Below are 72,089 nucleotides of genomic sequence, written 5' to 3' on the forward strand. Positions count from 1 at the left end.
TTTCTGAACTTGTTCATTTAAGTAAGTAAGTGTTAGTTTCGTCAAGAAAAGAATTAGACTCCACACTTAAAGAGAAAACACATTTATTGAACTACTTACCAGGTTGATGTAGACCTTGGGGTGGCCGAGAGCGCCTCCACCTCCATCACAGGACACCACTCTCGCTTCTATATCTGTCACAGGCTCCTCTGCAACCAGTTTGATGGCAAAGTTTTCATTCACCTACACAATAATAGATCAACAAAGCCAAAAAGCAGAGGACAGAATAATGAGCGTGGCAGTCATGGACATTTTTAAGAACAGTTTAGAACAGCAGAAATAAATCTCAATTTTAAATGACAACAAGCTGACATTGAACATTACCTCTTTTTGTCTACCCACAAATCTGGCTCTCCTCACGTCATTTTCATCAAACACCTGCAACCAAACAAAACAATCTTTAAGCGTACATATTGTGTCCAGACAGACAGACTGCTTCTTTATCTCTCTCATGGAGAAAATAAGCCCTCATCAAGGCATTTTATGGCTCTGTACTGCAGCAAATTGGGTATGAAATGAATCTATGAGTATGAGGTTAAAGTGCAGCATGACAGCTTTAAAAGAATAATTCAGTCAGAAAAGCTGATGCTGCAGACAAATGACAAGAAACAGCCACCAATTTGAAATATTAATTATTGACATAAAATGACAAATTGACAAACATTACTCAAAATAAACTCAAATAAACAAACATTACTCACTGCTGACCTCCAACCATGTTATAGCACCAAGTTAAAAGTCTGTTGTTTTATTAAGATCCATTTACTGTCTCCATAAATGCATTTGCACATTCTGCTTTCTATTTATGTGTATTTGCCTGAACCCAATAGATAACCATGCCCAATTCACATTCTGTTTGTAGTGATGTAAACATTAGATTGTGAATGTTACCGACTGTGATGCCTTATCCATCACAGCCCTTTTTAATACATAGTTCTCCATTTCAGATGATCAAAGGTAAGTCTAGGGTGTTGGAGGTCACATATGGAAGGTATAACAGGTCAGTTGGCTGCTTTTTTTAATCCTGTTGCATGTCCTTGCATCATTCATACACAGCAGTGCTAACAACAGGCCTAGAGCTGATTACACAGCAGATGCGACATTTACACTGAAAGTCTGCTGCACTCTCTCTACATAACAACCAAAGAGGTGTCAATGGCAGTAAAGCAGAACAGTATAAAGGTTTAAAATAAGAATAAATCAATCAGAAGTGAAACATTTGGAGTGTCAGACTTGCCCGTGATTAACCTAAGGTAGCTATAGATAGTACGAACAGACAGCAGAGAGTAAATATCCATGAATTAAAGCTGATGTTCTGCCCTTTAACCTTCACTATTTTATTTCAAATTCAATCTGCCTGGTAAAGAAAGTGTGTCACATTACAATTACGATTACATGCATACAATTAATACAGTTAATATGCATGCCATTAGTTAACTGCGTGCCCAGCCAAGCAAAATAATATAATATTAAATGATGGATTACATGCATTTACACTGATCAGCCATAACATTATGACCACCTCCTTGTTTCTACGCTCATTGTCCATTTTATCAGCTTCACTTACTATATAGGTGCACTTTGTAGTTCTACAGTTACAGACTGTAGTCCATCTGTTTCTCTGCATACTTTGCCAGCCCCCTTTTACCCTGTTCTTCAGTGGTCAGGACCCCCAGAGAGCAGGTATTATTTGGGTGGCAGATCATTCTTACCACTGCAGTGACACCGACTTGGTGGTGGTGGTGTGTTAGCGTGTGTTGCGCTGGTCTGAGTGGATCAGACACAGCAGTGCTACTGGAGTTTTTAAACACCTCAGTGTCACTGCTGGACTGAGAATAGTCCACCAACCAAAATATCCAGCCAACAGTGTCCTGTGACCACTGATGAAGGACTAGAGGATGACCAACACAAACTGTGCAGCAGCAGATGAGCTGTCGTCTCTGACTTTACATCTACAAGGTGGACTGACAAGGTAGGAGTGTCTAATAGAGTGAACAGTGAGTGGACACAGTGTTTAAAAACTCCAGTAGCACTGTTGTGTCTGATCCACTCATACCAGCGCAACACACACTAGCATGCCACCACCATGTCAGTGTTGCTGAAGAATGATCCACCACCTAAAGAATACCTGCTCTGTGGTGGTCCTGACCATTGAAGGACGGGGTGAAAGGGGTCTAACAAAGTATACAGAGAAACATGAACCACAGTCTGTAATTGTAGAGCTACAAAGTGCAGCTATGGTGGTAAATGGAGCTGATAAAATGGACAATAAGTGTAGAAACAAGCAGTGCACTTGTATGAGACACGCATTACTAAATACACATACATATTATACAAACTGGAACTCTATTTATTGAATATCACCTCCTGAAGTGACGTTAGAACTGATCATAACAAACTCGAATTAGGACACGACTGGGGAGACTTATATTCGCTGAACTGGTAATAAAACGTATAACAAAGACAGGGGTGGCATGTTTTGCTTCTTTTAGCCTGTATCTCTTCACAGTATTAAGCTATAGTGCAGTAACTGCTGCTGGTATTAAAAACCGATTAAATACCAAATGAGCTGCTGCTGCTAAGTTAGCTCACGGCTAACAGTCGTTGCTACTAGCAAATGAGTTTAGCCTGTATACGAAGCCAGGCTGTACCTGTCCGGTGTGGGTAACTTTCTCCCCGTAGTTAGAAACTGGGACAGTGTATTGCTGAGCAGGAACCGCAGAAAGTCTCAAAACTCCAAGTAAAGTCCTCGTATTTTTACCGAAGGACAAGATCTTAGGAAAGGAGGCTGCCATGTTTTCCCCTGACGTCCCTCAGCCACCTCTGAGCTTTATCTCTCTCTGCTGCCGCCTGCTGGACAAGAGGGGCATCTCACTGTCTGTTTATCGATGTCGTTTCTTTGCAGTCGCCTAATTTTAATAACTCAATGTAACAAATCCAAACCATATCGTTAAAGAGAATGAAAACCACATACACAAATGCAGAAAACAGCAAACCCGCTCCGTACAATTGCTCACAATGCTTTAAGTGCACCAGCACTGCAAGTGGCGCTAGAAGTAAAACAGCGCGCGCATATTATGGCTAAGTCTCAATTGTTTGCAGTTAGGGCACTTGAAATGAAGCACGCTAACGGCAGCCTCTTTTCAAAGGGCCCCAAATGAACGGGGAACGGCTGTTTGTGTCTTCAGCAAGCAGATACTTACTGTAATTAATAACAAGGTAAACTGTTCGGAAGTTTTAAAACATACATGCACCTCATCCAAAGTAGCATTTTAGTCATGTGATGTCTGATGAAATCACTTCTGGGGAAAAGAAAAACAAAGAAAAGAAAAGAAAAAAAAAAAACTATTCTGTTTTTTTCTAGTGGGGAAGACAGAACCAAAATTAGTCATAACTAGAACTTAAGCTTGGATATAAGGTAAGATAGGATATAGGAAAGGTTAATGCTAAATTAACTGTAACCACACGTTCACTTCAGTGGTGACAGTGCATATTTAGGCCCATGGGTGTGAAAATGTGCAGTATACACATACACAGGTGTAGTGATGTCAAAATATTGAATGTTTTGTCTTCTCCTGTAGAGCTGACATTCTGGAGACACTTTTTTAATTTTTATTTATTTTTTAGACAGTGACAATGTGTTCATGTTATTCGTATGCAATAACTTTATACATAACTAGTGACAATGTGTACAGACTGTACTGACATACGGCCTTTGGCTTATAAAAGGCTTTTAGAGGGCATTTCTGAAAGGCTGTAGTTCACTGTTTTCACCGTGGAGGGTGGAGAGTTACTTTAGGGAGTAGAGAGTAGGGAATAGGGAGTAGGGTATAGGGAGTAGAGAATAGGGTATAGGGAGTAGGGAGTATGGGATAGGGAGTAGGGAGTAGGGTATATGGAGTAAGGAATAAGGAATAGGGAGTAGGGAGTATGGGATAGGGAGTAGGGAGTAGGGTATAGAGAGTAGGGAGTAGAGAATAGGGTATAGGGAGTAGGGAATGGGGTACATGGAGTAGGGAATAGGGTATAGGGAGTAGGGAGTAGGGGATAGGGAGTAGGATATGGGGAGTAGGGAGTAGAGAATAGGGTATATGGAGTAGGGAATAGGGTATAGGGAGTAGGGAGTATGGGATAGGGAGTAGGGAGTAGGGGATAGGGAGTAGGGAGTAGGGGAATAGGGAGTAGGGAGTAGAGAATAGGGTATAGGGAGTAGATAGTAGGGAGTAGGGAGTAGAGAATAGGGAGTAGGGAGTAGGGGATAGGCACTATAACCTCAGAATGAAACGTGAACAATGACTTTTCTCAAAGTCACTCACGTCACAGGAAGTGTTGACTCTGAGTCATGCTGGTGCGTTGAAACATGCGCATGAAGCAGTGAACGGGGTTAATAAGAGCTCCGTTAGGCGCGCATATCAATAATATACACTGTATCGAAGCAGGTATGTACATGTGTGTTCTTTAATTCAGGAATGAAGCATTAAAGTGAAGCCTTTTTTCGCCCAGTAGCAGAAGAGCCTGGTGTTAGCTGAGGTAGCTAGCGTTAACTAGGCTAGTTAGCTGCCTGGCTGGTCCGTTTAGGATCGTGGAGAAGCTGACCTGTATCGTCAGATATTTTTAATCATTGCTAATCTAGTCTCTGTGTCCGGGTTCTCCAGGTCCAGTCCTGCTAGGTCATATCAGGGCTGTTAGAGCAGGAAAAACAAACAAAACGTAACCTAGCTAGCTAGGTAACTAATGAGGCTGAAATGGCTCAAGTTCACTTCTTATTCGCCAGCGTCTTGTTCAGTTTCCCGTTCCACCTTAAATGTTGCAGCAGCTGGTTACATTCTGAAGCGCCAGACTGTAACTGCTGCCCTATTTAAGGTGGAACGGTGAAATGCGAATAAGAAGCTGACTTTAGAAGCTGACATACAAGAATCTACATGTTGAGACTAAATCTCCAGTGTGATCTTAGCCGTGTGTGCACAGATCCTTACTGGATATTTGGTGCACTGTTTGGGTGTAGAAGCCATAGTTTAATGACTCATATAGCTAATGCACTGCATAGACAGAAGGCCTTTGGAGATACAGCCAGAGACTTGGGTAGAGGAAGGCAGCTTTATCGGAACCTCCAGATTGTTCCCCTGATGTGATGTATCCTCATTTGGGTTTTGATTAAGACGGAGTAGCTTCAAAATAACATCACAAACAATCCACAATTTTTTATCAGATAAATGTACTAGTTGCTCTGACAGCAGAAGGCGCTTTAAGTTTGTCATTTTCCTCATTTTCATGTCCTAGTTCATCAGCAGCTTTGGCCACTGCATAAAGAATTCCACTGACTGATCAAAATTTCTGCATAATTCAGCTGCTGAGATGTAAATACAGTCAAATAAAGTGGTGTGATGTGAAATGGGTCATTGCAGAGAAACCTACTAATTCAAATTTCTTTACAGTAGTGGTGACAGGAACCAGGGGTCACTGTGTCTACAACACAAATACACTGATTTTAGTTTACATTTTATATCCGGAACCACCCACAAATGTACATGTCTCTTCTGAGTTGTTATATGTTGATTAAAATAGTGGCAAATCTGTGAAAAATAAGTTTTCTTTGAGGGGTGATTTGTCTGTACAGCGCCCTGTATTAAACACTTCAGACGTCTGGTTCCTATCACCATCACTGTGAACTATTCTGTTTCTCTAGAATGGAGCATTTCTCATCAAACCACTTTGAATGAGTTTGTTTACATCATAATTGTTATGGTCTTTTAATTATGCTGAAATTTTTGAAAAGTTGACATTTTGGTCAGTGGAATCTCTCTTTAAATAACCTGCAGAAACAGAAAGGTTGCAGGAATAACATTTACTTTGGTCTGTATTTAGTCATCACAAAGCCCAATGCATCAGATACATGCTCATGCAAATAATCACAAAGTGTGATGCATCAGATAAATGCTGATGCAAATGAATGTACTGTATGTGTAGCCTCTGTAGACAGAATCGAGTTATGAAGAAATTGCACATATCTGTAGTGTAGGCCATTTGAATACTGCCTGTTTCTTTCAGGTCTGCTGCTTCTCTGTAAGCAGTTCTTCCCATAATTAGTGCATTACAAATGAACTTAAACGTTAAACCTTCTTAATACTTTTGAGTCTTTTATAATTACCCTACAGCTGTGTTTACACCTTTGAGCCAGCATAGACATTAATGGTAATTTCTCATGCTTGCAGTTTAATGGTGTTTTCTTTTTTCTACAGTTGGTGGCACCATGGCACCGCTATTCCTCCCGTGTCTGGTCAGTTCCCTGACCCGGCAGCTGTCCCGTGTTGTGAAGTACACCGCTGTCAGCTCCTTACCTGCAGCAGGTGCACAGCGCTGCATTTCCACCATCACCGCTGCATTGGCTCCATCCAGAGCAACCTTCAGCCTTCTTCAGGGGCTGCACAGTCCATTCCGCTCACCTTTACTCGGACAGTGCCAGCAGCTCATGTGTGTGCAGCCTTCTGCGGGCATGAAAACGAAAACAGCACTGAAGAAACGCTGCAAAGACTGCTTTTTTGTTCGCCGCCGTGGACGACTCTTTGTTTATTGCAAAACCCATCCAAGACATAAACAACGGCAGGGATGAATTTGTTCTGAGGCATTCGCTTTCCCTGTTGTATATCACTGCTTTTCTGTAATAATAAAGATGTGTGTCACTTCAGGCTTTGTGTATTTTGGGTGCATGTTTCTGATTTCCGTAATGCGTTCCTTAAAACCAGCAAAGTTCAGAACAAGCATCCTGCATTTTTCTTGTGTTCTGTTTTTTCCCTGATGTTTACCTATGACTTTTGAGTGGTTTTATGTACCAAAAACGTGGGCATGACCATATTACAACCCATTTTATCCCACTGAGCTACGCAGGCTGATCGATATTTAAATAACCTATGCTCTGATTGGCTGGTCTGTATTGTGCCTCATTCAAAAAGCAGTCTGGGCTTTACTTCTTATAACTTTCACACACGCAGATTTACATAGATCTATGTAAATGTGTTTTGTGGTGTCATAAAAACAGTTTATTCAAAGTAAGCAGGTTTTGCAGCTTAGTTGTCCAAAGTGTGGCACGCAGGCCAAGGTTGGCTTGTGAAGACATTTGATTTGGCCCTCCAGAACCCTAACCTCATCACCTCATCCAGTGAGAGAACAAACATATTTTTATGTAACATATTAAATTCATTTTCCTTTTAAATTATAGTTTTAGATTGTTTTAATAAAAAAAATATTATAAAATATGAAAAAATACTATTTTACCTTAGAACACCCTTCATGTATCCCTCCACCGTGAATGGATTAACATAAAACGATTCTAACACGTTTTAGACCAAAACTTTATCACAGCACTACTGTAAAGCAATATCTCAGACAGGCACTGTATTCATAACAATTTCATGCAACGAGTTTCTGTGAGGAAACTTTTAGTGGCCTTAAACTGACTTTGTTGACATGTTAACCAATTCATTATGCAGAAATTTCGAAAAATCGGTGGAGTTCCCCTTCAAATTGCTTGCCATACATTTTAGGCTGAAACAGCTTGCCGTACTTTCTTCCTTACACGGAGTGCACACATGTAAAACATGACCAAAAAAAGAAAAATAACCAACACCAGTTTTAACGAAAGACGAGTCAGCAGCTAAATCAACCCACACCTCCCAAGTGATGCTAGCGGAGGAGCTCATCACGCCTGCGCGCCGCTCACCGAATGGGTGGGGCGGAGAGTTGAGTGAGCCGCGCTCCAGGCGGGCAGCAGCTTCAGTATCTCTGTCGAACACGCTCGGAGGAAAACACCCAGACAGAGAGAGTTCACAGCTCGCAGAGTCCATGCTGAGTCTGTGAGTATGAAGTTCGCAAACGGAAAACGTGTAACGACGGCAAATGGAGAGGATTCACAGCTCTCAGCGAAGTTCAGGAACCCTTTTATGCACGAGGTGCGACTCACTGCTCTCCAGAAAGTCAAGGTAAGCTTATTCTTCATATTTCATGCTGTGAGTTTCTCTGCGGGGCTGTTTGTTGTCTAGGTTAGTTGTCTTGGGTGCAAAGAATCCCCCTTTACACTGAGCGTGATGTTGAGATATGATATATAATAAGCAGTGACTATTTCTAGTTCCTAGTCGACAGAGTGACAGTCTGATTACGAAATCATTTTTTGAGTGATTTTCTCCTAAAACTCTTTTACGTTGCTCAGAAAACTGCATTTTAAAATGATCACATTTTAAGATCAGTTCCTTGAAGAATGAAGGGAATGGGGTCGATTGGATGGATGCAGCTGTCAAAACTCTTCTACGGAGCCCCGTTGGTGACATCCTGTATAAATAAAAATAACACGTGGCCACAACTTAGTAAGGCGTGGAAACGAGATCCTAATGTGTTGCCGCAACTTAGCACGTAGCCTTACTAAGTCATGGCCGCAACTTATCTTGTTCCCATGCCTTACTAAGTCGTGGCCACGCATTAGGATCTCGTTCCCAAACGTTAATATGGCCACGTGTTGTTTTTATTTATAAAGGATGTCACCAGCAGGGTTCTGTACTTTTCTACTTCATCTGTGCATTTAAAACTGATGGTTCTACAAAAGTTCTTTTGTAAAGACAATAGTACTATTTAGAACCATGAATTCTATACATGCATACATTCAAAACATAGTTGTTCTTCAGATTGATGTGTTGTACATGGTTCAGTATAGATCCTTTTTGAAAATGGTTCTCAAAAGCACCAAAAGGATTCTGCGATTGTGATGATGTCGAGCTTGTAGCAGTGGAAGAACCCTTTTTGGTGCTTTTTAGAACCATTAACAACATTCTCCATCAATCTGAAGAACCATTTCACCATGCACAGAACTGTTGAAGCATGAAATAGTTCTATACACAACTCATGGTTCTAAGTAGTTACCAAAAAACCCTTGAAGAACCGTCTTTTGCGTGTGTAGTTCCAAAAAAAAAGAAAAGAAAAGAAAAAAGGTGTGTCCAGCTGTCCAGCTTTTGGTCCCTCACTTGTTCACTCTCACTCACAAACACCACCAATAAAAGGGGAAACTACACTGATCCATGATTAAATGGTTAAGATATAAATAAAGTCGTTCAGAGTGGTTGGATGTGAAATGCTCTGTTCATGAGAAACGTATAAAGTCAGAATCACCATTACATATAAATCTCAGACACTTGTAGGTTCACTGGAGGTATTCGATAGTATTAAATTGCTGTATTTGTGACAGCTGGTTCCCATCACCACCAGTGTAAAGAAATCTGGGTCAGCAAGTTTCTCTACAACGAGCCATTTCACATCAAACCACTCATGACTTTGTTTATGCCTCAGCCACTGAATGTGCAGAATTTTTAAAATGTTGGTGGCATTGTCCTTTAAATGTGTAGCAGCTATTTTCTTTTAAACATCTATATAGATCATAAAGCTGACTCTGCTTGTTTGTCCAACCAGAAAGCTGATATTTTGCTATGCATATCATGGATTAATAATGAATAAATAAAAATGCCATGGGCTTTTCCATTAGCACATGAACACAGGGATGGCAATTGGACTTAAAAGGGAAGTCCACCAAATTTTCAACAGTTCTGCACTATTGAGTGGTTTGATGTGAAATGATTCATCGTAGAGAAACTAACCGACTTTGATGTCTTTACAGCAGTGGTGATAGGAACCGGAGGTCACATGGGGGGGCTCATTACTTTTGGACATTCAGTGTACATATAAAACCACTGTACATCTTGCTGCATATCTAGTTTGCTATGAATCTGATCTGTAGACTCACCCAGTGCCCTTTGTGGTGCTCATGTTCCTTCCGAGCTTCAAAAGTAATTTTCCTTCTCATCTTCCTCTTTACTCTCTCTTTCATGATCGTGTTTATGTAAAAGAGGATGTAAAGCAAGGCAGGAAGTTCGTCAGTGCTACTGATCTGATCATGGAATCCGTTTTTATCCACACGTTTTGGAGACACTAACAGAACCAGTGATCATGTAGAAGAACGTTGTGCTCATTCCTGTAGGTTGTTGTTTATATGTGCAGCTGAAACGTTTTTTGTGGTTGACCTGTTGATGGCAAATGAGCTGTGATAATAAGTTAACATTCTCTACAGAGAGCACATGTGGCATTTTTTCTGCAGATTGTAGTGCACAATTCCCTTTTATTTGCTGAGTGTAACATATTGGAAAAAAATAAAACAAACTTTAAAATGTGCCCTAACTTTTGCACAAGCCACATTTTACACCAATCAATTTTTATATACTTATTTAAAACACCATTTGAACAGTTCATGATGAATGAACCAATAAAAATGGACCAAATTACTTTATGTGAAATCTTGTCACAGTTATTTGCCTTAAAGTTAAAGGGCCCATATGCTGTATTTTTCTTGTTTAATTTTTTCCCCACTTATGACATTTTTGTGGTTTAAAAGCAGTCATAATTTTTTTCATATGGTTTTCTAGGTTGTCCCTTTCCTTTAGTGTGCTATATAGCTTATAAGTCACAAAGTTCAAAGCCAGAGGGAGAAACTCTCTCCCACAGAAACCGGCTTTCTCAGCTGTCTGAAATGCCTTATTGGAATTCCAGCCCTTTTCCTTTGTTACAAGATGACTCAATCTAGTAACACATTCTTTACTGCCTGCCTACCGATGAGCTTGGCACACCCTCACACAATGCACACCAACTACTGGAGGCCGGGAAGAGTTTGTCCAGTTTTATAGCCATGTGGAGAAGATGCTGACCTGACTTTCAGGATTGGACTCTGGCTTAAACTGAAATGGCAGAACTGGCACTGTTGGAAAAACAGCCACAGCGGTGTTTACAGCTGCTCAGGAGAGAAGGGTCTGTCTGCAGACTGCAAGACAGGGGCGGAACCTACCAGCAAAACAGTGCAGAAAACCTGAAAACAAGTACTTCAGTATTGAACACGTAATTGGTTCTTTGACAAAGTTAGCTTAATATTAGCCCCCTTTTATAATATGTAGCCCACTATTTTTTATTACATATGAATGTCTTTGGGTAAAGATACCAGGCAGAGATTTGACTCGTTTGAATACATATTTTATTTACGTTTGAGTAGTGCGAATGTAAGAGTTCAGGTAATTTATAGCTAATGATGACTTGACAAGGTTAATGCCATGCTTGCTGATAAATACTCACCATTACAGTTTAATACAATAAACTGAAGTGATATATTGTTTTCATGGGCACATGTTTTTTTAACAAACCGGTGAATCGTATGGTTTGACATTAATATTTATTTTTTACAGAGGTGTTTTTATGGCAGCATATTCCAGACTCTTTTCAAATTCAAATGCAGGAAATTTAAATGCAAATTTGAAAATGTGATTCGATTGTGTATTGGGAATTGCTTTACTAATGTGAATGTGCATCATTAAAGGCATAATTCAGATTGAAATGCAAAATATGTAATTGCATTTGCTTATTTGCATAATGGCTGTTAAAGTTAATGTAGAAAAGCAAAGTGCTTTTAACGTTTCATTTTTCTTGTCTTAATAGTCTGATTCTGGCATATGAAAAAGGAAAAACGATCACCCGTTTGCAATTGCGTTTTCTCAATTTCATGCATTTGCAAATGTTTCCTCAATGTTGTACGTTTGCAGTTGTGTTTCCTCAACGTGGTGCATTTGCAATTGCGTTTCCTCAACGTGGTGCATTTACAATTGCATTTCCTCAATTTGGTGCCTTTTCAATTGCAATTGCGTCAGCGGTGCATTCCTGTCAGTCAAACGCTGTGGGCAGGACATCACGAGGGACTTTTTTTTTAGTGCAGGGCATGTTTTTAAGAGGAAGTGACATATCTAAACTTTGGCGGTACTGGAGCAGAGCTAGATGCTTGTTTATTACAATATGGAGCTAACGGCAGCAACCGCTGAATGACATTTCAACGCTTGCTAACCAGGGCGAGGATAATTCTGTACAAAACGTTTCTTGACCGACTAAGAGAGCTCACAAGCACCAGTGTTAGCAACAACACTGTGATCGGTGTGAAGGCAGCTTCTTATTCAAATTTCCCTTAAATGGCCTAGCCTGAGGTGCCAGGATGTAACTGCTGCACCATTTAAGGTGGAACGTGAAAATTTGAGCAAGAAGCTGCCGAATAAGAAGCTGACTTCAACCTTGCCCACCATAGCGCATATTTATAGGTAGCCCCCTACATAAAACTGTAGGGAGGATATTTTCAGGCAGAGGCTCGCTGGACTGTCAGAGGACCTAGATGGTCAATGTTGGATATTCTTATTCGTATTATTCTTGTAGTCTGTTTTGTCACAAGCTGCCTGAAGCTTGACGCTGTGTCATTCAGATCTTTATCAGTCAGAGCAGGCAAGTCATGCTGTCTGTGTACATACCTCCACAATAATGTCTTTTATTCATATTTGTTCTTTCTGTTTATGAGTTCTTCTAAGATCCTTATAAGCCTTGCATACTGTAATATATCTGTATAGATCAGACCAGAAATGAACATTTTTATATTTCACCATATGGTATTTAGCATTCATTGAGTTGTGTGTTTTAACTGGGACTGTGTTCTTGTGACAGCAGTGTACTACAGCGGTCAACATTTCAATTTTCCCAAGCTTTTGCCGTAGACCATGGTAGTGGACTAGATGTTGTTGTTGTAAGGTAAAGTACTTTTTTTATTTTTTGCTGAATGTCTGATTGTTGAAGTTCAGTATTATACAACAAAAATGTAGAACAGAGCATCTGTCTGTCTGTCTGTCTGCCTTTTTCATCTTAAATAAATAGTTTGCCTTGCTAAATTAATAAGTTTTCACCTGTAACTTTGTCACCATGCCAGCCAATTTAGCTTAAGTATTTCTTAATCTCTCCTTGAGGAAGACCAGTATTTGCAGTTACCATCCAATAAAGTTACGTATCTAAATCAATTCTTCATTAAATGAAATCACGTGCTACTGATGGAACTTGACTGGCGTTCAAAGAGAAGTCAGGAGCCAAACCTGTGATCTTCTAACCAACACAGCAGTAGTTTTACTGAAAACAAGAAAATGATGCTTTTGAATGCGTTATAGCTTTTTACAAGCAAAAACACAATAGCTGCTCAGATGTATGAATTCTTGGTTGGCCTAGGACTTTTGTTTTTATTAACTTATATTCTTCTGCCTTCTTAAATATTTAAATAAATTGTATTTATTTAAGTTTTTTGTTAATAAATTGTATTTATTTAAATTGTATTTGTTGATTTTTATAGCTTTTTGCATTTTAGCTTTACAACAGTTACATATATTCAAGACTTCGAAAACTTTGTTCATTATTATTTAAAATAGTTATTTTTCAATTTTTTTATTACATTTTGATTGTTTAACAGTTGTACAGATGGGAGTGTTCCTCCTTTGTGTTGTCCCTACATTTGGGGAGCAGATGGGGGAGAGAGTATCAGGGGAGGGGGGCTGGTATTGGGACTGTATAGGCAGGGAGATGGAGGCATGGAGTGTTTCTCTGTGGTTCCCCGTGGGATTTGCCACACGATGGGGGCAGGTGGAGTTGGAAACTGAATAATTAGTTCTGCTTCCTGTGTTTCTGCTTTACTGTCTGTGTTAAAATGTGCTTGGCAGAGACAGTTTTTTAATGTAACATGCATGAGCTGATGCGTTTTCCTTCCACTTTTTAGGAACATACAGTTGCTCACACTCTAGGGCTGCATTGTTACAGACACAGTGCTAATAGTGTGTTCAAATTTCTACACGTTGTCTTTATGCCTTGTAGTAAGTAAAAAATCACACTGATAAATCAGTAACATTACATGGATAAAATGGGGTTGCATTATTTTCTTTTTTGTTGGATTATATACATAAGAACCTTTGGTTCATTAAAATACCCGTAGAAACACTCATCTGGACTGGATTACATCACTAATTTGCAAATTGGAGCCATCTGCGATACAAATATCACAAAGGCTGATATCATAATAACAATTAACATACGTTGTATTGTTCAGATTTCACTCTCTATCTGCGTCGCTCTGTTTGGATTTCCAGGCTGGTGTTTCCTCCACCGCTATCCTCCCCATCCTCTTGCCCCCAGGGAGCCATAGCCTCAGCTTCCAGATCTTTTTAATCGTCCTGTCTGGAGAGGCCGCAGGTGTCGACAGCTGCTCCGGATAAATAAATAAACAGTAAGCAGGCTCCTCCCTATCACCTCCCCCTGAAGGACTCATTGAGGGCGCATAAGAAACACATTCACATTTAATCATCCCTCTGCGAAACGTGGACAGTTATTGGTGTCAGTGGTCTAACAAGGTTATTTGGGAGCACGGCTGCCATGCATAACCACAACCTCCAGAGACCGACCTTATAAAGGCATCATAACCATCTGCAGGAGGTGTTGGTCAGGATTGATGCATTATTTGGCCGATTTCTCTTTAGATATATATATATATAGGTGTTTCTGTCCATGCTTCCACTGTGAGAAGACGACTCAGTGCTATGGGCTATGGGTCTGAAAGGATGTCTAGCTGTCAAGAAGAACCTCACTGAGAAAAGGAAAAAGGCAAAAAGAGAAACATTTGCAGACTAAACAAAGTAGCTGCTGGTGTTCCCAAAACAGTGGACTGAACACCCCTCAGCTTCACTGAATGTGTTTGGGATTATTTGGATCGTGAGAAGCAGAAAATACAACCAACTTCTAAGCCTGAACTTTGGAGGTGTGGAAAAATATCCCTGCAGATTTCTTTGAAAAGCTGTGTGGACAATAAATATTGATTTTATTTAGTCAAATATGTACTTTCTGCTTTTTTTTCCTGGTGCTGAAAAAAAGAATAACTAAATACTAAATACTTAATGTTTGTTTTGACTGGAAATTAAATGAAAGGTGGTCTCTGACTTTTGCACAGAACTATTACATAACATTATTTGGCATTTTAAACACTAATTAGCACAATGAGGCATTTGTAATTATGCTATGACGTTTGGTGTCGGTGTAGCTGCAGCATTCAAATACAGCACGTTAGAAAATTGCAGCACAACCAAATTCAGCCAAAAACAAGAAAAATAAATTGTAGAGCTGCTGATTGTATGTTTAGAGCCAAACTCTGCAGATTCCAATATTGGCCAGTTCCAATTGTGCGTCCACACCATCAACTTTAAAACATTTTGACACATTTTAAACAACGCTTCAAACAGCTCGTGTATAACCTACAAACAGTGAATACCAATGCTGGAAAATGAAGAGTTGAGATAACTGAAGATTAGGAGGAGGACTAAGCCTGAATCTGTTCCACCTCCCAATCTAACAACCTGTAAATTTCCATCCCTAACTTCCATGTCTTGTGATGAAGTTTTCGCAATGCACCAGCACATTGTCTCCTCCCTGTTCCTCAGTCCTGTCTCTGTTCATCAGGGGGGTCTAGCCTTTCAGCTTAAAGCAGAAGCTGCCCAAAACTTAAGCCCAAGATCTCTCCTCTCCTACAGACGTACAGTCTCCTCTCACAACCATACAGCCATGGTCCAGACTAGCCAAAATCTATATTTTGGCACTGGGGCGAATGTATATTCATAATATGATGTGCATTCAATTATTAATAATTGAAATTATTAATGGAATTGTAATTCTATGATTAAAATTCCATGGTGTAGTTTTTTTCCTTGAAAATACCAGCTTACTTTTTTTTAAACAGTGTTAAATATTCTTGATGAATCAACCAATATAAACACTCCAGATTTACTTGGGGGGGAAAAATCTTCCATTTAAAAGTAGAAAAATTGTTACCATTTTGGAGATGCAAGGTTTTGTCCCAGCAGCGACCATATACTCATTTTCTTTCTTTCTGAAGCACGGGACATAATTCTTGGAATGTGGAAGCTCACACTCCTGCTTAGTTTAAATATTCATTAGCTGTGTGTTCATGTTGCTTTGTTCTGTGATCTGTGAAACTGCCAACAGTTCCAGTAAAACAGCAGTGTTTTCCTGCACATAGGCTGTTCTTGTGCGCCCACGGACCCAAGTATATTTTGTCAGTTGTTACAATAAACAGGACACGTGTACGTCACTTAAGATGTATGCATTATTTCTGTGCTACATTCTCAGTTTCTTTTTTTTTCATTCCAAATCATACATGTCATATTTGAATACTTAAAGAATAATAAAAGAATAATAAAGAAAAAGATGTTGAGATGAATTTGGATGTCCTTATGTATTAGATTACCCACCCCCTGCTCCTCCCAGGCTTATTTCAGACATGGGAGGAAACTGCATAACCTGGGCATATTCCTCTAGATCCAGCAGTAAATGCAGCACTTTATTCCAATTTATTCTCTCTCATGGAAGCCAAAACATTCAAATGTGCTTCTCCTGATCTCAAGATTAATTATGCATTATTTACTGTAGATGCTTAGGGGTTGAATGTTACTCTAATGTAACTCTTATGTTGTTTATTTGTTTGTTAACTTATTTACTAGGGGTTTAACAATACAGTCAGCCCATGATTTGATTTGATTCATGATACTGAGTTTATGATTTGATAATCATCACAATATTTTGAGCAAATTTTAGAAAAATGATCACTATAATCATGTTGTTGCACAGCTTACTATTGACACTAGAGCTGGGAGGCAGGAGGAGTCCTTTGTTACATCTCCACAATGAACATTTTCACAGTTTTATATTACAATATTACAAAGTTACATCATCATAATTTCACAGTGCACTGTTACACTCTTATTATTTACAGTGTAGCACGAGTGACTTTACAGCAAATGTTCCTCTTCTCTTTATTTTAGCGTAATTGTAAGCTAGCAAAAAGATCAGACTGATGATGCTGGAGCGTTTTGGTTGTGAAATATTGATAGAGGAGCTGTGGTGTCATTAAGGAGGTCACTGTGTTATTCAGCAGACTCCAGCACCAGGCCGATTACCACAGACCGGCTGTTAGGGTCAAGGTCAAAGGTCGACAATAACTGCCTCCTTCTCTCACTTCAGGAAAATTCCCTTTCTCTGTGTATTATAAAATGATTTTTTATTGTTAAAAATAGGCTAAAGATATCGAGGTGGGTCTTTTTACATGGCTTTTTGCATGACTCTGCTGTTTACTAGTATTCTGAAATGCTTTGGAATTGAATGTTAATGTGGTGTCTGTGGTGGATACAGTGCTGTGAAACATGAGTGGATTTCGGTCATGAAAGTCAGTTTCAAATCCATTTCATTAACAAAAAACATTCATTGAAGAAATATCACTGATATAATTTATAGATGATGCCTTATTATCACCATCACTTCCATCAGTCCCATTGTCTTACTATGAATTTCTTTGTTATTCTGCTTACTTGCTGTGTAGTCTTCCTGAGTATTCATGGCTTAGTTCTGTATGTGGTGGAGTTAATGGTTCATTGTAGGGATGCACAATGATGCCAGTATCAGCAGATATTTGCTTAAAAAAAGAAAAGATCAGCATTGGACAGATGTTTAGATCTGTCAGTGTGCATTTATTATACTCTGGATGAGCAGAATGTGAAGGTGATGCTGGGCTGCTGTGCTAAAATATCTGCATTTTCTTTTATTTCTGCATTTGTAACCCTACAAAAATTAATTTTATTTCTTCATAATGCAAATTGAGGTCCTTATTTGCACATTTTAAGTGTTGATGTACAATCATTGGTATCTGCAGTAGAAGACATGTACATGGAAAAATATCAGATATTGGCAACATTCCAATATTGGTGCATTCCTAGTTCACTGAGTGCAAATTGGAATTATGTGTTTTTAATTTTTTTACTGAGCGAATGTTATTAAATTGGCTTGACAGAGTTACAAGTAAGCAAAACCCTGCAACCACCTAGCAACTCTCATGCAACCACCAGATATACCATTTCAAACACATAGTAATACTCTAACAACCATAGCAAACTCCTATCAAATGCCAAGCAACTACTAAAGATGGTATAGGAACCATCTTCAGGACTAGAGCAACCACATAGCCACACCCTAGAAATTACTTTGGCAATCTCCTCAGATACCACAGCAACTGCCTAAAAGCACCATAGCAACCACATATAATACTGTAGCCACTTAGCAATACCCAAGCAACAACTAACCAATCATCTAGCATCCACCTGGAATACCCTAGCAACTGCATAGCAACACCATAGGATCTACTTGGTATACCATACCAATCACATAGCACAATCCCAGCAACCACCTGGAACACCTTATCATTTGCATAGCAACATCCTAGCAACCACTTAAGATGCCACCTAGTAATACCCAAGCAACAACTAACCAACCATCTAGCGTCCACCTGGAATACCCTAGCAACTGCATAGCAACACCATAGGATCCACTTGGTATACCATACCAATTAAATAGCAAAATCCTAGCAACCACCTGGAATACCCTATCATCTGCATAGCAACATCCTAGCAACCACTTAAGATACCACAGCAAGCAACCACCCGGCAACATTCTAGCAACCACCTGTAAATCCATGGCAACAACCTGATCAACCACTTAAAAATGGACAAGGTGAAGTTGGGGTGAAGTTTTTTTTTCTCTCTTTTCAGTGTGTCTTTGGGTGAATCCCTGTGCGCTTTGTAGAGATTTGAACTGAACATAGAGAAATGAGTTCAGTTGTCCCTGAAGCTCTTTAGCAATATCACAAAGCTTATCATGAGAAGACGGAGCGAGTGTTACTTTGAACTTTCTCTCTCTGACTGTGCAGATGATCTTAGTTCTGCGATGCTTTTGGGTAACTGGGACTGCACCACTTGGGTGAAGCCAGAGTTGGATGTAATCTAAATGCTAATTCCTCTCGCCAGCTTTAGTTTCTCCTGCGCCTGGGCAGATTTTCTCTCAGCCTTACGCAACATAGGGAAATGAAATTCATTCTCACTGCAAATTTCTCTCACATCTCTCTTCTCGGTCCTCCTCACACATCACGCGCAGCAGGTGTTCTGCTGCCTGGGTGCTTTATTGATCTGTTTGTGACCACAATGTTGTATTGAACATAGCTGGAGGGAGTGTGAAATGGTTCTAAATGATTTTGGAGGAAAGGGATGATTGTTAACAGGTCAACTGTCTTGTAGTTTATGTGTGATTGGATGATTGATGTTTGATGCTGGATTTTTTCCCCCTCTTTCTTCTTTCTCCTGCAGATTGCAGTGATGACGGTCACTCTTTTTCCAGTGCGATTGCTCTTTGCTGCCTTTATGATGTTGCTGGCGTGGCCATTTGCCTTCGTGGCCACCGTGGGCCGCTCAGAGGACGCAGTAGAGCCACTGTCTTGGTGGAGATGGTGAGCGGATGTTAAATTTAGGGTATAATAAAGTGGTAGTGGTAGATTAGGTAGCAGCTCTGTGTTGTTTGAGGAAACTCATTGATGATTTAGGCATGCAAATTGCGGATACCCTACCAAATACGAGGCTAAATCTCAACCTCAACCTGATAAATATAAGTCAGAGTTTAGATCTTCCACATAACTTTTGAGTTCCTGCAGCTTAACTGTGTTGTAGGTCATCAAAACTAGGCAATTTGGAAGCAACATCTTAATTTTACATGTGTACAAAATCAATATCATGAAATGAATGAGTTTTACCCTTTTTTTTATTAGGCTGTTGATTTTCCCCTACCATTAAAGAGTACCTTTCAAGGCCAAACTCACATGCGGTCCAGCTTGACTGAGATATAAACATTAGGCAGGCTAATGTAATGCTTCCTAGCGTTCAGCTCACTGTAATGAAAAATCACTGTTAACACAAACAGTGCAGCCGTATTTTTTTAAATATATAAATAAAACATAAAATACAAACTATAAAAAGTAGATTTAGGTCTTTAATATGTTCAAATTAGGTTCAAGCTCAGATTTTTTAGCAATTGCAAATCATTTCTATAAAAATATGCCAATTGTTATTTGAACTGTACGTGTTCTGTACATGAATTGTTATTATATAAGTTAACTGACTATTAATAATCACCTAGTCAATCACAATTTAAAGATTTGAATGTAAATTTGTAGAATGTAAAATTTGGTGTGTTTATAAGTACAGTGTATTCACTATATAATTATAGTCATAAAAAATAATTCTCTGTGATGATACTACTCGGACGTGTTTGTGGGCAGAGCATGGATATATCCATTGCTTGTCATTCATAATGGTGTTGTTCTTCTGTCCGCACCCTCTAGGCTGGTGGACCTGGCCCTGAAGGCCATCATGAGGGCAATGTGGTTTTGTGGAGGTTTCCATTGGGTGCGGGTGAAAGGCAGACCAGCTCTACCCAGTGAAGCGCCCATCCTAACACTGGCACCACACTCTTCATACTTCGATGCCATCCCCGTGACAATGACCATGGCCTCCATCGTGATGAAGACAGAGAGCAAAGACATTCCTGTCTGGGGAAGTGAGTTTGTGTTGTCCTTTATTGAATAGCTGACTTCTCAGACAGAGAGATGAATGTTTCCACTGTGAAATTTCAGCTTTTTTTAATGTTTGTTAAAATGTATAAAGGCTTTCTGAGGGCAGAAACGGAAGGCATGGTTTGTTAATTTACAGATATTCTTGAATGTCACAGTTACAATTAGTGGTTTTGGTTCTGTACTCTGGACACTGAATTTTCTCCCCAATTTAGTCGTCTCCAATTCCACCCGCTAGTTAGGACTCCCCCAATCACACGATGCTATCAACACTAGGAGGGTGAAGGCTAACACAGGCTTCCTCCCAACCACCGCTTCTTTTCGAGCTGCTGCTCACGCAACGTCACTGGACAGCCGAACGCGCTCGGAGGAAAGCGCCAACCGCCAGATCTGTTACGTCAGCTAACAGACGCCTGCGCTGACTAGCATCGCGCTGACTGATGGGGGGAGAAGGAGGGGCCATCCTACCCACCCAGAGAGAGCGAGGCCAATTGTGCTCTCTCGGACTCCCGGCTACGGATGGCTGTAGCATCACCAGGGATCGAACTCGCGATCTCCTGATGACAGGGCCAACGCTTAGACGGTTGCGCCACTCGGGAGCGCCCAGAATTACAACTTTTAAAGTGTGTTTCTTACACCTTCATTGGGTGAACAATATACGATTCATATTTTTTACACATAGCTCGTCTGTTTCAGGATATCATGAGTAATTGAATGAAGTAGCAGATTCTAGATGTGATATTTGCATCTGAAGTATCAAGCCTGGAAAGCAGGCCATCATGAGGCTTAAGAATCAGAATAAATCATTTTGAGGTATATAAAAACAAACCAAAACTGATGGTCCACCAGCTAGAAAATATCTGGTCAGTGGGCGTCCAATATTGGGCCCTTTTAATGGTTGGATGGGGTAGATTGGGCTGATAAATTGTGCAGCTACAGTCAGTACTTCTAAACATACAACGTTCACTTGTGTGGCAGATGAGTGTAAGAACAAGGTAGGTGTACCTAATATACTGGCAACTGTATATATAGAGTACATATGAATAGAGCACCAATGTGCAGAAGTATAGAGTAATCAAAGCGTAATTGTCACTAGGCCTTCTCTGAAGGTCCCTGTGGATACCCTATTAATGTCCAGCAGGGGATCTGTGCACACATAGCTGTAGTATCCCAGTTGGCTTTTTGTTAGACATGTACGTCGTCTAGACGATATGCTGTTTGGGTGGGGAAGCTATTCTTCCATGACCTAGTTAGGGTACTGTGCAAGGAGCCATTTGAGATTCAGTTGTAGAACACCTGTTCAGATGTACCATTGCTTTTATTGTCTACAGATTAATCATGTGAGTAAATGTGTATCAGTGCATGTATGGTACTCAGAAGGGAATTAGCTCTGTTAGTTGTAGGTGAGTGATTAAGATGTTGTTCTTTTGCCAATCTCTTGTCCTGTGACAGCCTCTTGTGGGACGCTTCAGGAACAGGTGGGGCATGCGACAACATGACATACAGGACAGGGTGTCTCAAAGCCTATATACAATCCCCTCCACAATTACTGGCACCTCTGGTAAAGATGAATAGAAGGGTAAAAAGAAATGTATCTTTCGGTGAATTAGCTTAGTCTCACTCTGAAAAAATAAAAGAAATCTTTTAACTTAAGTAAGTTTATTCTGAAAAAAATCCTCACCAATATTTTTTTTTTAACCATGTGTGCCACAATTATTGGCACCCCTGCATTTAATACATTGTACAGCCTCCCTTTGCCAATAAAACAGCACTTAGTCATCTCCTGTAACATTTTGTAAGGTTAGAGAATACAGAGCAGAGAATTTGCGGCAATTATTCTTTAACAGAATCTCTTAAGATCATCCAGGGTCCTTGGTCCTCTTTAGATCACCCCACAGGTTTCCTATGAAGTTTAAATCAGTGGACTGAGATGGCCTTTACAGAAGCTTGATTTTGTGTTCACTAAACCATTTTTGTGGATCTGGGCATAGTTTTGGATCATTCTCTTGCTGGAAGATCCAATGATGATCCATTTTTAGTTTCCTGGCAGAGGCAGACAGATTTTGATTTAAAATGAGTCAATGATGCCATGTACCCTGTCTTAAATTCCCATCCCAACGTGTTTCAAGCTTCAATTTCAGAATGAGCGTATATATTTATAAAAAAACAATGACGTTGACATTACATATCTTGTATTTGTACTGTTTTCATTCTAATACAGGTTAAATAGATTCATAAATCACTGCTTTCTGTTTTCATTTGCATTTTACCCACTGTCCCAATTTTTTTTGGAATTAGGTATGTAAAATATCTGCTTACTGCCACATTTTTCTTTTCCAAAGTTTTGTTATAACCACATATTGAAACTTTGTTGGCCCGGAGGTGGTTTAAACACCTGAAAGGTTTGAGATCTGATGAGCACTGACATCAAAACAAGGGGATAAATTGTGTGGGGTTTGCTGTTATTCCTCAAGGTGGGGCTTTTAGCAGGTGTTTCTTCAGAGTTTGCAAAAGGACTCAAGCTAAATATGATTCTGCCTTATGTTATTGCAAATTAACAATGAGAGCATGCTCATTCGTATTAAAACATTTTGAAAAGCTGGTTTTCCTCATTTTGACAAAGTATCTGAATCTCTGCTTGTTTCGCTGGGGAACTAGTCTTGAATAATGTCATTTTAAACTGTAGTCTCTGTACAGATGTAGAGTTTTACTGTGCTGTGGTTTTAGACTGAAGTTTGCTTGCATTGGGCTCATCTCTGACTATGTGGAGTGTTTCTGTGGATATTGCAGTCAAACTGTTTCATTTTCTTTCTTTTTCCACTTTCCCTCTTTCTGCTGCTGTCTCTTTTCCCTCTGTCTTACAGCGCTGATAAAGTTTATCCGGCCGGTGTTTGTGTCCCGCTCAGATCAGGACTCTCGTAGGAAGACTGTTGAGGAGATCAAACGCAGAGCTTTCTCTGCAGGAGAGTGGCCTCAGGTAACTCATACACATGGTGTGCTTTAGAAAACAAGCAGGCAGGTTTTGACAAGCCAGAAACTAAACAAAATAAAAAAATAAAATTTGTAGAAATATCATGTTTTCACTGTGATATGAAAACTTGTAACCTTTTAAAACATAATTTACAGCTGCTGTTTATATTTTATTAACATGTAATGATAAATAGACCAAAAGAAAGGGTGCAAAATTACTTTGAACACTTACTACACTTTACCCCTTACCTTGTACTTCTACCCATTGGCCACTTTATTAGAAGCCCCTTCTTTGTTTCTCCACTCACTGGCCACTTTATTAGAAACCCCTACCTTGCACTTCTACCCATTGGCCACTTTATTAGAAACCCCTTCTTTGTTTCTCCACTCACTGGCCACTTTATTAGAAACCCCTACCTTGCACTTCTACCCATTGGTCACTTTATTAGAAACCTCTTATTTGTTCTTTCACTCACTGGCCACTTTATTAGAAACCTCTACTTTGTTTCTCCACTCACTGGTCACTTTATTAGAAACCTCTTATTTGTTCTTTCACTCACTGGCCACTTTATTAGAAACCCCTTCTTTGTTCTTCCATTAATTGACCACTTTATTAAAACCTCTACTTTGTACTTCTACCCACTGACCACTTTATTAGAAACCCCTACCTTATATTTCTACCCACTGGCCACTTTATTAGAAACTCCTTCATTGTTCTTCCATTAACTGGCCACTTTATTAGAAACCTCTACCTTGTACATCTACTCTGGCCACTTTGTTAAAAAAAACCCTTTTTTGTTCTTCCATTAACTGGCCACTTTATTAGAAACCTCTACTTTGTACTTCTACCCACCTCCCACTTTATTAGAAACCCCTTCTTTGTCCTTCTACCCACTGTTCACTTTATTAGAAACCCCTGCCTTGTTCTCCCTCTCACTGGCCACTTTTGAGCTCCACCTGCCTCACAGGTCCACTGTGTAGTTGTACAATAAAAAACTGCAGCTCATCTCTTGATGTACAGTTTATCAGCCCCCTCTACCCTGCTTTATCATTGGTCAGTTTCTGACCACAGGACCCCTGTTTTCCAGATATCATTTGGGTGGTGGATCATTCTCAGCACAGAAGTGACACTGACATGGTAGTGTGTGGTTCTGCTATGAGCATATCAGACACAGCATTGATGCTGGATACACATCGGCCTCACTGCTAGGTTGAGAGGGGAACCACACCCAACAGCATTCAGATAAGAGCAACTGGTTAGACACTGACCACTGATGAAGACTAGAGGATGGTCTAACACAAACTGCATCAGCAGGGGAACTACAGTCCTTAACTGTACACCTGCAAGGTGGAGCTATAAAAGAGGGGTTTCCAATAAAGTGGCCAGTGTACATTGTAAACAAGATAAATGTTTATTATGTTGCATCATTTCCTGCCATAAACATATTCTCACCACTGAGTTGTTTTTTTAGATAATGATATTTCCAGAGGGAACATGCACCAACCGATCCTGCCTCATTGCATTTAAGCCTGGTATGTGTTCTATTCTATTCTATTCTATTCTATTCTATTCTATTCTATTCATTCATTTTTGCTGAATTTAACTTTTTGGGAGACAAAAAAATTGTTACATATTCTTGTATGTATTTATGGTGAGTTTATTTTTTGTTTATTTGTATTTATTCTAACAGTGAACACTGAGAAATAGCTTTAGATATAATTTTCTCATCTGATCTAAAACGTTTTTCATAGTACTGTATAAGAAAGTGTGTGCCCAAGTGTCTTTCTCTCTCTCTCTCTCTCTCTCTCTCTCTCTCTCTCCTCCTCCTCTTCCTCTTCCTCTGTTCTGTTTGTTCGGATGATGAAGGCCAGCTTCTGTGGGCCGTCCTGTTCAGAGTGAGAGCAAAATCAGAACCACACTTAGAGTGACACTAGCGGAAAACCTTTTTTTTGTTTGTTTCGTTTGTTTGTTTTTGTTTTTAGCGTGAGTATTTGTATTTGTTTCTTGTACAAGGTGAACATTTAGCAATCAGTGCAGTTCAAAATAAAAGAGACACTCTCTCTCTCTCTCTCTCTCTCTCTCTCTCTCTCTCTCTCTCTCTCTCTCTCTCTATCTATCTATCTATCAGCGTCTGGCTTCCTCTTCCTGTGTGCACTGTCCAGTCGTGCTATTTTGTGCTGATCCACTCCCACCCATCGCTTATTGTGCTTGCTTCATGCTCCTAATCCCCCCTTTTCTCTTCTCATATCACTCGTTTGTTTTCCCCCGTCTGCCTGTCGGACTTTGTTTTCTGCATCCTTTAGTTCTGGTGGTTTCACTGTGCCAGTACACAGCAGCGGTGGAGATCTACGGCCAGACACATTTTCACAACAAAGCCTGTTCCAGAGAGCTGCATACGATAGAGAACACTCTGACTTTGCTTTAAACCTCCTACATCCACACTAATGTCCTAATTTATACTTTTACTGAAAATTCTATTTGCACAAATAATAGTTTTTACATTTAAATCTTCTGTTTTACCATATAGTGATTTTTATTGCAAATGTAGTGTGGTAGTAGTAAGGAATTACGTTTTCTAACAGTAATTCTGGCCCTAACTGTATGATTTTTTTTTTTTCTCCACAGACACACACACACACACACACACACACACACACACACACACACACACACACACATACGCACAACAGTAACCTTTCAACAGCATTGTTCTTTTGCACTTTATTCTTTGCTTTTGTTTACTCAGTTTTTTCTTTGTTTTTCGTTTTCTTTCTTTTTTCTTTTTATACTTGTTGTTTATTAGTCTTGTTTTATTATGTGTGTACTTCATTGTCCAAACTGAAACATTTTGATAAGCCATGCAAAAATGCCCTTCCAGTTAGTTCACATGCATGCACTCAAGAAGCGCCTGCACACATGTGCAGAGTCATGTTACTGTGAAATGGGGCAGATGGGGCCGGGCATTGTTTCTGTGACACTCCCATAATCAGCCTCAGGTAAACTAAGGACACGAACACTAGCATAAAAGGCCGGTGCTGATTTACGATAACTCTCTAAGTTGTTGTACAAACAGTAAAAATGATTTGGTTTTAGTTGTGAGCTGGTTAGAAGAACATTGGGCCTCATTCACCAATATCTTTCTAATTCTTTTTGAAAAAGGTCCTAAGGAAAGGTCTACATTAGATTCATGAATTGTTTTTAAACCACAGAATTTTTACTCTTGACTGTGCATAGATTCTGTTTTTGTTTTTTTGTTTTTTTGTTTTTTTTAATTTTTACCCAATTTTCTCCCCAATTTAGTCGTCTCCAATTCCACCCGCTAGTTAGGACTCCCCCAATTACACGACGCTATCAACGCTAGGAGAGTGAAGGCTAACACAGGCTTCCTCCGAGACCTGTGAAGCCAACCACCGCTTCTTTTCGAGCTGCCGCTCACGCAACGTCACTGGACAGCCGAACGCGCTCGGAGGAAAACGCCAACCGCCAGATCTGTTACGTCAGCTAACAGACGCCTGCGCTGACTAGCATCGCGCTGAGTGATGGGGGGAGAAGGGCAGCCATCCTACCCACCCAGAGAGAGCGAGGCCACTTGTGCTCTCTCGGACTCCCGGCTACGGATGGCTGTAGCATATAGATTCTGTTTTTACCTAAGAACAAATCCCAAATAAGAAAATATGAATGTCAGAAAGTGGGTTTTAAGAAGAAATTTCTTCTTAAGAACAGTTGGTGATTGAGGCCCATTGCTTTTGTTCCTCTTCTCAGTCCAACTTTATCAATAGCAGGGATTAGTTAACTCTTACAAGTGTGTAGAACCCAACATTGTAATAATGTCATAACCTCAAAAATATAATATAAATTTGCACTTAATTTGGTCAAAAATGTTATAAAACCTAATAAAGTACTAACTTACCCAATTACATAATGCAGAGTTTTAACTGAGAAAGCAGTAATACCAATAATGTAATACCTTATTACCCTACTGGGAATTTTTTTCAGGTTGACTATATGTAGTGCCTTCTTCCGTAATTGGAAATGTATTCGTCAGTTGATCATTTTGTCTTAGGAAAATCAGACAAAATAAATGATATTCATGAAAGGAGGAAAACAGTAAAGCCGTCTGATTGTACTGGAACAAAACCGGCTAACAGTGGTACCTTCTGTTCTTCTCAGTTATGTAATAAGGCATTACATATGGTCAACCTGAAAATGTTTTAAATTCCCAATAATGTAATAATGTATTACAATATCAGTAAAAAAATAGTATTACATTATCTCTTAAGACATCATAGACATAATTGGTTATTAAATTATTACATTTTCAGGAAGCTATAACATTATTGTGTTATTGTTGGATTTGATCGAGGATCTGTTCATTTGTTTTCTTTGCCGTCCAAGGTTCTCTCAAGAGTCCTCACCAACACTGAAGTTCGAAGACATGGATATTTTGCTGTCTCACTCTTTGTTGTCTAGATTTTGCATCCACAAAAATCACGAAAATCATAGCCTGGACAGTTCTGATCTTTGTTTTCAGAGAATTCTGAAAAATAATCCCCTCATAAGTATTTTATTCAGCCAATCTATAGACATTTTAGTAAGTATTTTATGTTTTACTTGCAGAGCTAAGATCTGTAACATTTTTCTGAAAGCGTTTGAATCATTCACCCTGCTTCTACAGCTGCAAACTGATCTTGAAGTAAACTTTTATTCTTATCTGTTGCTACACTAAATTTAAATTGAGTGGCTGTAAATCAAGCTTTTGCTAACAGTAACTTGCCAGATTTTAATTCTGAAGTGAGTTAGTTAATGATAGTTCAAAAACCTGAAAAGAAAGCAAAATCTTATGAGCGGCAAAGTTGGTCTCATTTTCGCATTAATAATTTCTTTCTACAACAGTTTTTGGATGAAGGGTGCAAAATCTTAATATGTGCAAGTTGTCATGATGTAAAACCTTTACACTCGTAGGGCTGACATAAGAGCTAAGGGACTGTCTGCAAATTTCAAACATCGAAATCCAAGCACAACACTTTAATATAAAGCCTTATAAACCAGTCTAAGCCTTTTAGCAGATAAATCACAAATGCTGGCCACTCAGAGTTTTCAGAATGACCCCTATGCACAATTATAGTTTGATCTTTTGACTTTGACAAGCAAAAGATTTTTAACAAAATCCCAGGACAGCAGTTTAGTTTTTAACATGGCTTGCATTCGTGTAGTTGTTAAATACAAAGCAAAGACAATTAATATTCCTACAATCTTTCACTTTGTGTGTGTTTAGGTTCAGTTCTTGTTGAAAAATGCTGTTTCTCTTATCTTTATTTAACTATGTGACTTTGAAAAGACAATCAATCCAAAAGTAACAGAACGTGATCAGATTATCTTCCTTTAATATAGTAATCCTTTGGATTATGCTACAGTTATGTTTTTTTAACAGGTGTTCAGTAATCTGTAATGGAATACATTGTTAAAGCAACTCTCCCAGCCCTGTTCCTCATATACACATTTCTAAAATGTAGAAATTGGGGCTGTATTAGAATTACAGAGAAATCGTACATGTATTTCTGCAGGGTTATAAATGCAGTACAATCTATATGTTACCGCATTTGCTCACATTCTACATTCTACTCTTCTGGAGTACAATAAATACATAATCAAATATTGGTTTGAAATATTGGTCAAATCGAATCACCTGCCCTGATTCTGATTATTTGTTTTAAGAAATGATCTGCCAATACGGACATGATGATGATATTATTTTGCATTTCTAAAAAACATGCTATAAGCAGGCAGTATTGTGCTAATTGTACTAATGCATTTTAAAGGATAAGGGGTAGTAATGTACATTTTTTTTATTTGGACAGTCATCATATTTTGGCTCCTCCTTCTATTTTAGGTGCATTTATTCCAGGCGTTCCAGTCCAGCCGGTAGTCCTGCGCTATCCTAATGAAATGGTAAGAAAAGAAAGCCTTTCAGAGACCCCCCCCCTTTTCAACACCACAAGGGCTGACTAGAAGCACCTAAATGATGTTAAACTCATCTCTCCTTTTGAAATTCATCCTTAAAGCGCTAAATATTTGTTGAGTTTGGTTCGTAGGAGCACTAAAAGTTTATTTATTTTACCAGTATATTAATAAGAAGTGTAGTAGGTGTAATACAGCTTGGCTAACACTGGTGCATGTCCTTTGTGTTACCTTTATTTTTTTATTTTATTGTCCTTGATGGGTTAAATAAATAAACAGTAAACAAAGCAAGTTAAGTTTAAAATTCAGTCTTTCACTTTTTGTCTCTCCCCTTCTCTCTCCCTGTCTGTCTGTTTCTCTCTACTGTCTCCTCTAATTAATAATGAAATAAAACTACTCAGGTTGCATTTAGATGTTCCTTGGAAATCTTGACCGTTATAAAGTTATATCTCATAGCTGGCACACAGTGATATATGCAGGAGTTTAATAATATGAGACTAGAGCTGGGCGATATCATGACATATGAAAAAAAAATGCAATATCATGACATTTTCAAGATACGTGATATGCTTCATGATGTAAGTTAGAACAGACTCAATGCACCCGCACTGCCACATTTAAAAACTGCTATGAAAAACTAGGAGTACAGTGAGTTTTCACATTTCACATACTGCACTGCACTAAAATTGATTAAACAGGGACAAATTTTGATGTCTTTATAATGAAAAAGGCAGTTTTTAAGTGTTGTTTAAGTAATGTTGATGCGTAGAAAAGCATATTGTAGTCATATTGCCCACCTCTACATGGAACTGATACCGGGAGGCTAGTAGAATATTAGATGCAAAGTTGTGGCTTTGGTCCTTAGAGCTCTGTTAATGCTGTAGTCCTATAATGGAGTGTTTGTTTTTCTGCACTACACCTGTTTGATGTCCTTCTGTGTGTTTAAAGCTCTAAGCTCACACACTTTGTCTCTCGTTGGCAGGACACAATCTCCTGGACATGGCAGGGACCTGGAGCGTGAGTCCTCTCTTCTGTTTTCTTCTCGTGTCTTCTCTTGTAGTAGCTGTCACTACACAGTGTGCGTCCTCTGCCCAATTTGCACCATGCATGCACATCACTGTTGGGCATGTGTCCACTGCATTACGTTTTACAACACTGCCCGATCTGTAACCTTCATGCCTGTTTTGCGATTTGCTGTATTAGCAGATTAGCTTGATTAGAGATTTAATGTTAAAATCACTATATGCAATTATATATATAATCATTTTTTTGCTAGTTTAAGACTATTTAGTATTAAGTTTCTTTCTGTGGGTAAAAACATTCAGTTCAGAGCACAAGAAGTCAAGAGGGATGTGGAAAAAACCTGCTCAATCTTGCTACCCAATTAATTAAGTATGAGCGCATGTCTGTGGCTGAATCTCAGATGGCTCCTTACTTTTTGTATAGTGCATAGGTCATGAAATCAGGGATTCTACACAAAAACACACCGTTAAATAGGATGCTGTGCAGATTTGACTGAATATAAATGGCTTTTATTTTGACATATAATGCACTGTGCATAGAAGCCGCTATATAGGGAGTAGGAAGCCGTTTGAGATTGAGGCTATATTTTGCCTGGCTTTGTTCATGCTGTTGTTATTGTAGCACTCGTACAGGCTGAGAATGTCTTCAAACACAAAGTAAAACGGCTCAGGTAGATAATCACAACTTAAAGCTCTGTGTTTTCACTGATAAAACATGTATAATAGCCGAACAGAGAGGAGTGCAGAATACAGACGTAATTACTGCTGAAGAATATGGGCGCTTTGTTACAGCTCAGCTACAGTTTTACACTGCTGTAAAATGATTACACATATGTGGTCTTCTTCTTCTTCACCTTCTTCTTCTTCTTCTTTTCGTTCTTTTTGTTCTTCTTCTTCTTTTTCTTGTTCTTCTTCACCTTTACTACCATCTTCTTTACCATCTTCTTCTTCTTCACCACTATCTTCCTCTTTTTCTTCTTCTTCTTCTTCTTCTTCTTCTTCACCTTTACTACCATCTTCTTTACCATCTTCTCCTTCTTCTTCACCACTATCTTCCTCTTCTTTTTCTTCTTCTTCTTTTTCTTCACCTTTGTCACTATCTTCTTCACCATCTTCCTCTTCTTCACTCCTTCTTCCTCTTCTTCACTCCTTCTTCTTCTTCTTCTTCTTCTTCTTCTTCTTCGTCACCTTCATCACTATCTTCTTCACTATCTTCTTCTTCTTCTTCTTCACCTTCTTCTTTTTGTTCTTTTTGTTCTTCTTCATCTTCTTTTTCTTCTTCTTCTTCACCTTTACTACCATCTTCTTTACCATCTTCTTCTTCTTCACCACTATCTTCCTCTTCTTTTTCTTCTTCTTCTTCTTCTTCTTCACCTTTACTACCATCTTCTTTATCATCTTCTCCTTCTTCTTCACCACTATCTTCCTCTTCTTTTTCTTCTTCTTCTTCTTCTTCACCTTTGTCACTATCTTCTTCACCATCTTCCTCTTCTTCACTCCTTCTTCCTCTTCTTCACTCCTTCTTCTTCTTCTTCGTCACCTTCATCACTATCTTCTTCACTATCTTCTTCTTCTTCTTCTTCTTCTTCTTCACCTTCTTCTTCTTCTTCTTCCTCTTCTTCTTCTTCTTTACTACCATCGTCTTCTTCACCTCCATCTTCTTCACCATCTTCTTAGTCTCCCTCACCATCTTCTTCCTCTTCTTTACTCCTTCTTCTTCTTCTTCTTCGTCACCTTCATCACTATCTTCTTCACTATCTTCTTCTTCTTCTTCTTCTTCTTCACCTCCTTCTTCTTCTTTACTACCATCGTCTTCTTCACCACCATCTTCTTAGTCTCCTTCACCATCTTCTTCATCTTCTTTATCATCTTCATCTTCTCTGAGGATTATAGTAAAATGAATGAATTAATTGTTGATGTCTCTCTTTCAGGTTTAAGATTCTATGGCTTACATTGTGTCAGCTACATAATTCTATAGAAATAGAGGTGAGAAGTGGTGACAATATCTTGTGTGATGTAATTTCTTAACTCTAAGTTTATAATCTCTGTTCTGCACTTTTACAAAAATGAAGGTTCCCAAGTGGTTCTTGGCTTGGATGTAGGGTTCTAGGAAATGCCATCCACCTATATATAGAACATTTACATTATGTTGAGCTTTTAAACTTTTTAAAAGGTTCTTTTCACTTGCACCTCATTTTTATTTATTGACATTCATTGAATGATTCTTTAGGGAACCAAAAGTGGTTCCTCTGTGGTATTGGTTTAAATAACTCTTTTTGACACCGTTTTAAGAATGAAAACTGATTCTGATTCTTTTATTTGCTCAGTATCTTCCAACATACACTCCTTCAGAAGTGGAGAAGAGGGACCCGGCTCTGTTTGCCAGCAATGTGAGGCGTATCATGGCCAAGTGAGTGTTCATTCCAAGCCTTCTGTTTAGTGATATAAAAGCCTCTGGACCCAACATGAGGCAGGATATTACATTTTTCTTTGGTTGTGTTTCTGGATGGCCACTGCAGTCGCAGATCTGCTTACTCAATTTTGATTCATAATATATGTTCATTAACCTCTGCTTGCACAATCCTTGAGCCAGCGCTGTTAGTATTGATTATATCAATCATAGTGATCTACAGATTATTCTGATGACAAATTGAGTGATCAGGATTTAAAAACATAACTGAACAGTAATCACTGCCAGTTCATTAAGAAGGTAATTTTTGATCAATGATTTATTTCTTTAAGTCAAGCAACTGAAACGGCTGTAGCTTAAGCAGCTCTGCATTTTGTAGATTATGTTTTTCAAAGCTTCATCTTTGGGTTTTTGTTCATCTGTTTAATCTTTAGAGCTCTGCAGCTGCCTATCATCGACTACTCATTTGAGGATTGCCAGCTTGCAATGGCCAAAGGCCCTCTGTGTCTGCCCAGCCACACCTGCCTGCTGGAATTCTCCAGGCTGGTGCGTAGACTCGGGTGAGTACCATGAGTGACCTCTCACTGCAGTGAGTACTGCAGTAACTGCTGAAGTGAGTGTTGAGTAATGGAAAGTCAGATCTTCAAATCTAAATCAGATAAACTAAAGCAAGACACACATAAACAGCTCATGGATTGATCCTGTCAGATAATTGTTCAGATCATTTACAGCACTTATGAGTGAGAACCACAGTCTTTCCGGGTACTCTGTCCAAAATGAATTGGTGTTCTGTTGTGGACACTAGCGTGATTCTCAGTGGGTGAGTGAGTGAATGCTTTCACCCTGTGAAGTTTTTTGATATACATGTGACTTGTGTGCAGTTATATAATTACATAGTTGATACATCATGAATACAGTTATATTTGTGGCAAAAATGTGAAGTATTATTTTTCTTTCCATAAAACAAGATTGTAGACACAAAAATAACTGCATCCAATTCATATGATTACATTTATTGCAGTACTGTGCAAACATTTTGGAGACCTGAGAAAATTGGATTTTAAAAGCTATCAATCTGGTCAGTAAGGGTTTGCTCAGAAATATACTATACAAACAATATTAATACAATAAGTAATAATTGTACATGTTACTGTCTTGGTTTAACCATTTCCAAACCTCCTTGTGGCAGCCCAGTATTAATTGTAGTTAATATCCAATACCTGGTTTGGCTAATCAGTACTTCATAAATGTAAATCCAGTGTGCTGGTGATAGAATTTAACAAATCTATGCAATGGCTGGGGGCATCCAGGAGAAATCTGGAACCAACCTTCTTTATTCAAACTAGCTGACAACACATCAACTACTTTTTTGAAAAAAAAAATGTTCTTGTTATATTTTACTATATGTATATTTGCATTGACTCTAATGATGTATAGTGTTTTACAAGCAAAAACACACTTATTGGCAAGATAAAAGGTTTTAAACATTGTGCCTATTTTGCACAGCACTGTACGAACATAAATCTGGCATAGATTGTTTAAGTATGAGTTTGTCAGGGACCTTGTTCAAACAGATTAATCTTAAATGTGAAAAGATGCTTTTTACCTAATTCAGCTTAATTGCTCATTTTCCTTTGATGTGAAAGTTTAAAACTTGGACTTTTTATAGAAAATTTAGCAAGAAATGTTTGAGCAAAATATAAGAGGAGACAGTGTAGGAGAAGTGTATACACAATGGGGATCCCTAGAAAGTCTAATCGAATAGCTCAGTTAAATGCTGTAGATGATGGAAGGGCCACTCTTAGTCATGCCCCTGAAGGACACTGGCAGTAACAGTGAGCACAGTGACTCTGTGGTATGTGAGTGTTAAGTAAAGGGGAATTAAAGGGCCGAGTGTGGTGCTGCGTCTCTGCCCTCGAGCACGCTGCTGTATCCCAGCTGCCTCTTAAAGAGAAGGACATGAAGTGCAGGCTTTGCTTGGTTTGGATTAAAAGTTGTGGATTGATTTCTCTGATATCACCTGAGGTTCTGTTCTTTGTTGAATGGTGGAAAATACACTCACCTTTGAGAACAGCGCCCTCTACTGAGGAAGGAGAGTGAGTTTATGATTGTGAAAATGTCTTGAAGTAGCATGAAGTTATAATTTTGCCCTATTGCACACTTTTATTGTGCATACAGTCTTGTTCTGTGCAGAGGGAAGCTATCTGTTTTTCCGTGATTGGTCATGTTCTGACAACGAAACAAACAAGAAAGTTTGAAGTGCAGCATAAATGCATAACAAACATGCTGTTTATTTTGCTGAATTGAACATATTAGAGAAAAAAATAAATTATAAACTATAAAATGTGTCATGTACAAAGGTTATAGCACATCTTTGATTTATTTTTTCTGACATGTTAAACTCAGCAAATACGTAGAAATTGTTCTCTGGAAATTTGCAGGAAATTTGTTCCGTGTAGAGAATGTGTGCTGACTTAGTTTTACTTGGACAATCAACAAAATGGGTAATTTTATCGGGGGTGTTCAAACTTCTGTATTCTTGCATTTTATTTGTCTGCCTTATAAAACCAGGGGTAAATTCACAATCATGTCTCAAAAGTGTACCCCCTTTAACAACAGCAGGAGATATTTATTTTGTTAGTGTGTGCTTGTCTGTCTTGCAGGCTGAAGGTGGGAGTGACTGAACAAATCCTTCAGGAGGAGAGCAGCAGAGCACGAAGACTTTGTGGACAAAAACTAAGCCTGGAAAGTTTTGCAAAATATGTAAACCTACCTGTGACAGAAGCATTGCAGGACATCTTTGCCCTCTTTGAGGAGGTACAGTAGGCTTTCTTATGTTCTTCATATGCTGAAAAGGTTTATCAGAACATGTCATTCTGCTCCAGTTATTACTTTTTAATAACAATAATAATAGTAATAGATTTTCATAAGTCAAGTCACCTAAGGACACTGTACTATATTACAGTTGATAATTGTTAATAATTCAACTCAAAAGTATTTCTGTATTGCTTTTTACATTGGATATTGTCACAAAGCAGCGTTACAGATCCTGTGTGAAAGTCAGAGGCTCCTTCATTTATGCAATTACCAGTCAAAACAGTCATAAAATACAAGTTATTTATGTGTCAGGAAATATTTCTGAGTAGATCAGATATAAGATAATTCACTTGCATAAGAAAGAAAAAAGTCTGAGTAAAATAAATGGGAAATCTAACTACTGTGCAAGACCTGGTAGACCACCAAAACAGTCCCCTTCAGATAAACAGCACGTAAAACTTTCACTTTAGATAAGATCACTTCAGAGACGCCAACTCAGCACTATGAGTCTGAAAGGATGTGTAGCTGTTCAAGAAGACCTTACTGAGAAAAGGAAACGGACAAAAAAAATATAAATCAAACAAAGAAGGTACTGGTGTTCTCAGAACAATGAACTGATGCCCCCCAGAGTCTAGAACTCAACATCACTGAATGTCCTTGGAATCATGAGAAGAAAAAGCAGAAATCACCCAACTTCTAAGACTGAACTTTGGAAGTGTGGAAAAATATTCCTGCAGATTTCTATGAGAAACTGAAAGTGAGTCTCCTGAAAAGAATGGAAGCTATAATAAAGGCAAAGAGTGGACACAGTAAATACTGAAAAATTATTTTTTAAGTTAGTTAATTCAGCTTCTGGGTATGATCTGTTAAATGTATGTTTTCTGCTTTTTCCTGATGCTGAAAAACTTGAATAAATAACTTGTACATAATGGCTGTTTTGACTGGAAATGAATGACTTTTGCACAGCACCGTATGTAGGCCTACATGTATTCAAATGCATCTCCATTTTTCGTCAATCTGTGCAAAATGAACTTATGCTTCTGATTACCTTGTGTTTTTCCAGCATGGTCAGATGGATGTGAGGGAATATGTCATTGCTCTATCTGTGGTCTGCAGACCCTTCAGATATCTGGACACCATTCAGCTGGCCTTCAGGGTGAGGTTGCTTTCAAGTGGTCACACATACAAATTTGTTTATTGATGTGAACCACACACACACTTACATAATCTGATGTTAACGTATAGTATCAATCTATTTATAATAAATGTCCAGCCAATATAAATAATGATAAATAATAATAATAATAATAATAATAATAATAATAATAATAATAATAATAAATAATAAATAAATAAATAAATAAATAATTAAAAGGAGGAGGTTATGGGGAAAAGGGTGCAGAAAATGCAGTTAATAATAGCAGATACTGTTAATGATACCAACATTTGATATGATCATTTAAGTAAAAAATTGTTATTCAAATCACATAATTTTATATAATAACTGTTTACTAGCATGTCTCAGCACTGCAGTAACACTGACATAGTGGTGGTGTGTTAGTGTGTGTTGCGCTGGTCTGAGTGGATCAGACACAGCAGTGCTGCTGGAGTTTTTAAACACCTCAGTGTCACTGCTGGACTGAGAATAGTCGTCAGCAACAGCGTCCTGTGGGCAGCGTCCTATGACCACTGATGAAGGACTAGAGGATGACCAACACAAACTGAGCAGCAGCAGATGAGCTATCGTCTCTGACTTTACATCTAGAAGTTGGACCAACAGGGTAGGAATACCTAATAGAGTGGACACTGAGTGGGACACAGTGTTTAAAATCTGGGAGCCATTTCAGATGGGCTACACTGCGCTCTTCAGGAATGCATAATCCAATAAACAACTAAAATGCATCGTTATTCTTGCCATAGAGTGGGGGGCTTTGGTGGGTAGGGGGCCTAACCAACTATTTTGTCTGTAAGTAGAACTGGCACTGGTTACTGCACACATGACTGCTACAACATATAGTCAGACCCATCTGTTCTATATTAATGAATACAGTGTTATTTCTAAGCTTTGGGTCCTGTAGTACAGATGTTATGACGAAGATATGTGTCTAAACCACAGTTCCTGTTTTGTCCAGATGTTTGAGGCTGAAGAGGACGGGGCTGTAGTGGAAGATGAATTGGCTGTCATTCTGAAAACAGCTCTTGGAGTGGCAGACCTCACTGTGTGTAATGTCTTCAGAGCTGTTGATACTGAAGACAAAGGAAAGATCACATGTGGTATGTATGTGTACATTGAATTATTTGAGTGATTGTTTGGTCTCTTGAAATTTCACAGCATATCGTCGCTGTCATTAAAAAAAAACTCATAACTCTTTTGTACCAGCACACCAGCTGCCTGCTAGTTTTTTGCGAATATTTCATGATAAATGGACCAATAGAAATGGTCTAAAGTAGAGTGGTGCAGCTATAATTGCAAAATTGAGAGTTTGATCCCCAGTGATGGTACAGCCATCCATGGCCATTCATGACTGTCCTCTCTGTCTGGGAGAGTAGGATGGACCCTGCCCTCTCCATCCATCACTCAGTACGATGCTAACCAACACAGATGTCTGTTAGCTGATGTAACAGAATTATCCGTTAGTACTCTCCTCCAAGCGTGTTGAGCTGTCCAGTGATGTGTTAGTGTCAGTTCAGAACAATGAGGTGGAGCTTCATGTGTCTCGCTGCAAGCTTGTGCTAGCCTTCACCCTCCTAGCTTGGTAGCATCGTGTAATAGAGGAGGACCTAGCTAGCAGGGTTTGATTTGCACATGATTAAATTGGGGGGGAAAATGTTACTGTTTCAGAGATACAAGGTTTTGTTACCACAGTAACTACATGCTTTACAGCTCACAGAGTTAGTTTTAAGGGGAATTCCAAGAAGTCATTACGTTGTAAACAAAGTCATTTAGAGTCATGTGAAATTATCTGTTCTAGAGAAACTTACTGAGTCAGAATTGTTCACAGTGGTGGTGATGGGAACCAGATATCTGAAGAGATAAGCTCCCTCACAGGAAGTTACTTCATGAAACAGCATACGTTGCCTGATGTCTGAGATTGTTCTTAATAGTTTTGAGCATTATTTAAAATCCAGTCATGGCAGAGAGGTACGGCAAGGTGTTTTCAGATTTACCAGTATTTCACTAACAACACTACATATGAAAACCTCAAAAGACACATGACAAAAAAAAGGCTATGTAGACATCATGACCCCTGGTTCCCATCACCACCACTGTAAGGAAATCCGTGTCAGTTTCTCTACACTGATGTATTTTTCATCAAACCGCTTTGAATGACTTTGTTTACATCTCGGCCATTGAATTATGCAGAAATTCTGAAATAAATGGTGGATTTCCCCTTTGATGTAATTTCAATAGTGTTTTTAAGGGATATCAAGTGATGTTGACTCTGACTAGTATTGTAATTAGAAATTGGATTTTATGAAAACAAACTGTCGTGTTTTCTGTGTCAGATGATTTTCGCCAGTTTATGGAGAGATGTCCGAACTTCATGGAGCTTTACCGCTGTTTCCGTCACCTGGCCACTCTCACCTGTTCTGAACCGCCAGAACCCATAACAACCAACAGCTTCTGTTCTGACTTCAGCCTTCAGGAACAAACCACATCCAAGAACTCAAACAGCAAGAAGCACGACTGAGAGCATCTCTGATGATGTGTGTGTGCCTGAATGCATGTATATAGCAGAGTGTAAGTATAAGTAAGAGAATGATTGAGAATTGAATTTTGCACTTTGCAGGATTTTGGTGATCTATCCATTCCTTTAAACTTTTTTCCCCTCAACAATTTTGGGTTACACTGTACTCACAGATCTTCAGAAAGATGTTTAGGTTTTTTAGTAACATTTTAATTTGTGCATTGTTTTTTAATTGAGATAAATAATCTATTTATTCCAGGTTTTCTCTACAAAGATTCATTTTGTCTGTAATTTCAGACTGATTTTAGTACAGGTGCATCAAAAACCAAAAGTATATGCTTGTGTTCTTTAAAGTGGAAGTTCTTGTAATAAAATTATTGATTTTACGTGCCGTGTAGCCTGTACTTAAATATCCAAGTAATTCACCATCAATTAAGATATTTTAGGTCTGGTCTCTGGTTGTTCAAAAATCGAATAACAAAAAAACATTTACATGCAGCTACAAGCATCTACAGAAATGTCCTGTTTGTTAGTCGCCTCCAGTTATTTCCCGGTGAGGCTACAGTGATGGTTGTACTGAAAGCAGTGGTGATGAGAGTACAGAGCTAACCTACTAATCAAACTGACAACACGGAGCAGAACAAATTTGAATAAGATGCATAATGTCAAAATAAATACAGGGTGTCCCAAAAAAATTGACATCATTTGAGATGTGAATATCTGAGTAACTACATGTCCTGGGCAAATGAAATTAAATAGGCTTCATGTTGAACAATACAAGATTTATTTATCAAAATTCGAACAAGAAATTCAGAAGGATGTAGATTTTATAGCTGATTTCACAGCTTCACAAATGTCATATCTTCCGATACTGGTGGTCGTCCAGATCCCTTTGCCCACAGACAGCCAGCCTTCCTCTTTGAATTTTTTGTGCCGTGTCCAAATCTGCTTTCCAGTTGGTGCATTTTTACTGAATTTTCTCGAAAATGCAGGCTGCACACTCCTGTCTGACTGTGTTCGAGCATATTCTAACACACAGAATGCCTTTTCATTTCTAGTTAACGCCATTCTTCAACCTGGAAAAAACATTAAAAATAAAATTTGGTTAGTTTTTACGCATTTTTTTAAAAAATTTGAGATCATTTGAGGGACACTTGGCTACATTATTAGACTATGAAATTATCCCAATTTTTTTGGGACACCCTGTATTAATGAAATGTATTAATATGTTCATGGCATGCTATGGCGCTTGTTGCTTGAAAAAACAATATTGAGTAAAAAGTGGGCTGAAAAAATAAGATGTTAAGAACTTTTTTGACAAGTTTGTCTAAGAAGTCTAGTGGGTCACAAAATCACTTATCTATTATTATTATTATTATTATTATTATTATTATCATTATATAAAGGTTAGCATGATTTTAATAGCCTAATTGTACTATTTTTATGTCGATTAATAGGGAGTGTTTGTTTCACGTTAAACAATCCACATTTGTTTTGTATGGGCTATACGAAAGATACATGGATTGACGTGATCTGTTTACCTAGTTTCTGACCACAGAGCTGCTTCTGGCACCTTTTTGGCAAAAACTCCAGCAACACTTCTGTGGCTGATACACTCGTACCAGCACCACACACACACTACCATATCGGTGTCACTGCTGTGCTGAGAATGATCCAGCCAAATATCAAACAGCAGTCCTGTGGTCAGAAACAGTATGGAGTAGAGGGTGCAGCAAGAGATGGGCTTCACTCTGTAATCCACTCCTTTATGGTGGAATTTAAAAAAAAAGTGGACAGTCAGTGAAGGTACAGTGTTACTGTTTCTAGTAAAGTTGGACGTGAGTGTATAATGTACGTTATTATCAGCCTTGTTTTAAGTATGGGGTGTAGAAATGGAGATATTATTGGTTAATATTATTTTTCACAAGGTGCTGGCATCACCAAAACGCTGAATACAGTGTAGAGGTGAGCCAAAGTCATTACATTTTGATTGAATTTTATGGGAAAGCAAGAACTTTGTCTTTTAATTGATCATGCTTAATATGACCAGGGACATGAACTAACAGTCAGTATTGTTTTTAGGTTGGCTTTAAAGAAAGGGTTCTCTGAAACCATTCCTAATTTATACAGTTTTCCCCTTTTGCCCCCAAATGTAGTCAACTGTGTAGTTTTGTTCTGGATATGTTCTCATATCACTCCAGCAAAACTAGAGGCAAACGTCAGATACTAAACATGACTTGATCGATTGACTACATTTAGCGTAAGGGGAACATGTATAAACTTAGGTTTTCCTCTGAACCATTCCATTAAGCTCCTATACAGCAAAGTCTTTGTGAGTGTCCACCAACAGAGGGAGCTCTACACTAAGATGTGAGAAACAGCTCATATTCTTTGACAAGTGTGAGGTAAACAGATTTGTTTCATTACAGTAAGCAGTGGTGAAACTGATGGTGTCTCATAGGGCTGATCTGATAAGATGGAGCTTGTTAATTAATAATTAATTAAATTAATTGGTTTCACTATTTGCCTATTTAGACCATTAGCAGTGTGTAGTATTTGTAAGCCTTGTTTGCAGCTCAGTCTCTCTTTGGTGTAATTGGTGTAATTTGTAGCTTTTGCTGGTGTTGCTCAAGTTGAAAACTCAATCGCTGATGAGAACATCACATTACATTTAGTTTTAGAATCCAAATGACTTTATTGGTCGCGTGCAGGGGTTTGTCTTGGTGCGTACTTAAACTGAAAATACAGAATATGAACAGAAGCCTAATAATACAATAAATACAATGGCACAGTCACAAAAGGTGTTAGTAAATACCCATCATCTACAGCAGAGCAGGTGCGTTATGTATTCTTCTTTCTTAATTCTTCCATCTCCAGAATGGCATGAGCTACTGTGCAGCCGTACAGTCCTTAAAGGCTTAAAGGTTCATGTGTGATGATGTCATTATTTGGATGCATCATTTGCGTCCAAATGCATCATCACTGCAGACTGGTGTGCTATGTTTTGTGTGTGTGCTGAGGTAAGCCTAGCCAGCAGAGTGTCCTTGAAGGTCATTGCCTTTGGGAAAGAAGTCTTAACCCCTTCAGCTCCATGCAGCAAAAAGAGATTTGTTCATACACATTTATCATATTAATAATTGCTGTTGTTTTATTCAGGAATAAACAGCATAGATTGAACTACTATAAGCCAGACGCTAGAACGTATTTTATGGTGTTGTTTTAGTCAAAGTTATATACTGTAATTATTTACATTAAATCCTTTTTATCTGCTGGAAATTCACCACTTTTCAAATACAAGGCATTCTAGGTGTTAACTAGAATCAAAACAGGGTAGCACTTGAACTCTGCTACATAACAATGACATAACCATGTCATAAACATGTCATAGTAGATGTCGCACGCTGTCATGAGTTGTTATTACCTTTACATTTAGCTGTTATGACAGACGTCATAATGTTCAATGTCATGACAGATAACTAAATTAAATTAGCATGTGACATAAGCTGTGATGATAAACAATATGGCATCTGTCATCGTAGTTAGTAAATGTTAACGATAACATGGCACTGTTATATTACTGAACAAAATCTGTCATGACAGCATATGACAGCTGCCACAGCATGTTTATGGCATGGTTATACACCCTTAGAAAAAAATGTGTGAAACTGTCAGTGGGGCAGTGCCTCTCTTGTCACTGCGGTGGTACCCTCAAGAGTACATCTCAGTACCTTCAGTCAGGGAACATAATTGTGCCATAAACAATTGAAATTATATTGTCTAAGTTGTACTGACTCCACACACCCCGTCTCGTCTCCAGGCTTTTATTTTATTGTTCTGTTTTAAAACATGAGGTTATGAAAAGGTACAAATTTGTACTTTTCACATGGAAAAACTTATTTAAGGTTCAGAATTGGACCTTAAAACCACTGTTATACCTTTGAGGTACATTTACATTGTTTGTACCTTAATGAACAAAAAATGTACCTGTATTTCCAAACTTTTGAACGCTGGTATATGTAAGCTGGCTGCCGTATTTGATTTCACTGACCATCTACTAGTAATTTAATAGAAGGAAGGTTTACTGCTGCACACATTTAGTGAATCTCCTTTTGATAAGCATATTACTGTGGTGGCCTACAGTACTGTCCATACAACTTAGGCACCGGACAAAAATAAACTTGAAAAGCTGTTTATCAGGCTGGAAACATCTCAGAATACCATTAATATTACAATAATTACAAACAGCATTGATGCAGTAAGTAGTGATTTTATGTATGTCAGTGTGTTCACGTAATCATTTCCAAACCGCTCCTTGAGGAAGCCCAGCATTAACTATATGAATCATCCAGCATCTGTTTTGGCTAATAAATGCTTCATTAAATTAAATCGCGTGTGCTGCAGCTGGAAGTTAACAAATTTGCACAATGTATTTATGTTTATTAATATCTACTCTAATCGTATGTGGTGTTTTAATGAGCAAAACACACTTATTGCCCAGTTAAATGGTTTTAAATAATGTGTTTTTGCACAGTACTGTATGTCTATCTATATGTTTAGCACAATTCCTGTCCTGTCCAGATTTAAGGCAGCCAGGTTACCTACATTTAAGTTACAACATGAAATCACCATTATTTATTTCTTAATTTTAGGGTCAGATTAAGGGTCTGTATGTGGGTCAATACTTGAATTCCTTACTCTTATAAGTTACATAGAAGTTTCATGAATGTTATCAAGTAATTTACAGAAGGTGCTGAATAATAAGTTAATAACTAAAACAGCCTGGGGTGCAGAGGGTGAATTAAAACCAATAAAAATGCCTATAAAATGTTTTCAGTCTTTTTACTTGAGTATTTTCAGACAGTTACTGAAAGTTGAAGAAGTGCATTGTGAATATAATCAAGTACAATGCATTGACCAATCTTTTATTCATATTTCTTTATATTACTTAATATTCCCCTTGTCTCTTGAGTGGTTTTATTCCTATATTTCTTTCTTTCCTGCAGTCCTTACCTCTTGCTTTTTCTCTTGCTCTTACCACCCACCGAACACCCCCTTTTCTGCGTTTTAGTGTAAACAAGTATGCACCTGATGTCTTTTGTTATGAATATTTCACAGAAACACTTCCTCACACTGCCATAAGGTGGGGCTAGCACACTTAAGAATCGGCCACAACCTGCCCCCTCACTCCCTGGCTGAAGGAAAAGCATTACATCATTGCTGGTGTAAAAATAGACTGAGGGCTGGTTTCTTGGTTTCTTGGAAGTGGAGCATTTTGCCACCTGTGTCAAGGCTGTTAATAGATAATGACATCATCTGAAATTGTTCACGGAAAAGCAGGATTTGGCACACATCTGCACCGAACTGATCAAGCTGTTAAGCAGCTTGCCTTGCTGAATTATCCGGAGTGTCCTTGATCTTTAAGCTTAGCACTATACGGCTTTTGTAGTTTGTCTGTCTTTAGGCTGCATTGAAGGATGGCTTATGGTTATAATGAAGAAATGAGTACAAGATCATTTACTTATTGAGAAGGAGCAGCTCTCCTTTAATGCACTGTTTGCCTCATCTGAATCTGAGACACGCTCCAGAGCCTGGTGTTTACATAAGGGGGAAAAAGTCTATATTTACTGCTTATATAAAGTAATCCATCTTATTGATTTATACCTCTCATCTCATGCACTTTCATGCTGGAATGAAACTTCTAGTCTCTGTTGCGCTGAGAAAAGTAATGCATGGTGTTCAAATATGCACATCATTTCCACATTATTTAAATACTTTACATCAAAACTGTTTTCAACTTTCAGTTTTCTTTTGGCAATAATAATATTCATATATGTTGTTCATGTAGAAATGATGTGAACATTTGAATCAAGAAAATTCAGGCATCACTTTTTTTTTCAATATGTTCATTTTCCAACATTGTTCTAGATACGTTTTTTGATGTGTTAAACAGTTAGATTATATAGTAAGGCAAAATATAGGCCCTTATTTATAGTTGAGGAGCACATAAATCTGTCAGGGATCCAAAAAACGACCACATTCACATGCAGTCTTCTTTGAAGTGACGCCGTAGACGAATCGCTTTTGGTTCCCTGAAGAATCTTTCAGTGGATGGCTCTTTTAAAGCAGTGGTTCTCCAGCTAGTCCTCAGGGCCCTGCAGCTGGTTCATGTTTTTGCTGTAACCCAGCTTCTCACACCTGTTTCATGTATTCAGTGTTATTAACAGCTTTGTTCAGGTGTTTTGTGAGCTGATTAGAGCCAAAATATGGGCCCTGAGGCCTGGTTTGAGAATCATGGCTTTAAATAAAAAATTATCTACATGAGACATGTGAGTCTGAGGAACGTTTTTAAAGTTTAAAGAAGATCCACATAATGTCAGGCTTCTATACCAGGGGTTGGCAACATGCGACTCCGGGGCTGCATGCAGCTCTTTTACTGCCCTGTTGTGGCTCCACAGCAGAATTCGATTTTTTAGGTAAAAATAAAATTATCCTCCTTTGCAGTAAAATAAAGCTCTGCTGATCGTTCAACACAGTTTTAACAATAAATGCTCTTAAACGCTGGAGTTAATGTAGAACTGCTAATTCACCCTTTAAACATGAAGACAGGTGCACAGACTGCTGGTCACACAGTAACGCTGACAACAATCTCGCCTAGTTAGTAGCTAACAAAAAAGGTAAAGAGGGAGATGAACATTGATCATTTAGAGATGTATGGACTTATTTGTGTTTATAATCACTCCAGCTGGTTTCCTGATTCATTTAATCTGCAATAAGAAACTGTCAAACACTAAAAAGTCGCGAGGCTGAAGTCAGCATCTCGCTTGCCAGCTTCTTGTTCGAATGTCTTGTTCCACCTTAAATGGTGCTGCAGTTACATTCTGGCGCCTCAGGCACCATTTAAGGTGGAGCAGGAAAATTCAAACAGGAAGCTGGCGAATGAGAAACTGACTTCAGCCTCATAAAAAGTTGAACATTGAGAGACATTTTACAAGAAACTATTATACTTTTGCAGAAAGTTTCCTGCTGGAGATGCGAGAAAAGTCCATATACTAGTACATTAGCACATACTGAGACATATTTACAGCCAAGATGGTAAAATAGACATAAAATGTTGTGGCTCTCAAGGTGGTTTGATTTTTGTTGAAAGGACAAAATAGCTCTTCTTACCATATGGGTTGCCGACCTCTGGTGTATACCAATTAAAATTTTCTTCTAGAGCCATATAGCCAAGCCAAGAACCATTGAGGAGCCTTTATTTTTAAGGGTGTAGTTTCCCGACTCCATCATGTCAGGAGTTCTGATGGAGCTTAAGAACCTACAGGCCGATGTTATGTTATGTATATAATGGTGTTATCTGTCATAGAGGAACATGAAACGGTTCTTTGGAGCAATGTCATAGAGGGACCACAGTGACCCCAGACAGTCCACATTTTTTGCTTTATTCCTATCTGGACAGTTTGCGACTCCCTGAGGACCAGTTTGAGAATGATGTATGGTTCATTGAAAAAACACATTTGTAAGTGAAGTGTGAGTGTAAAGGACCTTTTTAAGACTTAAACAACCTCCATATATTGAAAGGTGGTATTGCTTTATTCTAATAAATTCTAATCCTAACCCTAACCTTACCTTCCACCCTAAACCTAAACCTTATCCTAACACTGTAGATATTCAATACCACATAGTTTGTTAATAATTGACATAATTGAAGTATACTAAAAAGAGTTCTTTGTAACAACCGAGGAATCAATTTGGTGCTATAGAGAACCATATTTAAAATGTTATTTTGAAAACACGAGGTTCTGCCTTCATACAGAAGAACCATTTAGGCATTCATTTTTGGAGTCATCCTGATTCTACATATCACTGTTGTCGGAACAAAATGTCATATCTTCAAAATGGCAACTTCACAGGAGAATGAAAAACATATTTTACTTTTAATGTAAGTCAGTGGAACCAGACTTTTTTTCCAGGTAATTTTGGGCTGTTTCTCTTGGTCCATTCATCATGAAATTTACACCCAATGTAAAGGGCAAAAGGTATTTTCAAGTTATGTCAAACATTGAAAAACGACAAAAATGGAGATACAAGGTTTTGTTTCGACAGCAGTGGTGTAATAACTCCCTTTATTAAAGAACCCTCGAAGAACTCTCTTTTTAGATGTTTAGCGCCTCATAGACCTGGATTGTAACTCACTCACTCACATTCAGCAGGCGGAAGATTCTCCACTTCATAAAAGTGCTGCTTCACATTAATGACACTCTAGGCTTTGTTAGGTGTGTAGGTAATCCATAAAGAACTCTAAAGTAGAACCATAATGGTTCCTTTTTGCAGGATTTTTCTAGACCCACATCTTCAAGCCAGCACCAAATGTGAAGAAAAGACCACACAGCGCAGAGAAATGTCCGAAATGAGATGGGTGATGGACGTGTCCCACCCGCTGATGTTTCTTAGCTCTTCTAAGGTTAAGCCCAGTGACATTTGCCAGTCTGAGTTTGACAGGTCCATCCTATTGCGGAGCATTAGCATGATAATGATGAGGAGTATGGATCATGATATTTTGGAAGCCATGCTTTCATCCCGGCTCGCTGTCCCTCTCCATGTATAATCAGCCGCTGCCTGTCTTTGATGAGCAGGGAGAATTTCATTAAATTGCTGATAGGGGCTCATCTCCTTCACCACGCCTTGGGCTCCTTACCCAGAATCCACACAGACGCGTACATATATACGTCTGCGCAGCTATTCATATATGCAAACATTTCTGTCAAATCTCCCAGCACCTGACAGCAGTGTGAACCCAATAAACCAATATGGAGATAAGAGCTGGTGTCAGTAGGCAGAACTAATATTATTTGTGCGGTGGAAAGCGTTTATCTGTCACGGGCTGAGAATTGATGGTTTTGTGTCACTTTTGTTTAATAATGATGTAGCAATCGCAATATGCCCACTGGCTCCGGCTCTATTAAAGTTCAAAAGATTATCCAAATTAAAATCTCATTTGGAATATTGCTTTTTGCCAATAGTAGGTGGGTCCTATTGGATATGATATTTCTCACTTTTTTGCTATCCAATTAACATTTCCATGTTCAACAAACTGCAGCGATGGCAAATACGAGCAGGCTTATTTGACTGTGAAATATTATGATAGCTTCGTCTAAAAGAGCAAAACTTCATAAAACTTTTTTTAATTCGACGGCTGACAACATGCGAATATTTAGCGCCAGATCTGTCCACCTGAAGTGGCTTCCTCTATTTACATAACAAGCAGTGACTCCTAGCAGTGACAACTGGTGTCTAAAGCCTTATCTAAATGACAGTATTTTATCACGTTTGCTCATTATATGTCATCATGTTGAATTAAAGTGATTGGTTACAGTCTGGCTTGCGGTTACGTGTATCTGCATAACAGAGCATTACTATTTTGATCATTTTTCACGGTGGTCTACAGCTGATAGCTGAGTTTAATGCATGCAGCTCTGCTGGTAATGTTGAGTGACGGGCTGTGATCACAGAAGGCATCAACTGTCAGGATTTCAGCCCAGGGACTGCAGTTATCTCTGCATATTCTTCCATTCAATCCTGATAGTCTACCAAATTCATGTATTCAGAGCAGGGTTTGAATCGGAGCTGTGGTCTCTGTGGGATCTGGAGATGCTTTTTTAGGCTACAATTTATGTGGAACACCAATTGTCACAAAATGCTACTACTATTACTTTTACTACTAATAATAACAAAAGTAGTGAATAACAATAGAAATATTGAAGATTTACAGTCTTAGTTCAGCATCTATCTTCTTCCTTTCAATCCTTCTGCCACACAAAAAGTAGTTATGCTTAACCTATAACTCATAATAGTACAAAATAGTAAAGATGTAAACAATCATTCAGAGTGGCGTGGTGTGAAATGCTCCATTCTAGATACTTACTGAGGCATACTTGTTCACAGTGGTGATGATGGGAACCAGACATCTGAAGAGATAAGCTCCCTCACAGGAAGTTACTTCATGAAACAATAAACGTTTTATGTTTAATGTTTAATGCCTTTAAACGCTTCCTCACAAAACTTTTGTCTCTAAACTTTTTTTTTTTCTATTCATTCATGGTGGAAGGGTAAAGAAATCGGAGTCAGAGTTTCTCTACAACAAACCATTTCACATCAAACCACTCTTTGTTTACATCTCTGGGGTTCAACTATGTCCAAAATTCATCATGAATGGACCAAAAGAAATGGTTTCAAATCACTTGAAATAAAATACTGTTACACTTACATACATTAAGGTTAAAGTCAACCTGAATTCAAAATTGTTGTTAGTTCATGTTTCTGGTCATATTAAATATGATTAATGATATAATCTAATTGAAAAGACAGAATTCTTGTTTATCTGTAATCTTTGATTGTAATGTAATGAGTTTTGCTCCACCTCTGAAACATCCTCTGATTATTGATTGTCAGTGTGCACCAGTGGGCCAAAAATATCATATTTCACCTCCCCCTCCCACCGCTCCCACCTAACACTGAGAGAAAATGCTCAGCTGGCATTAGAAACCCTTCCTGATATCGTGTTTCACTCAAGAATGGCTGATCTTGTCAAGATACTCTTTCAGAAACATGTTAACATGTTTACACATGAACCATGAAATATTTCATTATTTACTGTAATATCAACGTTTTAAGTTGGTTTATGCATTTAATCCCTTTACTTTTAGATCAAATGAAGGAAAAAATTGGAAAGGGAAAAAAGCTGATTACAAATTATCACTATTATTATTATTATTATTATTATGCATAAAGCATTAGGATTTATGGGACGTCAAACAATGAAGAAGTAAAGCCAATCTCAGGAAAACATGAGGGTTAATTTGAAGCCATAAGCCCCGCAGTGGAAGCACAGCAGGTGTAGAAAGAGCCTCATCCAGGGTGAGTCATATTCAGCAGCTCAGTCAATGGAGCATGCCAGTCTCATCTCATTTCCCCTGCAGCGCTCTCTCTCCCAGCGCAGTCTGTTCCACTGACGGAGCTGCTGTGTCTGTGCTGCTGGAGTCGGCCTTCACACGCTCCGTCTCCCCGCGCTCCTGATGGGCCGGAGCTCAACAAAGCCCAGAAATTCTTTCCTTATGAAGATATCCGTCATGTGGAATACATGAAAAGTAGCGTGTTCACTGGTCTGAGGATGAGAGACCATAAGCTCCCAAAAGCCTACGGATGTCACTTTGGCAGTGACTGTGTAAAGCATAGCGAGAGTCCTCTGATCACACTGTGTTCACACTGTGGTCTTTTCACCAACATGTGTGGAGTGTCTGCCACAGTCTTAGGCTCTCTGAGAAGGTTTGATTTAGCCCTGTAGGATTATTTAGATATTAATCTTACTTAAATTTATTACTATAAATTCTTCATTAACTGCTATGTAATATGTAAGTTGTAAAATTATGAAAGTGAGGAACTAAACTGTGGACCTTTGGGTTTAAGAGTTTAAAGTTATTTATATGCATATCAAGCATTTATTTGTTTGGAATATACTACTACAGCAAAATACTTTAATATTTAAAAAATAATTGCAAAAATAACTGCAATTTCTGCCTGTTTTTGAGGAGGTTCCTCAGTAGAACTATGCACAATTTTGCTTCAATTTACACAGATTTTGATGAAAGTGGCTCAGTCTTCCTCTTTCAGCCCTCATTGCTAGCTAACAGCTCAACACAGAGTCACAGCAATTCACACATCCATAGAGAACACTGTCCTGGTTAATCTGATAGTGGTATGGGTTATTTCTGTGTTTTTATTTAATTATTTTAAGTTAATATGAGTTACTTTCCATTCCACTTGCATAATGACCACTAGGGGGCCTGCGGAAAGAAGCTACTACAATAAAGAATAATAAAAAATGGCAACTAATTGTTGCTGTTTGATCTAGAAAGTTTGATTTCAATGAGTTTGATTCCTAGTTATTGTATTCTTGATTGCTATAGTACAGTGAAACAGATTGGCCACCCTGATAAGCAAACCACACTGTACCAGTAAGAGTCCTTGGGCAAGACTCCTAATGCTGCATTCACCTATATCTGTAACATGATTCAATTGTACATCATTCTAGACAACAGTCTCTGCCAAACGTTAATAATCAGCGTTCTCTTCTTTAACACTGGTGTTTATTTGGTGTTGCAGTCAAGCTCTCCTTAATTTGTTCCCAGTTATGAGAACAGCTCAGCCAAACACGGTGGCACATTATGGAAAAGTGTCAAGAGCCTGAACATTTAGATTTGCAGTATATTTGAAGACCAGGAAGCAAAGTCAAATGGATTTCTGTTTCTCTGTGTATTTCCACATTAACTTGTATGAGAGCAGAGCAGTGAGCAGATTTAGACTGCAGCACTGCACGCTCCGTAATGCCTGGTAATGGATTGTTAACGGTGCCTGTACTGTGGGCTATGAATGGTAGATGAGAGAGGATGACTCACTGCCTGGTTGGGGGAGGAGAGAAGGTGGAATGAGTCATCGCTGCCTTCCTTCAATCTGTTTACAGCTCCTGAGATAGATGGCCCCCGCCGATAGATGGCCATCCAATAAGAGCGGAGACGCTTCCCCTGGTTTAAAGTCAGAGCTGGCTACACTGATATCACAGCAGAGATGAACGATAGATATCAGAGAAGGTGAATAGACCAGCATGCACCCCCCCGTTTGAGTATGCTGAGAATTTATTGAGCACATTTGGGAGAGTGGCCTTCAAATCCCAAGCCTTTCTTACAAACAGAAAAAAAGAATTGCTGGAATATACAAAAATCCAAAAAAAGACAATAAAGAAATGAGGGAAAATACAAGTAAACACAATAAAAATAAGCGATTAAAAGGGGGATTTTACACAAAACTAGGATTTAATATGTATAATATTTGTCAGGTTATGTAATATTCTGAAGTGCAGTGTTATAACCCTCAGCCTCATCGGTGGGACAAAATTCATGATTTTGTATCCTTTTTCTGTCTTCGACCATAAACGTTCTCTCACTTCAATACTCAGTAAGCATTATGCAAATATGTCAGCCACTGGTAGTCTAAAAAATCCTGACTGCAACACTTAAAAAAGATGGGTTCTTTAGCAGAGGTGGGAACAAGTCACTAAGTTGCAAGTAACATGTAAGTCTCAAGTCTTCACACTCAAGTCCTGAGTCAAGTCCCAAGTCAAGACAGTCGATGAAACTTTATATTTGAAGATACTTTTAGCTCTGCCAACTAAAAACAACCACTAGTTTGAACTGAATTTAGACAACAGAAACCAAACGACTGAGCCAAACAAAGTTTACAGAAAAGACAGCAAAATGATGGTAAAAGTACGAAGCTGAAGTTGACTTTTTTTTTGCCAGCTTCTTATTTGAATTTTCCGTTCCACCTTAAATGGTGATGCTGTTGATGCTTCGCTTGTTTCCAGCATTTGGAGGCAAACTTGAGCTCTCACGCTTCCCTTGTCTTCCGAAATAAAAATAAACTGAGCATAAGCACAGTGACAGACTTCTGATGACATTGCTGTTTATTCAATTTATGGCAGGAAACAAATTCATTCACATGAAAAATAATCGACTGTGCAGAGTCCCATCTGCAGTCAGACTCTGCACGTTTCCTCTACTTTGAGTCTCGAGTCTTTCCAAGTCATGACACTCAAGTCCAAGTCAGAGTCCGAGTCACTGGTGTTGAAGTCAAGGTCGAGTCGCAGGTCTTTCCCGATTTTCTCAAGTCGAAGTCGAGTCAGAGTCGAGTCCAGGGCATTTGCCTCAAGTCCACACCTCTGTTATTTAGTTAAGAAAATGGCTCTATATAAAACCATGAACACTCAAAGAACCCTTTGCATGATCGAAGGGTTCTTTGCATCGTACAAGGGTTCTTCCAATTGATGGAGAATGTGCTGTAGATGGTTCTTTATAGCACCTTTTGAAAAGGGTTCTTCTCTTGTTATAAGCTTGTCTTCATAACAATAGCAGACCCCTTTTTGGTGCTGTATAGAACACTTTTCAAAAAGGTGCTATTAGAACCATCTACAGCACATTCTCCATCAATCTGAAGAACCTTTCACGATGCAAAGAACCCATTAATCATGCAAATAGAACCATTTTTTTACTAAAGAACCCTTGAAGAACCATCTTTTGTAAGAGCGTACCATACTGACCTTCAGTCCACCCTCAAGTAGTACTTCTCAGTACCTACTAAGTCCCTCTTACCATTAAGATACCTCTTCAGAAGGTGAGTTTAGTCTTTAAACCAGAAAACTGTGCTCCAGAAACTACTGTGGCACCACTGTAGGAGGTGAACAGGTATATTTACAACAGATTTCCAGTGGTTACATTTTGACTCAAGTGCTCCTTTAGGTGAAGCGATTAAGGTACATTGCATTGAAGTGCCTATGCAGATCAACAACACCATGTTCCTCTTCAGGACTGCCGTAAATGAGGAAGTGAGCCACGACTCCAACATCATTATAATCATTGTGCCACTCAATAAGGTGGATTATATGAGCAAGAGGTTGCCAGGTAACCACAAAGGAGTGGGTGAGTGTGAGTCGACCCTCTGATTTTTTTTACCATTAACTTGGCCATGTGAGTAACCATGTTACCAAGCAATTTCTGATTTTATCTCGAACAGAAAACAGAAAGAAATGATCCTAACAATAATAATGAACAGCACGATTGACATGATTGATTTTAAATTATAAATCAATTAGAGACTGCACAGACTACCACACACTAAATGAAACCATTTGCAACCAATTTTCTCCCTGGACATTTTTCATTTCTCAGAAAGGCCTGGATACACCAAGGCAGCAGATATTGGAATCTCATGACAATTACATGGACAGCAGCTGCCAATTCAGCGCAGTGAACGAACAGGATTCACTGCAAAGACAAGCTGCAATATTTATGGACTTGATTCTGACCTAATTTGATTTTAATCGCCTTGTTTGCTCTGTTTGTTCCTTTGACAAAGGTGGCAGCAGAAATTGTAAATATTAGAACCCAAACTTTCTATGTTTCATTGGTTCAGAAAAGTCCCAAGTCTTTGCACATGGTCTCTTCAGGTGTGAGATACTGACCCCATTTACGCCCAGTCATTTCATGCGACTTCTATCTGCATTATTTCCTGACAACCACTTTTGCACAGTAATCAAATACATTTCTGGTTTGTCAGATTGAAAGCCAACTGTTATATGGGGTGCAATGTACAAATCAGTTGATAACATGACAACCAATGGCCTTATGAAGGTTTCTTTTATCTGTTCTATTTAAAACATGGGGTTCTGGAGGGCGTTGGTCATGTCCTTAAGCATAGCGGAAGGCGACAACTTTGCCAATCAATGTTTACAAGAGGCCAATCATCACGATCATGTGCTATGAAGTAATGAATGTGCGCTGTCCAAAAGTTTGTAGACACTGACTCATCCCATGTTTCTTCTGAAATCCAGCTTCTACTCTTCTGGGAAGGCTTTACACTGGATGTTGGAGCATTGCTGTGAGGACGTGATTGCAGACAGCCACCAGAGCATTAGTGAGGTCAGGTACTGATGTTGGATGATCAGTTCTAGACCACTCCAACTCATCCCAAAGGTATTGGATGGAGCTCTATCTCTCCAGAGGACGCAGTTCCATTGCTTCACAGTCCAGTGTTGGGGGGCTTTATAACTTTTAGTCCAAGATTGATATTGGGCATGGTGATTGTTAATTAGAAAGAGTGTCTGGATCTGGACATCTAGAGTATTTACACTTGTATAACATCTGCGTACAGAGGTCTTCACATCTGAACCTTGAATCCACATTCTGGATTTTGTAATCGCTGGTAGGTAATTAATAATTACATCAGCAGTTCAGAACTAAAAACTGGATAAATGGTCAGATTTGAAGACCTCTTGGCCAGAATATGTCGCCTCCTGAAGTGATATGGGATTTGTATTTGTATCGGGTGCACACATACATTCTTTTATGTGGATAATCTCTGTTCTGTTATAATCCTGATAATTAAGACACTTAAAACGACCAGGTGTAAACTTCATCACTGGTAAGATTTTTCTCTCTTTGGATCAAATCACAACAGGCCTACCTAGTGTATCCAGGTCTTTAGAGGGCTGAGTTTGGGTGGGTTATTTAAGGAGTAGGCTGGATGTTCTCCACCTTAGAGAGACTGACAGGTACAGCCCCATCCCCTGCTGCTGGGCTCGGAGCTTTAGTGACGAGGCTTGTGTTGCTCCTTCCAATCGCTCCAATCTGCCCTCCACTGCCCCCCTTCTTCTCTTTCCCAGTGGTCTGTGGACTGTGCTCACCCTCTCTGCCCGCTGGTCTGGAGAAGGCAGACACCAGCAGCCCAGCAGCCATCAGCAGCCCTCCCAGGCTCAGCATGCCTGTGCCGGCCTGCACGCACATATGCAGCCCCTGGTTATACTGCACGGCCTGGCGGTCCACAAACAGCAGCTCCCCCTCTCCAAAGGCTTCAATGCGGGAGGGGACGGCAAAGCCCACTGTCAGGACCACCAAGCCCACGGCTAAAACTACTGCTCCAAAAGCAAGAGAAACCTGAGAGAGAGGGGACGAGCCATTTCATGTAGTGAGACAGATTGAAACAATGGAACTCTCATTCTTATTACTTGACAAAAACATGTTTGTTTGGTGAGTAGATATTTGTTGCTGTTTGTAACTCACAAATGTGGTTGTTTTATATAAAGTTTAAAAAGTTATAGCACAAACAACTACAGAATTATTGAGACTGAGATGAAAAGTGTTACAACCCCCCCGGTTTCCCGTACATAATTTCCACATGACTAACATAATCGCAATTTTTGCTGAAAGTATCTAAGTAAGTGTGATAATATCTTATTCATTTGGAAATGTTGTATACATTTGAACTAGGTAAATTGTGTATAATTAAGTTGGCTTGACAAAGCTGTCTTACTATTCTTTGTTTTACTGTTCTACCTTTTTATTGTACAATTTTTCAAACACAGTTATTTTTTCCCATAAAAAATGAATGGCAGAATGTTGAGAAAATTCACATCTGACTTCCACAAATGATGTTACTAAGGACATCTGTCATCTTTCAATCTTTCACACTTACACTCATAGACATTACATACATACTAGCGCACACACACACACACACACACACACACACACACACACATTATTTATATATATATATATATATATATATATTAGAACCCTTTTTTGTTTAGACTGAGGGGCTGGCAACATATGTTCTTAACTAGAACTAGGCTGGTCAGCTAGCTAACAGGCTAAAAGAGCCAACAGCCTAAACAACTCCATCATTAATACTTACGGTCTGATTAACTGTAAAACAGCAGTATAAAAGTCTAAAAATGTCACTAGAATTGATTACTTGCTTCAAATGTTCGTGTTTCAGTCAGAAGTGGTGTCAAACCCAGGCTGAATCCCAAATGGCTCCGTACCACCGAAATAGTGCTAGCCATAAAAGTTTAGAAATTCTAGCCTCTACAGCCAAATAGTGCAGTATGGATGGATCATAATAGGTGAGTATGGATGTGACTGAGTCCCAAATGACTATTTCTTCGCTCTATTTTGCACTGCTGGGCTGCAGGATCCAATATTTGAATTCCTACGTACTGCACTATGTAGGGAGCAGGGAGACATTGAGATTCAGCCCCAGCGTGAGAAGAGGGCACTGCTGGATTGGTGCTAAATAAGACTCACGGTGGTAATTTGGTGACCAAAAAGTACTTATAAAGCAAACATTTTTGCATTAAACAGTGCTGTATTATGATATGTTCATTGTTATATGACAAAAATTCATAAAATGACCACAATATACATTGTATACAATATACATGTACATGGCAACGATACCGTACTCTATAGGAACTACACATTTCTTGGGGAAATATTTGTTTATGTCAATTATTATTAATAATAACAAATTATTTTCTGCTGGTCGCCATTTTATAAAAGCAATATGCCATTTGAGACTGTGTGTTACCTCGATTTTGTCATGGGAAGGGTGTTCTTAGGCATGACGGGAAGCGGAGTGCCTAAAACACCCTTCCCAGTGATAACACACCTGGGAAGGGTGTTTGAGGCACTCCGCTTGCCGTCATGCCTAAGAACATCCTTCCCATGACAAAATTGCAGTAATGCACAGCCACTCGTGGCTTATTGCTTCAACATACAATAGCAACTACCTGAAATAACATAGCAAAAGGCAAAGCTAGCAAAACCTTAACAACCACCTGGAATTACATAGCACTTGCTTCGTCAAGCTAACTGAAGGTTTGTTCAACTTTCCCCGTCTACTTACTGTAATCCCCTATCCCATGCGAATTGGTTGTAAATATTTCAGGCATATAATAACATATGACACATTACATACTGTATGTCTGGAAAACATGTACCCTTTTCACTTTGTTTAACCATGATTTTGCTCCAGTACTGTGTCCATACCTTGCAGAGACCTGAGCTCCACCACTGTGGTGATGTAGTCTGACTCTGAGCGTCCTCTTGATCCCACATGGAAGCCGTGCACTCCTCATAGAAATGGTGCAGGTAGGAGCGAACTCCGAAACCATGGCAACCAGAGCCTGCCATGCTTTTAAAGCGCGCTGAGCGCTCTGACCCACAGACCTCTGAGCAAGAGGCCATCTCTTAGACCTATAGAAAACACATATCACAGCATACATAAAGTCAGCTTCAGTCACAGTGACAAATACAGTGGCAGTCTGAATACTGACCAGTGGTTCATCATTCATCATTATGGATAAAGCTTATTTGCTGGCCACTAATCTTGTTTTTGGCCAGCGTTCTGTAGACCAGGTCTTACTAGGTCCCCTTTATAATAGGTGCCCTATTAAGCAGATTTACTTATTCATAATAGTGACTAGGGTATAAATACAATACAAAGGAGGGTTACTTCTAATTCTCTATGAAACATTTTAAACCCCTAAAAAAATTAAATTGGTTGTTCTTTGCAGAATTTGCAGAACATTTTTGTAAATGAAAAATGTGAGTGTGGCAAACCTTTGTAAAGTTTGAAAAATCTCCACATATGGTAAATGTTCATGGATAAAGTCTTAATCTGGTACAGAATATCTGCATTATGTCTTCGAAATCATGACTCACTTCTTCAAACATGGCTCTATGAGGCACCAAAAAGTGGTTCCTCTATAACCCTTGAGGCACCTTTTTGCGTATTTGAACGCCAGAGTGAAATGGATGCGCCTGTTTCGGCTGTTACTGTTTCAGAGGTGACTGGCCGCCCACAGATGAGTCACTCTCTCACACAGAGACCATAAACATGCTCCTCTCTCTTTCTCTCTCTCTCTCTCTCTCTCTCTCTCTCTCTGTCTGTGTGACCATCTACATCAATGCTTCTCCCTGCTCTTCAGTCTTTGTTTTCCTAACACAGCTGATTCAACTGATGAAGTGCTCATTAGTTGATTAGCTGAATCAGGTGTTTTGGAGCCAGAACACATTAAACCATGAATGAATCCCACGATGGCACTGTTCCTCAGCGTTGACTACTGCATTCAATGCATCTCAAACCTCAAGACCACCTCCGCAATGCTGATTACTTTTAAGTACCATGATAAAGAAGGCTTGAGCAAACACTCTTAAAAACAAAGATATCAAATGGGTTCTTTCCAATGATTCCATAGAACTACTACTTTTGGCTCCCTAAAGAACCTTTCCATAGATTGTCATTTATAGAACCATTTCTGTAAATGAAATATGTGAGCGTGAGGACACTTTTCAAAGTTGAAAGAACCTCCACAAAATGTAACCAAAAAGGGTTCTTCCATTGGTACAAGCTTGACATCATAACAACACCTTAACAACCACCTGGGATAGCATAGTAACTGCTTTGTGAAGCCAGCTTAAAGTTCGTTCACAAACTTTTGTGTGCTATAGCAAACAATTTTCAAGAAAGTTCTACACAGAACCGTATCGCTGTTGTCGGAACAAAACCTCGTATCTCCAAAATGATAACTTTAAGCAGAGTGGAAAAACATACTTTACTTCTAAAGTAAGGTAATGGAACCAGACTTTTTTCCAAGTAATTTTGGACCGTTTCTTTTGGTTCATTAATTATGAAATTTACACACAATGCAAAGGGGCAAAAGGCATTTTTGAAATGTCCAAAACTGAAAAACGACAAAATTCAAGATTGACAGCAGCAATATACAAAACATTCTCCATCAATCTGAAGAACCATTTCACAGCGCAAAGAAATGGTTCGATGTAGAATTCCTAGCTCTAAACAGAACCTCTGACTATACTGAAGAACCATTGAAGAACTTTTTAAAGTATGTACTTGAAGATTTTGCCTAGAACCACAAGTCCAAGTCAAGACCCACTTGGGAAACTTATTTGTTTTTTCAGAGTGTATATGGTCAAGTGATATGTCTGTCTGCCAAGCTCTGATTGCGTCATTCGACGTCTATAAAAGTCCTTACTCGGTGCAATCGCCTAATCTGTTTATCCGCATGTTTACAGAGCTGCGCGTTTTAGTATGGAACGAGCGCCAACTGTGTACAGTCGCTGTCCGAGGTCCTGAAAATCGACTGACTGATCGACCCCAGTAAACATGACCGCTTAAACATCTCATCAGTCTCACTAAGCCGTCAAACGACGTTGATAACTCCTAATAGCAAAACTCTGACATACTTAGGCTTCATGTAGCTTAGCACACGTTCAGGCCAATAAACCAACGTTCTCATTAATCTACACTAAATGTTATTACACAGAATCCACTACTACCATCAGTCATGTTTGCAGAGAGCAGCATCTTCCTTCCCTTTTCTCCGCTTTCCCTTTCTGCTCATCACTCCATCTACCTTCTCATGTCCATCTAAGGCTGTTTAATCAACAGGCTGTGCTGAGTTAACGAGGAAAAAAGCTAAGTGATACCCGGTTTGCAGAGAGGGATCCTCGCCACTTCTTCACTCGCGTCCCATCGCTCCTCCAGCGCACACAGCCCCGCGCATGCGCAGTGCTGGTATTATTTATTTATATACTTATTTGTTGTTGTTGTTGAAGTTCAATTGCTTGCCGATGACGGACGGTGATGATGGTGATGATGGCGATGACGGTGATGACGACAGCCGGTGAAGACCGTTTATTATTGTGTCTGTCATTCATCACAGCCGTTCAAAGACTAAGGGAACAGCTAGAGAGCAGAACTGAAACCTAAATAAATGTTTTGAGAGCGAACCTCAAGCTCTAGAGTTGAAATGATGATAGATCTTAAATAACTAGAGGGCAGAACTATCAGTGAAGTCTAAATAACTAACTTTAAACTGCGAATAAATAACTAAAGTAGCATTTAAAGGTGTGCAATCACTTGCTGAATTTGTGTTATTTTATATAAGAGCTCAAACAAAATGGATTGAACTCCTTAAAATCCCAGGCTTATTACATATTAAGGCTTCTTATTCAGTAACCACAGGGCATTCAATTCAAGAGTTTTTCTTAGGTCACAGAAGTACATAATAAACTTTGGTCCTGGCCATTTAATGGGTTATATATTATAAACTCTTCCCTAAAAGATATTTTAAGAAGTTTTATTCAATATTGGAAAGGTTTGGTTCTAAACACATTATACATGGCTTTCAAAAATATATCTTTTTCATGATATGTGTTGTTTGGAGTGGGCTTCGCATCAGTGCTGTATTATGATTAATACCGCCTTCATTGCAGAAACAAAAATGTGTTTTCATTATACATCCAAAATTGTTATAAATGGACACTCAAGTTTTTAAATGATAATTAATACTCTGTAATTGTAAAATAGTATGTGAACAGATGTGAATAGAACAAAAACACATTTTATCTTTTATCTTATTAACTCAATTGCTTTCTTGTTAATATACACTCATTCCAAATTTGATGACATTTACTCTGTGTTACATCACCTTCCTCAAAAATTCCTCCCAAAATTCATATTATGAATTTAATAAGATGCACGTTTTCAGTGGGAGACAGTTGTAGACTGCAGGTATGCCAGTCTGGCACCTGCATTCTCAGACTGTTGTAAAATGTGTAGAATGTGTTTTGGTGCTGTCATGTTGAAATAAGCATTGGTGTCCCTGAAAGAGACAGCATATAAAAGGCAGCATATGTTGCTCCAAAATGTGTTCAGCATTAATGGTGGTTAAGTTGGTTAAGTCACCCACTAATAAACTCTTCCAGACCATGACAGAGCCTAGATTTTGGATTTACACTGGTGATTATCTGTACAATATCGTATTTCTTTGGCCCAATGAACATGATGTTCATTATTTTTATAAACAATTTGAAAAGCTGACTCATCAAACCACAATACACATTTCTGCTGTGCATTCCATTTCAGATGAGCCCGAACCCAGAAAAGTCGGCAGCGTTTCTAGATGTTAATCCTTTCCACTGTGCAGAGTACAGCTCCACATGTGGATGCAGCGATGGGCAGTGTTTTCTGACAACATTTTGTCACAGTATTCCCAAACCTATGTGATGAAATCTATCACAGAAGCATGGAGGTTTGTAATGCAGTGCTGTCTAAGGGGTCAAAGGTCACAGGCGTTTATTAATGTTTTTTGGCCTTACCATTTACATACATAGATTAGTCTGAATTCTCTGAATCTTTTGACATTATTATGCACGAAATAGGATGAAAGACAGCATTCTTCTGTAGGCTTCTGAATTAATTTTGCTGCTACCCTCATGAGTTAAGTCATCAATAAAGATTAGTGAGCCTGTTCCAAAAGCAGCCATGCAAGCTTAAGCCATGATACTACCTCCACCATGCTTAATTGATGCTCGTATGTTTTGGATCATGAACATGATCACTCCACACTTTGGCCTTTCCATCACTTTGCTATATGTTAATCTTGGTTTCATCAGTCATGTATTTCTTTGCTAATTCCAATCTGGCCTTCCAATACATTTTGCTGATGAGTGGTTTGCATTTCGTGGCATGGCCTCTACATTTCTGCTCTATATGTCTTCTTTGAATGGCGGATTGTGATACCTTGGAGGCAATGTGGAGGTTGTTGGTGATGTCACTGACTGTTTGTTTTGGATTTGTCTTCACAGAACTCACAATGTTTCTGTCATCAATTGCTGTTGTTTTCCTTGGACAACGTGTTTGATGTCTCGTGGTTAGTACACCAGTGGTTTCATTCTTTTTCAACATATTCCAAATTGTTGCATTGGCTGTGCCTAATGCTTTTGCAATGGCTCTTCCCTTAGACAACTCTCTAGTCTCGATGCTGGTTTATCTTTTTAACAACAAATGCAGTTTTCACAAGCAAAAACTCAGGCATCCAAACAAAAGTAGATAATCAGAGCTATTAATTATTTAAACAATTAATCTAGCAGGACACACCTGGGCAACAAGAAAGATCTATCAGTCATATTTTTCAATATCTTGGCACACTTGAAAAATGGGTGAGTTGAAAACAAAAAAATGCCATGTTCTACATTGTTACATCTAAATGTAAATATAAGGAAATAAAAGCTGAAATTCTGATATATTGGCTCATATTCATCTTCAGTGTATGACAAAAGCAAAAGAATTGACCATATGTGCACTTGGTAGTTCACAGTTACTGACTTTAACCCAGCTGTTTGTCAGTCCCTCTCTAGCTAACCATCAATGGCAAGGAATCACTGTATGACCATCACTGCTACACCAGAAACACTTGCACCAGTGTCACAAACACTTCCATGCCCTTATAATTTCAGTGTCACTGACACTGTGTTAAAAATGGTCCCAAATAATATCTGGCAACAGTGGTCCTATTGTGGTCACTTTGAATTAATGGCTAGTAGGGGTGGGAATCTCTAGGCACCTCATGATTCGATTCGATCACGATTCAGAGGGCTGCGATGCGATTATAAAATCTCGATGCATCTTTTTTTTCTATGTAGCATTTAAATTTTCTCACTGTGTGAGCTCAAATTTCGAGTTCAAGTTTCAAGTTTATTTGTCATTTGCACAACATGACATTGAAATGCTTCAGCTAATCACTCTACAGAAAGTAAATAAGTAAAAATAAAGATACAAGAAGAAACAACTGAAATATATATACAAAATATACACAAAATATACACAGAATGTAGAGACAATATAGATTTTAAAGTGACTTAGTGACTCAGTGTTATTGTTATTTAAAGTGACTTGGTAGTTTTAAAGCAAAGTATTTGTAATGATCCATAATGAATTTACTTCCAATATCTTTTTTAATAAAACAAATGGAAGTGATGTGGCAAGTGAACTAGACGGCTCTCAGTCAGTGCTCTTGTTTGGAGCACGAGAAGCTGCTGTAGCTGAGCTAAAGCTTAAAGCAGAGCGAAGTAAATCTGCGTTTTCGTTTATATTTTTAGCCTATACTAGGACATCAGCACATACTGAGACATACTGGACATTAAATTTTGTGGCTCCTAAGGTGGTTTGACTTTGTTGAAAGGTCAAAATGTCTCTTCTTATCATTTGTGTTGTGACGCCTTTTAATGCAGAGGATGCTGCTGGATTTCTTACTCATCCAGTAGTGTTTTTATGTGCCGACACAGACTATCTGGGCGCTGCACTTACCCACTTCCAAGTTATAAATTAAATATTTAGAAAATCGATTTTTGATATTTGTGAATCGATTCAGAATCGTTCACGTCCGCATCACGATGCAACTAAGAATCGATTTTTTCCCGCACCCCTAATGGATAGGATAGAGTGAGGACTGATACACCATGCAGCAACAAATGGCCTACAGTCAGTAATTGTAAGCCTACAATACTCAGAGACCAGAGCTCAGTCAGAGACTACTCTTCATTTATTTAGTTTTCAGTCAGAACTATCATTGAGTATTTTATCAATTTCTCAGTGTCAGGAAAAAATAGAAAACAAAGTATCTCCAAAATGGTAACTATAAAAAAAGTTAATGCAAAGACATTTTATTCCAAGCAATTATGGAGCATTTTTATCGGTCTGTCATCATGAAAATGTCACACAGTGCTGCTCAATTGAGGTAAAAAAAAAGTTCAGTCTTAGAAGTTGGTTGCATTTTCTGTGTCTCATGATCCAAATTATCCCAAAAACATTCAATGATGCTGAGGCCTGGACTCTGGGATGGACAGTCCATTATTCCAGGAACACCAGCAGCTTCTTTATTCAATTTTCAAATGTTCTTTCCTTTTCTCAGGCTTCTTCACAGCTTCACATCCTTCACATTCTCAGACACATAGTGTGGAGTTGTCTTCTATAAGTCTGAAAGCTTCAAGTGCTCTTTATCTGGCAGGGACAGTTTTGGTGGTCTACCAGGTCTTGCACAGTTGTCAGGAGCCCCATTTTCTCTGTAGTGTTTAACTTTTTAAACTCCAATTTTGGAAACTCTTGTTTTTTTCACTTATTTTCCTTTGACCTTCTCTTTCTTTGCGTTGCTTGTACTTACAAGGTACGTGTACCTAATATACTGGAAAGTCAGTAAATATAGTGTATCCGTAAGAGCTGTGTGGGTTCGAATGATGGAAGTATGATGTGCTGGGATTGCAAAGGGAAATTACACAACAGTTCAGCTACTAGTGAGCCAATGAAATCCCTGTAACACCTCACTTCACACAGTTGGAACTCATACCAGAAAATATAATGTTAACATATCACCTTACATGACTCTCTTTCAGTTTATTTCCTCTCTAGCTCTCACAGTTGACCCTGCCTCACTATATCCAGGGGAATGATTTCCATGCCTGCACATGCAGTAAAATACAGCCAATGATGAGTGGCCCCAGAGCTGCAAGTGAACGCTGGAATTAAAAAGGCAGGAAGGCTACAGCAGCTATAAGCTTTAATTCCTTCTTTCCAAGTGAGATAACAAGACAGACCATCAAGGGCATGAAGAATAGCCTGTACTGTCTCTAATAAGCCTGCTGCCTCTCTCTACATTATAATGCACTGTTAAGAGAAAGTGGTGGCAATGAGCTCTCAAATTTAAAACACTTTCTTTTTCTAGAGCTGGTAATGCCAAGAGGTGGTAATTGAAATAGTTTTATTTCATTTTTATAGTCATGCAAGGCTTGGAAATATATTCTGTGCTGGTATCATTGTACAAGCTTTCTTAAAGGATAATTACACCAGTTTTTTTTTCAAAAAATCATGCGTAAATCAATTATTGAAATTTAAAAGTCATTTAAAGTGCTTTTTTGGAAAATGATGCAAGGGCTTAAAATGTCTAGAGCACAAATATAGTCATTTTATTCACTATCCAAAACCACCAGTGAACCTACACATGTCTTGTGAGTTTTACATGCCGATAACAGAAGAATAATCTCATCTCATCATCTAAGTCAGTTATCCTCCTGGGTCACAGGGGGTACTGGAGCCTATACAGTAAAATAGTGGTAAATCGAAAATAATAAGTTGTATCTTCAGCAGAAGAGGAAACACAGGGGGTAGACATGATTCTGCTGCAAACACGTTCTTTTACTGAACACACTGACGGAAAGGGGCACATACAGGACACCGAACTTGGAGGTGGGGGTGCTCGGGGTGGTCATCAGTAGCCACACACTTCACCTTGACAGTGAACCCCCCTCACACACAAAACCCCCAACTAAACCCACACACATAATAACACAATAAACACATACACACAACTTAAACTGACAGCAACCAACATTAAACAATAACATTTAGTGTCTTTATTGGACGGCATGTGCTACCATGAGCTTTTGCATGTGGCCATCTGCCTAGCCACACCTCCAGAATCTCAGGCGAATCTGAATCTTCGAGTCTTACAGTGCCCTGCATGCCTCTGACCTACATAGATCTGAAACAAAATTTGTTTTAGGCCAAAATCTTCTCTCAAAGCTGTTGTAAAAGTGTCTCAGATATCAGATATTGAATTAATTATTCATAACCGTTTTATATAATATCTTTCTGTGAGAGAGCTTTCAGAGACACTAAACTCTTCAGACATCTGAGTCACATAACACATAATCGAAATAAATCCTTTTCTAAGGTAAATAAAATGCTAGCTAAGTTATAGTTAGCTGGACAGCTAAATGAGCAACTGATTTAGATAGTAAAAGGCTGAAGGAATGAATGATGAAGTGTGTGAATGAGTAAATGAGCAAGGGAGGGAGAGTGTGAAGGAAGAAGCTCTTTAAAAAAGTGAATGAGTCAGTGAGGTTGAGAGGGAGTGGGTGAGTGGACGAGTGACTAGTGTGAGTGAGTTAGTGAGTGAGTGAATAAATAAACGAAGGAGTGAGTTGGCGAGGACAGAGTGAAAGAAGAAGCACAAAACGTAAAACAATACCGAGTTAGTGAAGGGGTGAGTGAGTGAGTGAGTGAGTGAGTGAGTGTGTGAATGACTGAGGGAGTGAGGGAGTGAGAGACAGTGTGAGATGGAGCGAGTAAGGAAAGTGAGTCAGTGTGAGAGGGAGCGAGTAAGTACATAAGTGAAGTGAGGGAGTGAATGAGTGAGTGTGTGAGGGAGTGAAAAATAAGTGAGGGAGGGGAGGAAGGAGTAAGGAGAGGGTGAACAAATAGATGTGCAAATCAGTGAGAGAATGAATGAGTTAGTGAATGAATTTGAGTGAGTGAGTGAGTCAGTGAGTCAGTTAAAGAGGGATTGAACGAATGAATGAATGAGTAAATGAATTGGAGAGTGAGTTCATGAGTGACTGAAGAAATGAGTGAGTGAGTGAGTGAGTGAGTCAGTGAGGGAGCAAATTGGTGAGAGCGTGAATGAGTTATGAGGGAGTGAGTGAATGAATAAATGAACGTGCATGAATGAACGAGTTAGTAAGTGAATCAATGAATGAGTGAATCAGTGAGTAAATGAGTCAATTAAATGGCGAGTGAGTGAATGTGGGAGTGAATCGTTAAGCGAGAGAGAGAATGAGTGTATGTGCAAATGAGTGGGTGAACTAGTTAGTGATGGATTTTAGTGAACGAGTCAGTAAGCGAGTGACTAAATGAGGGGGTGAATGAATGAATGAGTGAGTGAACCAAGTACTGAGTGCGTTTGCGAGTTAATGAATACATGAGTGAATGAGTTAATGAGGAAGTGAGTGAGTGAATGAATGAAGGAATGTGCAAATGAGCGAATGAATGAGTGAATGAATGAGTAAGTGAATGAGTCAGAGAGTAAGTGAATGAGTCAATCAAGTGACCAAGTGAGTGAGTGAATTAATGAGTAAGTGAGTGAGTGAGTAAATGAAGGACTGAATAAATGAGTGAGTGAGTAAGTCAGTGAGAGAGTGAGTTAATAAGGGAGTGAGTGAGGAGTGAATGCATACATGAGGGAGGGACTAAGATATTGAATGAGTGTGTGGAGTGAGTGAGTGAATAGGTTAGTGAATGAATTTGAGTGAACAAGTCAGTGAGTGAATTAAAGAGGGATTAAATTAATAAATGATAGAGTAAACAAATTGGTGAGAGTTTGTGAGTGACTTGATAAATAAGTGAGTGAGTGAGTGAGTGAGTGAATGAATGAATGCATGAATGTGCAGCTGAGTGAATGAACGAGTTAGTGAGTGAGTCAGGGAATGAGTCAGTAAGTGAAAGTACATCAATAAAATGGTGAGTGAGTGAATGTGGGAGTGAATCAGTAAGTGAGAGAGAGAAAGAGTGTACGTGCAAATGAGTGAGTGAACGAGTTATGGATTTGAGTAAGAGAGTCAGTGAGTGAGTGACTTAATGAGGGGGTGAATAAATGAATCAGTGAGTGAACCAACTAGTGAGTGAGTTTGCGAGTGAATGAATACATGAGTGAATGAGTTAATGAGGAAATGAGTGAGTGAATGAATGAAGGAATGTGCAAATGAGTGAATGAATGAGCGAATGAATGAGTGAAAGAATGAGTAAGTCAATGAGTCAGTAAGTCAATGAGTCAATCAAATTGAGAGACAGTAAATGTTGGAGTGAATCAGTAAGTGAGAGAGAGCGAGTGCATGTGCAAATGAGTGAGTTAATGAGGGGGCGAATGAATGACTAAGCGAGTGGGTGAACCAACTAATGAGTGAGTTTGTGAGTGAATGAATGGACGAGTGAATGAGTTAGTGAGGAACTGAGTGAGTGAATGAATGAATAAGACAGTGAATGAATGAGTACATCAATGAGTCAGTGAGTAGGAGAATGAATCAATCAATTGAGTGAGTGTGTAAATGTGGGACTGAATCAGTTAGTGAGAGAGAGTAAACGAATGTATATGCAAGAGACCGAGTGAATGAGTGAGTGAGTGAGTGAATTAATGAGTGAATAAGTGAGGGAATAAGGGAGTGAGAGAGTGAATGAGGAAGGTAGGTAGAAAGTAAAGGAATGAGGTGATGAATGAGTTACAACTGTGCCTCATGAGCTTCACATCCAAAAAGATTGCTTTATTGTGTTTTCAGCGAGTTTATTCGTAGTCGAGTAAAACTGAACTACCGAGGGTGCTGTGATCCATCATCATAAACTCTTCCACCGCCTGTCTGCAGGATCACACAGCAGTCAGAGGAGGCTTCAGGGAAGCGAGACGAGTAAAGAGCATCGTTAAAGCAGCCTGAGCTTTTCCATACGAACAGACAAAGAAAGAGAAAATCTCTAGTTATGAAATCTCTCTGTTCGTGTCCTTTTGAATAGTGTCAGGCTGTGAATATTGAAAGTGCAGGAAAAGCCAGTGTGGCCCTGCAGTGCAGGAGGATAATGTGCTCATTATGCCACTGAGCCAGTGAAGCAGAAAAGCCATCATCGTCTTTTCTCTTCTCACCCATGTTTGATATATGAAGTGCTTTAGACGGCTGAAGTCGTGGGGGAAACCGAGAGGAGTTCAAAAAGTCAAGAGATGCGCAGACAGCTCGCCTGCGCTGCAAAATGGAGATGTTACATCATCCAAACGGTCAAACTACAGCCATTTCTATAAGTAATGAACACCATTTCAACCTATGCAGTATTATATATCTCATAAAGCTGCTGAGATGTGCTCCTATCATTCAGTTTATAGCGAAATATATGACCTGTGCCATTCAGTTATCACTAGATGGCTAAGAATGGTCAGAGTTGGGGTAGGAGGCAAGACTGAGCATAACCTGAGGGGTAGGGCTATATCATTTGTTAATCATTATTGCAATATTGGCTTTTGCAATAGTGATTTTACTGAAGGCTGCAGTATGGAAACAAGCTCTTATAATTCAGATGTTCCAGATGTGTTCTGTGGGTGTTTTGATGAATCCAGGCTCTCAAATAAAATCAAATTTAGAACCACCTTTAAGTTTACGGAATCAGTTTTGTTGATCAGAAGTGCTTGTGTGCCAGTTTCCCAGACCCAGAATAAACTTAAGCCTAGACTAAAAAGGTAAATCACCACTGACATTACAGTTTAATCCTACACTAGATTTAATCTGTGTCCAGGAAAAAGCAAAACTCAACTTACTTCAATTACTTCAAGTAATTTAATATATTGCAAAGAATATCACAATCCCAATTTGTAGGAAAACACACACACACACACCCCCCCCCACACACATACACACACACACATTTTCTAAGGCACTTATCCTTCTGGGTCACAGGGAAGCTGGAGCCTATCCCAGCGATCATTGGGCGGAAGGCAGGAAACACCTTGGCTAGGTTGCCAGTCCATCACAGGGCAGACACACAGACATATACATTCACACACACACTTCCAACCAAGGGGCAGTTTAGCATGTCTTATTGGCAATGAAGACATTATATGTTTGATTTTATATACAGTGGCTGCAAAAAGTATTTGGACACTTATGCCACGTTTGAAAAGGGACTAAGCTCATTGTGTTTGGATACAAAATGTTAAACCAAGTGGTATTTATTTTAAACAGATCATTCCAAGACTCATTTTCTCCCACAAGGCAGCTGGTTTGCTTGAGATTATTGTAGTTTGAGCAATTTCTTTACAGACACCTGATTTCATGATTCCATCAATGAACATAAGCTCTGTTGCAAGAAAACAGCCCCAGACTCTGACATTTCCAACTCTGTGCTTTATGGTACCCTCTGGTTTCTCCATGCAAAGAGGCTGCCATCAGTTTGATTCTTATGTAATACATTTTATGCAGTAACGTAAAAAAACTTCATTAATATTTACCAATGGTTAAAGGGTTCAAATACTTTTGGAGGCCACTGTCTATTAAATTTACACACTGAATGTAGGTTAGATTAGATTATACTTCATTATTATAGCGAAATTCCCCTGATTTTAATATATTTTTACATAATTCAATCATTAAGATGTGAACCAAGTCATTCGCAGTGGTTTGATGTGAAAATATGAAATAGTAAGGAAGTAGTAAAGAAACTTGCAAGCTTTAAAGTGATGGTGTTACAACATGTATGTAGCCTTTTTTTTACTATCCGAAACCAGCTGCGAATCTACATGTGTCTTCACATGTTTTCATGTGTATTGTTGATGTTAAAATAGTGGTAAGTAGTGGTAAAAAAAAATATTTCTTTGTGGACTTGCCTTAGAATGCTTTGCATGTACCACCTGCATTTCTTTTTTTCTGAAAACTACTATAAAATAATGTCTTGAGTATGTAATATGTAATATGTAACCTTTTAAAGCATTAAACTCTTCAGACGCCTGGTTACTATCACCTCCACTGTGAACAATTCTGAGTCAGTAAATATCTCTAGAAAGGAGTATTCCACCACAAACCACTTCGAATGACTTTGTTTACACTTTAGCCATTTAATTATGTAGAAATTTTGAAAAATTGGTGGAATTCCCCTTTGAGCATCTTCATACTACACAAAAGTGTTGACGCTGCTAATGATCGATGGTTCGTAGACTGTGTGCTGCTTGTGTGTCTCTTTTCCAGACGCCCTGGCCTACATTCGGGAGATCTACTACAGACTCGCTGGAAACCACGTGGATGATGAATGGGGCAAAAGTGAAAGTCAACACATTTTCATCTCAACACTAGATGGTGATAGAACTCCAGATAGTGCCCTGCTTGTAGTTCCACTGCTGTGTTGACTTAGCAGCTGCTTCTTCTACTCAAAATCACCCCCTAAAAAATTAAGCAAACAAAAACAAACCCATTCATGATGTTCTTATATTCTTCAGTGTCAGTCTTAAAGATCTCATCTTAAGAGTGCAATAAAAAACATACTGGTAATAAAGAACAGGCTTTGTTTATGGGACGGCCTACATGAGGTAGAGTCAGCAGGTACACACAGGTTTCTGAATGGTGGCTTACTGCACTTTGTAAATATGTGTGTTATCTTTCTAGAAATATGCATATAAAGCACATTTAATAACTGAATATGATGTGATAATTTGAAACTTAAAGGTAGTCTAAATTACATCCAATGCACTGCTGTCACTGCAACCAAGCACTGTCGGTTTAAAGAAACAGTGTTCCATTCTTAATGTTTTCCTCACTGTTTTATGATATTCATAATTTTTGAATATGCATCAAATTTTTGACTGGAATGATTAAAAGAGTAAATAAGACTAGTCATTGACAAACCCATGGTGTGGTGCAGTGTGCAAACATATACAGTCTTAAAATTGCTCAACCCTTTAAAATCCCAGGCTTATTACACAGTAAGGCTTATTGTTCAGTAACTACAGGGACATTAATGCAAACTATGTGAGCTGTTCTTAGGTTATATGTGTGTAATAAGGCTTTGGGCCTGCTGGCGGGCCCTGGCCATTTAAGGGGTTAAAGCTATTTATCTCAGCAGTGTGTTTTGCCAGTAAAATCCCTAGATAACATTAGAATTAAGAATGTCAAATTATGAAAATAATTGATCAGGATTTGGGTAGATAATCAGATATTTTTTCCAAATAAAGATATTTTTTCCATTCAAAACATGCATT

The 72,089-nt window shown here is 38.8% G+C and overlaps 3 protein-coding genes across 3 annotated transcripts in view; 1 reads left to right on the top strand and 2 right to left on the bottom strand.

The window, feature by feature from the left end:
• ndufs6 (NADH:ubiquinone oxidoreductase subunit S6) overlaps positions 1-2,885 on the bottom strand; it is a 3,273-nt gene extending 388 nt beyond the window's left edge. The window contains exons 1-3 of the mRNA XM_036565643.1: positions 2,691-2,885; positions 364-417; positions 100-222 (exon numbers count right to left, since the gene is read on the bottom strand). Of these exons, the coding sequence (XP_036421536.1) occupies positions 100-222; positions 364-417; positions 2,691-2,834 (321 nt within the window). The 5' untranslated portion in view covers positions 2,835-2,885. The remainder of the gene's footprint in view (positions 1-99; positions 223-363; positions 418-2,690) is intronic.
• Positions 2,886-7,017: 4,132 nt separating this feature from the next.
• Positions 7,018-39,644, top strand: lpcat1 (lysophosphatidylcholine acyltransferase 1). The gene is made up of 14 exons (XM_036565644.1): positions 7,018-8,015; positions 19,158-19,297; positions 20,186-20,400; positions 23,278-23,390; positions 24,856-24,916; positions 29,275-29,333; positions 30,325-30,359; positions 32,296-32,350; positions 32,692-32,774; positions 33,209-33,334; positions 35,438-35,591; positions 36,655-36,747; positions 37,724-37,865; positions 39,099-39,644. The coding sequence occupies exons 1-14, from the start codon at positions 7,896-7,898 to the stop codon at positions 39,281-39,283; spliced, it is 1,581 nt and encodes a 526-aa protein (XP_036421537.1). The 5' UTR covers positions 7,018-7,895; the 3' UTR covers positions 39,284-39,644.
• A 13,673-nt stretch (positions 39,645-53,317) lies between these two features.
• nrsn1l (neurensin 1-like) lies at positions 53,318-60,261 on the bottom strand. Its single transcript, XM_036566199.1, has 3 exons — positions 60,181-60,261; positions 57,718-57,924; positions 53,318-55,821 (listed from the first exon to the last, which is right to left on the bottom strand). Exons 2-3 carry the CDS (start codon positions 57,913-57,915, stop codon positions 55,396-55,398), a joined length of 624 nt encoding a protein of 207 aa, XP_036422092.1. The 5' UTR covers positions 57,916-57,924; positions 60,181-60,261; the 3' UTR covers positions 53,318-55,395.
• Positions 60,262-72,089: the final 11,828 nt, after the last annotated feature.

This window comes from Colossoma macropomum, unplaced genomic scaffold, assembly GCF_904425465.1.
Source record: "Colossoma macropomum unplaced genomic scaffold, Colossoma_macropomum, whole genome shotgun sequence".
NCBI lineage: Eukaryota > Metazoa > Chordata > Actinopteri > Characiformes > Serrasalmidae > Colossoma > Colossoma macropomum.

Excerpts from the sequence above, each read along its gene's own strand:
- lpcat1 (XM_036565644.1), top strand. The coding sequence starts at position 7,896 with ATGAAGTTCGCAAACGGAAAACGTGTAACGACGGCAAATGGAGAGGAT. Across the intron at positions 32,351-32,691 it reads ATAATTCTATAGAAATAGAG|TATCTTCCAACATACACTCC; the intron begins GTGAGAAGTGGT and ends TTATTTGCTCAG. Across the intron at positions 35,592-36,654 it reads TCTTTGCCCTCTTTGAGGAG|CATGGTCAGATGGATGTGAG; the intron begins GTACAGTAGGCT and ends GTGTTTTTCCAG.
- nrsn1l (XM_036566199.1), bottom strand. The coding sequence starts at position 57,915 with ATGGCCTCTTGCTCAGAGGTCTGTGGGTCAGAGCGCTCAGCGCGCTTT. Across the intron at positions 55,822-57,717 it reads GGAGCTCAGGTCTCTGCAAG|GTTTCTCTTGCTTTTGGAGC; the intron begins GTATGGACACAG and ends CCTCTCTCTCAG.